Source organism: Tamandua tetradactyla, chromosome 14 (assembly GCF_023851605.1).
Source record: "Tamandua tetradactyla isolate mTamTet1 chromosome 14, mTamTet1.pri, whole genome shotgun sequence".
Classification (NCBI taxonomy): Eukaryota; Metazoa; Chordata; class Mammalia; order Pilosa; family Myrmecophagidae; genus Tamandua; species Tamandua tetradactyla.
Window position 1 is genome coordinate 59,756,204 of NC_135340.1, and position 72,089 is coordinate 59,828,292.

The following is a 72,089-nucleotide window of genomic DNA, read 5'->3' on the forward strand; positions in this document are numbered from 1 at the left end:
AGTTCAGTCTTGATGAAAGTGCAGGAATTGTACTCCTAGGAGGTTTATGGTGTCTCCTGACAGGACCCGTCAACTACTTCTGGGCAATAAGGTTGGCTTTATCTGAGGTAGCAGGAAAGTTGCCTGCTTTCTGATCTATTTGGGCAAGTAGCTGAGCCAAGGAGAACCAACAAGGAATTCTTGGTTAAACTGAAAACTTTATTTGGGAACCCAAAACCTTAACTAATCTCTTGGACATTGAATCACATATTTTCTCTGAAAAGTATGCATCTTTCCCAGCAAAACCTTGTTGAGTATTACATTTTTGAGGAATGAACTTAGGTGAATATGAAATGTTATTTAATGAATACTGTACTAGAAATCTGAAGACCTGCAACAGATTTAAAATTCCAACTCTTGTTACAACTTTTTAAAAGATTGTGAAATTATCAAAAATGCACAGGAATCAAGTTTTAATATACTGTATGATGGGTAGATGAGGCTGTCCATTGTACCATTTCTTTCATTGAATTCTCAGGCATGGTTTTGGCAGTGCAGGAACTCGGTAACATTAACAAATTCACTAAAAAGTAAATATATGGAAAAAAAAATGCCCAAGTCAGCACAATAAGAGTCTCCTGTCCCCATGTGTGCTGTCATAGGCTTCAAATGGCAGATAGTCTACACCAGGGGATGGCAAACTTTTCCTGTAAAGGGCCAGATAGTGTATATTTTATATTTGTTGCAAGTACTCAACTGTGCCGCTGCAGCAAAAAAAAATAACAGTCACAGCCAATATGTAAAGAAATCAGCTGGCTGTGTTCCAATAACACTTTATTTATGGAACTGAATTTTGCATTTTATATAATGTTCATGTCTTATGAAATCTTCTTCTTCTTTCTATTTTTTTCCCATTTAAAAATGTAAAAACCATTCTTGGCACAGGGGACCTACAAGATGGCTGCAGGCAAGGTTTAGCCTGTGAGGCGTAGTTTCCTGACCCCTGGGCTAGACTGATAGAGGGTCAGTAGCTCATCATTCCAATTGTTGGCCATTTCAGAATTCACAAAGGCCCTCACCAAGCTTACTTTTGTGGGGGCTTCTTTCCTTCCTTTCTGCCACTGATGCTGGGACTACAGGGACACTAAAAGCAAATGTTATAAAAGGATAAGTATTTGTTTCTATCCTATCTTGAAGTTTTTTTAGTTCTATTTCTTAAACATCTGAGAGGACACTAAAATGAGAGGTTACATTCCATTTTCTGATGCTTTTCTTTTTAAGAAGAATATGTTTTAAGGCCTACTACTATTATTTAGTCAGTAAAAAGAGCAGGGATTTAATTTAAAGGACTGAACATTTTCATTTTTTAATAAACCACATGGAAAACACTTTATTTAATAAATGTATAGGAAATCACAATTTGAAAACTGCAAATACAGTACATACACATATATACTATACTTTGATCTTAAATTACACGGACATACTCCAGCTTCAAAATCTTTCTGAAATCAAGCATATGCAAAATAAAGGGGAATATGGAAAAGTATATACAATTTCTTAAACTGTGATATGGCTTATTTAATAGCATATATTTATTTAGAGATGCATAAGCTTTCCAAACATATTGTATCTCTCAGGTGCCGAGATGATACACTGGCACATTTCAATTTTGTGTGGCAGTTATTTAAGAATATACTTAATTGCACTGTTTAAACTGACACTATCATAGATTTAACTGGGAAAGTCTTCATAAACATTTTCCAATCTTACCCAAAAAATCATAACATGTGTATTGGTCCTTACACTAAGAGCAGGTTAAACCCTTTACAAGAGAGAATTCAATGACTGGCTGGCCTGAGTGTGCACACACAACTCAACACTGAGGAACTTCCATGGAAATTTCTTCTCTCCAATTGCTCTTACCAACATCTCAAACAACATCCCTGATTTGTAATCTCAAACAAATCTGAAGTCCTGGCCGGCAGGATTCACATGACAGATCTGGAGTTAGTTTTTCAAATATTTTGGTTGGAGAGAGACTAAGCTTAATACAATTATTTAGAAATCAGACTTGCCTCCCTCAACAGAGCACATAGTGAAGTGTCACTATTCATCTGTGACTAATACCCAACTGGCTCATGAGCTAAGCTTGTTTAAAGGACGACCTTAAAACCAAATGAACGAATCTTATCTCAAGGAACATGTTCGATAACTTTAAATTTACTATATACAAGTTAGAGTCAACAGCAAAATTGCCTAAAACCTTATTCTAAAGGGTCTCAAGTTCTTTAAGAAGACCTCGCTCATTACGGTAAGTCAATCAATATGAAGAAAATAAATGCATCTATTTGTGCTTGTTTTAGAACCAAATGATTATCTCTTCGAAAGCTGTGAGAGTGGTTGTAGCCAAGAGTAGAAACTCCAGAGCTGTCTTAGCGATGCTATGCTTGTGGCTGCACATGTAGTCTATTTCTGTTCATCACATTACATAAAATTCAGTGTGCACAGAAATCAGTGAAAAAAGGACCTTCCCACCTGGAGACACAGTTACACATTTCTAAGTGATGCTTTGTCTCTAAAGATGTTTTCCTCCCAGTAAAATGAGAAACAAAACAAAAATGAAAGGAAAAAGAGAAACAAGCCATGAAGGGGAACCTCATGTATCTGTTCTTGGTGGTGACTATTCTGGGAAAATTCTACTAAAGACAAATACTGCTGGCTGGGACACCTGGGTTCTAGAGACAGAACAGTGAGAAGTATTAAGAACAAGAGGCTTGGGCAGGTCACGGTGGCTCAGCAGGCAAGAATGCTTGCCTGCCATGCCAGAGGACCCCAGTTTGATTCCTGGTGCCTGCCCATGTAAAAAAAAGAAAAAAAAAGAAAAGAGGAGGCTTACTTTTAGAAACTAGAGCTCCCAAAGTTGCAAAATAAGAACAGAAAAATAAGAAATCCAGTGATTTGGCAAGTAACACTGATGGGAGCTCTGAGTTATGAAACTGTTCTCACATTATAAGGGCCTAACCAATGGAAAATATATGTAGAAATTACATAGGTTCAAGCTCTGCATTTCAAAGCCCTATGAAATAGGCCTTATTCAATGACCCCCCCAACCCCCCCATAATCACTAATGAAACAGTTCTTTTACTAAACAGTCAAAATACTGCATCTGGCATGGTTGTGAAACACAGGTTTAAGCACACAGTTATTCTGATTATTTGCAAATGTTAATTTAAATACATCACATTGAAGAACTGCCAAGATTTTAACACTGTTATCTAATGTCCCGTTGTGATCTGTCTTCCCAGTGCAAAATTAACAAGCTATGTGTTTATAAAACGCAGTCACTGCTTTTCATAGGGCAATAGAGTTCTTTCTTTGAGCCCACAGTTGACAAGCATAACACATGGTTGTAGCTTACCGGCTTTCAGGAGCTTTATAGCCCCTGGTTGTAACTGCTAAGCTGACATACTTCTTTTTGGTTTTTGTCAAGTTACAAAAAATTTATTCTATCAACTCTCAAGTCTCATAGACCCAGTAAAGTACAAGTATAAAATTTGTAGTTATTGCTAGAAAAACAAAGTATAGGAAATTTCATGTATCTATCATTTTAAGGAGAACCATGATAATTAGGATTTACAATAGTTGTGTTTGTGCATTTTACAAAAGGATCCTTTTCAATCCTCAAATGGATTTTTGATTGTTTTATCACATAACTTTTTAAGGTACAGGTCTATATGAAAAGCCAGGTCTACATAGTAAGATAAGATAAAGGAAAATTTATAAGAAACAAGCTCAATAGATATTGGAAACAACTACAAATTTACTTCCAAATAGAAACTGCAGCTAGATATAGGAAATCCATTAGCATACAATGCATATTCTTTTCCTTTCCCTTGCCAGATACCCAAATCCATAAATGCTCAGCTGTCCTCTGAAATCCCTCTCATTTATTATTTGCTTTCTTATATTTGAGTATTTTGATTTAAAGTTCATATGCTTTTGAACTTTTTGAAAAATTCAAGTTATTATTTTAATAGATTCATAATAAGAATCACATAAAGTAAATTTTCAATTCAATTCAACAATTATTTTCTGGGTCTTAGGTGCCATCAACTCCTGTCAATCCTTTTATTGGATACCATTAACCCTCAGCAATCTTTTATGTAAATCTAGGTTTTCTTATTTTAGGTTTACTTCTAGTGAGGTACTTGGCAGAAAGATGAAATCTGTTTCCCAGTCTTTATTTATATTAAACGTTATCTGCATACCTGTCTAGGATGGGAACTCACAACCACCCTGGTGTGTGGTTATTTTGCTCTGAATCTCTGAGGAACCCAAGAGGCATATTCCATTCTTGGTATAAAACATGCCCCCCCCCCTTGAAAATGGACTCTAAATGTGCATTAAGACAATCTCAAAACCAATGTTACAAAATGAAATATTAATATTCACAACTGTCTCTTTAACACAACTGTTACCATTTAGGTTGCCTCCAGTTTGGAAAACTTTATGCTTTAGCCTCCCCATAACACAGATTTAAAGTCCATCCCTATGCCAGTCCTTTAAAAAACAAACACAAGGTCAAAAACCTTTGAAACTTCTGTTTTCTCAAAATAATATCTTCCCCTCTTTAGTATTATTGGAAAATCTCAAAATTATGCTTTAGAATTTCTGGAGTCCACGGAGAATACCTAATCTACATCATGAAGAAGAAATTCTCTCTGGAGAAATGTAGTTAATCTACACGTGAGAAGTAGGTATTACAAACTGAACTTTAGCCCTCTAGAGTTTTATCCCGAAAGGGCACACACAAATTAACTGGTATGGAGGCTGGGACTAAGGTACTAAACACATGTGAGGTACAAATGTAAGGCAGGTCTTAAAGGGACAGGATCACTTTACATTTTGCAGGCTCGTGCTGTTCTTAAGTAAAGACAACTCTATGAGCAATAAAAGTAGTGTCAAGAAGACATAAATCTCCATCCTCACTCTTGGATTTTGTTTTTAATTATCATATAGTAATTTAAGTTTAAGACTAACTTCTGCCACTGAGAAGAGTCTTGAAAATATTTCCTAAATAATTTAATGACAGTGGCCATAATATGTAAGGATTTGGTTCTGAGAAGATTATAGATAGTCAAAAACCCTGTAGTATCTGGAAAAAGTTGTTTATAAAGTATAACCATAACAATGATATTAACACTTACTTGTGAAATAAAACATATCCGAAACATTTGGGAATGCATGCTTATTCCTCTCTGGATAATTACTGGTACTTTCTGAAATATTTGAGAAATAATTTCTATAAAAGAGAGCAGCAAATTCCAGAAGCTGGGTGTTCAGGTTACATAATAATAATAAAAAAAGAAACTCAGTTTTCCAGCACTGGCTTGATATAAAATGGCCTTTAAAAAGTATTTTTAAATGCAAACACTGAATTCTTGATGCTTCCTTTAAGACATGTTCTTTGCCATAATGAATGATGTATGGTCTTGGATTGTCTTCTGTGAGGTATCTGTAGAGTTACATCTCATTCTGTAAACAGTGTTTTGGAAACATCTTCATCTGAAAATCATGGTGAAGTTTCATTTTACCACTGAAAAGAGACTAGCAGTGTCAGGCCAGAGGGACTGTTTTTAGCGTCTGGTGCTTGATACAGATACAGCTGTCAGGGATTCCATTTTCTCAATTAGGTTCACAATTATTGCTCTCAAGTCTTTGACTGCAGGATAAATAAGGCAGTGGTCCTCCAAACTTAGGTAATCAGGGACTGAATCTCTGACAATTTTCACAAGTTCTGTCCACTTCTTGTCTGTAACTCTGCAGCTGAATAGTGCATTTATACATGCCAAATGTGTTCAATAATAAATGCTTTACTTTGGACTGTACTTCTTCCCATTTAGATGAACTTCCAGGAACTGCAGTGTCAAGAAAATATCATTACTATTCACTATCCTTAGCTGAACACCAGTGAATAACTACACAGGAAGAAAACAACCTGCATATACTGTGGACATATTTTTTATGAGTCTGATTTCTATCCTCTCTAAGCTATTCTGTTTACAAAGCTAGAATGGCTTTTTATTATTCCATTTTTCCAGGTACTCTTAGGTAGAGAAAGAATACGAGGCATTGATTATAAGCCTTTTCATTAAAATATCTTTTGCACTCTTTAAATAAACCACATACATGTATTATTTTGGTATAAAAAATAGAATGGAAAGCATCTGCTTGTGAGCTGATTTAAAGAAATAAAAATCATGGTCTTGTTTTTATTATGTGGAAAAAAGCATGGTAAACATACTTGATGCCTTTAATCTGAAGATAAGAAACAATCTTAATGTCTCATCTCAAAAAGACTGAAAATTATTGTTATCAATACTGACCAGCAACCAACCTTTTGAAGAGCCTCATCCCTCCCTTAAAACAAATCTTTTCAGCAGAAGTCTTCCTACTTATGAGCACACATGTTTAGTTCTAAAAATAGAAGTCCATGAACCCCAGCCCCACATTTACTGTCAGCAACATACTTAGCTGTATGTGAACTATGGCAGTAGATTTTCCTGAAGTGAGAGACCAGATATTTAAATCTTCCACTGCATAAACATCATCTATTTTCAGCACGGCTTCTTTGATATAGTCTACATTCAAATGGCTTGGTACACCTATTAGTTTAGAATATATAATTTAAAGTTTATTTTGGAAAAAAAGAAGTTATGCATTATTGATACGACTATTTTTCTTAAGAAATTAGATGGTTTCACCAAATTCTGTTTAAATACTTTAAAAGAATTCATATACAAATGTATTTTTCACTAAAAAATCTAAGATATATATAAAAGAGGTTAATAAATACTTAAAAATTATTCCTTCCAACTAAAAAGGAATGTCAATCAAACCAGAATACCTTGTTTAACAGGTTAGCTAGGATAGAACATAAAAAAAGGAACATCCAAATGATGATAAATCTACTATGGAAAACTTATATTTACATGACTGTACAACTAATAGTTAGGCAAGGGTGTGGTAAATATAATACAATTCCAAGTCAAATAGGAATTAGGGAATTAATAAATAAATCACTTACCATGATCACATGAAGAATCAAGAGTTGCATTTTTGTCCTAGCTCCACAGTTTATTAGCAGTATGACTTTAACCCAGTTATGTTACCCCTCTGCATCTCAATTTTCTTGTTTGTAATTGAGGATAATAATGACTGCCTCACCAACCTTGCTTAGGGTAGGGATTCATTAAGGAATGAATGGTGTAACAGATGGGATTCTTTTATGTTATATAAATGTAAGGTGGTATTACTACAGTCTAAAAAGAATCAATAAAAAGGAAGGAAAAGACACACTTCCTTCCCTAGAGTGCCCCCACCCTTAAATCTGGTTAAGGGAAGTAATAAACCCATGATGGGAATATTAGTGAAATCTTACCTTCCAGTATTATAACTACTGTGTCCCATATGATTCGAAATGTTGTGAAAGCCACAAGTAATGAAAATACGTATGTACAGATAGGATCGGCAATCTTGTATTCTGGCTGAGAGATAATAGATGAAAATTGTATGATTAAATACAGACACATAAAATATGGTAAAGCACAGTAAGGCATAGTCTGTCCTCTGGTTTTTTTTTGGCTTTCTTTAGCAAGGTCAGAGAATACCTTTAAAACTTGGATATGGTAACCAAGAAATATCTTCACTCTTTCCTAGATTGTTTAAATGCCTTTCCTTGTGCCTTCTCTAAATCTTCCATCCAGAATCACAGCATATCAGAGTTGGAAGGAATTTTAGCAGTAATCTGATCCAAGCCCCGCAGAGAAGAGGGAACTCAAGTTTAGAGTTCAGGAACTTATTTAAAATCAAAGCATTAATGGCAGAGCTGAGACTAGAACCCAGATCTCTGGATTTCTAGCTTAGTGCATGTACCACTGTCTAGTAGTTCAATGACAATATTAACACTACTTTTCCAGTGACAGCACTGCCAAAGCCAACTACAGATAAGTTACCCCATGAGGTACTACCATTGTGTCTACTGCTAACAAGCCCAGTTGAGCTTGCATCAGTGCAAAATGAACAGGACTGGCTACTGCGTCCAGCATACTGATAAAAGACAATCACCTTTCGTTTACATTAAACACATTTTAAAACAGAAAATTTAACACCCACATTACCTTGAACCGTATGATGTATGCAGCTATTAGCACACCAACACTCTGTACCAAATCCCCCAAGGCATGTACGAACGCAGCTCTCACTGCCAGGCTGCCCTGCCCTTGGCTGCGTCCACGTCCAGAACCTGTGGTAGGAGAATTTGAAGTCGGGGAGTGGGAATGGGAGTGATGGTGACCAGACTGGCTCAACAGAAACCCCATTCTGTTGAAAATAAAAGAAAACATTATTATTTTTCTTAGTGTTATTTATAAAAATATTTATTACTGGTTAGAAACTAATAAGGCAACATGCAACTCATTTATTTATTAATTTAATAAATATCTGAGTACTTATTTTGCATGAAGTACTGTTCTAGGTGCTGAGGTTAGGACAGTGACTAAGACAGACCCATCCCTACCCCATGGAGCTTATATTCTAGTAGGAAAAGAAGAAAGGTAAGCAAATAAATACATAATGTGTTGTCAGGTAACGTGCAATGCGTGGAAGAAAAGTAAGGAATTGTAAGCAGATGGAGAGTAAGGGGGAGTATGGTCCGAGAAGGATGAAGGAAGGGATCAAGCTATGGTGGGTGTGTTCAGAGCAAAGGCTCTGAGATGAAAGTGTGCTCAGTGTGTTTGAAAACAGCCAGACAGCCACTGTGGCTAGAACAGAGTGAGTGAAACGCTAGGAGATGAGGAAGAGAGGTGCAGAGGCTTATTAAAAAGGCAGTGGTAAGGAGTTTTGATTTTATTCTATGTGTGAGTGGAAGCCAGTAAGGCAAGGATCAGAAAACTAAAGCTCAAAGACCATATACAGCCCATCTGTTGTTTTTGTTTGTTTGTTTGTTTGTTTTTCTAATTTACGAGTTCTTTACTATATAGAAGTTTTATGTAAAGTTGTAAGTGAAGTGCATTTCTGTATTTCATAATCCATTTTTGAATTTTCTATCATACAAAACATATACAGAACTAAAAAAGACAAGTAGTAATAAAAATAATATAATTGTAACAGAGAAGAAGTTTTGGCTTTACTGCTTCATGAAGCATCTCTAATTCTAGACTCTTCATTTACCTTTATTTTTTTTTATTGTGTAATATAACATATATATAAAAAAGCAATATGTTTCCAAATACATTTTAACAAGTCGCTATAGGACATATTTTAAAGTTTGGTATGAGTTACAGTTCCATGATTTTTGTTTTTTCTTCTAGCTGCTCTAAGACACTGGAGACCAACAAAAATATCAATATAATGATTCAGCAGTCATACTCATTTATGAAATCCTATCTTCTCTGTTTTACTCCTCCCTTTCTTTAAATATCATCTATACGTAAAAGCAGTATTTTTCAAAGTACACTGTAACAATTAGTTGTAGAACAGATTTCAGAGTTTGGTAAGTGTGACAATTCCACAATTTAAGGTTTTTATTTCTGGCTGCTCTAAGTACTGGTACTTAAAAAAATACCAGTATAATAATTCAGTACCCATAACACATTTGTTAAACCCGACCTTCTCTGTATAACTTCACCATTACCTTTGATCTTTCACCCAGTCTTTAGAGGTATTTGGGCTATACCCATTCTAACTTTTTCATGTTGGAAGGGGCTGTCGATCACATGGGATAGGGGGATGGAACTAGCTGATGTTCTCGAGAAGCTGGACTTTCTTCATTTCAGGATTTTTCTGGTCCAGCGACCCAAATGGAGGTTGTAGGTTTCTGGAATGTTACCCGAGTGCATAGAACCTTTGTAGAACCTTATATAATGCTCTAGGTGTCTTCAGGATTGACTGGAATGGTTTTGGTTGGGGTTTGGGAAGTTATGATAGGTAGCAACGTCTAACTGAAGCACGTGTAAGAGTGACCTCCAGGATCAGCTCACCTGTTTTTGTAAGCAGAGTTTTATTGGAACAGAGCCACCCTCATTCATTAGCACATTGTCTTGGTTGCTTTCATGCTATAACAGCTGAGTTGAGTAGTTACAGCAGAGACTGTATGGTTCTCAGAGCCTGAAATAACTTACTATCTGGCTCTTTACAGAAAAAGTTTATTGACCCCTGGTCTAATTGATTAAACAGATAACTTAAAAATTTGGTGAGCTTTAGGAAAAAAATACAGTTAACATAAAGTTGCTATAAAATGAAAGCTAAACAAATAAAAAGCCACTTTGCCCGAAATAAATTCCTCATTATTTTCTAGTTGGTCTCCATATACCTGAGTAAATTAATAAGGAATTTATAATATAAAAAGTGATTTATTAGAAAAATTAATGTACTATGTAATTTAAGAAAAAATATAATTTCACATGAACAAATGCATGTACAAAATAGTCTCTGCGTTCAGTTTTGAAAATATTTAATGTGAAAAGAATAGAACTTACATCACGTTAACTGCAACTCCAACAGCTGCAGTAATGAGCATTATATCTCCATTTATTTCATAGTCCATGTGGATAGTTCTTTGCACAGCTTCATACAAGAGGAATCCCATAAGTATATACACCAATAGCACACTAATCATAGCTGACAAAACCTCTGTGGGAAAGTGTATAAAACAAATAACATTTGTAGCATGGTTATTATATTTTCTTGAAATTAAATATTGTACAATCTTTTTTGTTTTTACATTTTTAAAAGCTTTATTGAGATATAATTCACATAACATTCAATTCACACAAGTGTTCAATTCAATGTTTTTTTTAGTATAATCGCAGATATGTGCAACCATCACCACGATTTTAGAATATTTTCATCTCCACAAAAAGAAACTCTGTACCCTTTAGCTATCTTCCCTATCCCACCAGCACCTTCCAGCCTTAAGCAATCACTAATCTACTTTCTGTTCTTATAATATCTGTCCCTATAATTAGTACAGTTTTTAAAAATTAGGGTAGTAAATTTATATTTATATATAAAATATAAATTTTCCATCTTAGCTATTTTAAATGTACAATTCAATGGCGTTAATTACTTTTACAATATTGTCCTACCAGCACTACCTTCCATTACTAAGACTTTTTCAACACCCAAAACAGGAATTCTTACCCGTTAAGCAATAACTCCCTGTTCCCTTCTCCCCTCAGCTCCAACTACTTTCTATCTCTATGAATTTACTTATTTTGGATATTTCATACAATTGGAATTACACAATATTTGTCCTTTTGTGCCTGGCTTATTTCACTTGGCAGGATGTTTTCAATGTTCATCAATGTTGTGGCATATCAAATGTTGTACTATTTTAAAAATATTCTCTTTCCTCTAAGGCTATAAAAACACAACACCATTTTTGTCATGACATTTTCCTTCTCTGAAGTGTTCAGTGGCTTGCTTGGTCTGGGCCCTCCACTATTGCACGCCCACCACTGTACACCCTTCACACGTCTTCAGGGCTAAACTATGTGTATTTAGAGACCAAAGGTAAAAAAATGACAAACTGAAAACAAATATTCGTAACATCCAGACCAAGGATCAATTTCCTTAACAAAACAGTAAACTTAAAAATCAATTACATCATTTCCCAGAGCTTGCCCATTCCCCCCCCCCCCCCCAAAAAGCCAATTACAAAGTGAACAAGCCATAAGAAAAATGGGTAAAGGAGGACATGAATAGTTACAGAAAAGAAACAGAAATGCCCAGATTCTCAAAACCAATCATAATCAAAGAAACACAAATAAGAATAAGATTCCTTTTTTCCCCTACTGAATTGGCAAAGATTAGAACGTTTGATATGCCCAAGGACGTATTGGTGGAAGGATATACTGATGGAAATGTCAAAAGGTACTACCCTTTGGCAGAACAACTTAGTATAATTAATCAAACTTTTAAATGAACGTGTGTGTGTGTGTGTGTGTGTGTGTATGTGTGTATATACATATATATCCCTTGATTCAGCAATTCTACTTCTAGGAATCTATCCAAAAGAAACACTTCCATTTTTGTGTAAAGATATGTACAAGGTTTTTCATTGCAGCACTCTCTGTAGTACAAAATAAATAAATCTGGAGATATTGTAAATGCTCACCATTGAGGAACTGAATGAATACATTATATATATATATATATATAATGGAGATACTACACAGCCACTTATATTTTAAAAAGGAAAAAAGAAAAGAAAAACTCTGTAAGAAAGTGTTATAACTGGAAAGTGGGACTTGGGGGATTTGTTTTTCACTTTACGGCTTCTGGTACTGTCTAAAATATTTTAAAATTTTGCCACAAACATATATTACACTTAGGCTAAAGAAAAACAAAAAATTTTAAGGCAGGTAAGTATTCATAAATACCTCCTGACCCAGGAATTTGTCTTCTAGGAATGATATACATACTTGTGCCAATTGAGTTGCACATGTGCAAAGTGAGGTTTGTTATATATAGTTCCAATATAGTTCCAATAGCAAACTATTGGAAACAATCAAAGAAGTGATTAAAGGAGACCTGTTAACATGGAATATTAAACTAACATTATTACATAAAACAAGTGTTGACACTCAAAACAATAAAAGCAGGAAAATATATTTAAAGAAAACTTTCCTTTAGAGAGAGCAGACACTAATCCTGTTAAGTGTTAAAAGGTAAAACAATCTGGAAAACTTGTCTGGGATGAGTCATTGTTTGAAGGTTCCAGGCAGTCCAAGTATTTATCTTCCTACGTGTCAATAACAACACAGAAAAATTATCTAGCAGGTATAGGCTGTTTACTGAAGACAAGACACCTAATTAATACAGTCAAAACCCCAATAAAGTCCTGTGCACCAAAAAGACAGATGCTGGAAAAGACAGAAAACATACAATTCCCATTCAAAACTGTGGTACCACGGAACCTTGAGCAGAACATGAGATTTTGTTGGTTTGTCCAGAGTGATGCCCTGATAAACCCCAAAGTGATTTGAACAGTGAATAAAAAAGTATTTGCAAAGTCCCCTTGAGGGAATGGTGAGAAAGGGGGAAAATTCAACTTATCCATTCTTGATATTCTCACAAGCAGTGCGGACAACCAAAGCAATAATAGGCTGAGCCCCCAATTTTGGGGTTTGTTCATATGAAACTTAACCCCACAAAGGATAGGTCAAGCCTACTTAAAATTAGGCCTAACAGTCACCCCCAAGAGAGCCTCTTTTGTTGCTCAGATGTGGCCTCTCTCTTCAGCCAACACAACAAGCAAACTCACCACCCTCCCCCTGTCTACGTGGGACATGACTCTCAGGGGTGTGGACCTTCCTGGCAACGTGGGACAGAAATCCTGGAATGAGCTGAGACTCAGCATCAAGGGATTGAGAAAACCCCTAGAATGAGCTGAGATGCAGCATCAAGGGATTGAGAAAACCTTCTTGACCAAAAGGGGGAAGAGTGAAATGAGACAAAATAAAGTGTCAATGGCTGAGAGATTCCAAACAGAGTCGAGAGGTTATCCTGGAGGTTATTCTTATGCATTAAATAGATATCACCTTGTTAGTCAAGATGTAATGGAGCGGCTGGAGGGAAGTGCCTGAAAATGTGGAGCTGTGTTCCAGTAGCCATGTTTCTTGAAGATGATTGTATAATGCTATAGCTTTCACAATGTGACTGTGTGATTGTTGAAAACCTTGTGTCTGATGCTCCTTTTATCTACCTTATCAACAGATGAGTAAAACATATGGAATAAAAATAAATAATAGGGGGAACAAACATTAAAATAAATTTAGATTGAAATGCTAGTGATCAATGAAAGGGAGGGGTAAGGGGTATAGTATGCATGATTTTTTTTCTATTTTCTTTTTATTTCTTTTTCTGAATAGATGCAAATGTTCCAAGAAATGATCATGATGATGAATATGCAACTATGTGATGATATTGTGAATTACTGATTGTATATGTAGAACGGAATGATCAAAAGTTAAGAATGTTTGTGTAAAAATAACAAAACAAAACAAAAAAAACCCTCTGGTACCCCTATTCCCAACTTCATCTTACTTTGAAAGAGACAAGAGCTGAAGAAGATAGCTCTTCAAAGACTAACCGAAACATACAAAGTTGTAGAGAGACTTCCACATGAAGTTTGGACTATAACCTGCTTGAGGATTTCAACCAACTCAGATACTTCTGGATGCATCTGCAGAATGAAGTTATTCAAAGATTGAACAAGGGAAGATGATAAAAGGCTGTATAATTAAAAAGATTAATATGAATAATAGGCTATTTACAAAATCACCCCAAAATAAGAAGTAAAAGTTTGAGGAAAAGTTTTAAGTCAAATAAAAGAAAACCCATGGCATGTTTTGTCTTGATTTGGAACTGCTGATGATAAGGTACACTTTTATAAATAATGTAAAGAAAGAAGAAATAATTTTTAAAAATCTAAAGTGTAAAATTTCACGTACTAGTGGTAGTCTCCTCATTTTACTCACAAAGAAAGAGAACTTTGAGCATGTGTCAAGGTTGAAACTCGCAACCAGGTCGTCATTATTTTTTAAGGCGCCTTTAATTAAAATTCCAATATAAAAATTAAGAAACAATACACTTTATATCTTTATTTATAAAGATTCATAGGTATATAAATTAATGATATAGACGTGATTGGTTATGAAAATCTAAAACCAATAATGAAGCATTCTTTCAAAACTCCCAATAATTAGGACCATACCTTCGAGTTTCCTCAGGACAGTCTCAGTTTATGCCTGCTGTCCTGGTGCAATTATTCAGAGTGTCCGATTTTACTCTTAAATGTCCTGGTTTGGACGATAAACAACATGATCACCCTAGAAAGGCTGCCAGATAAAATACACGCTGGCCAGTTAAATTTTTATTTTGGATAAACAAATAATTTTTAGTATAAATATGTTCCATGCAATATTTGAGACAAGGCTTCCTGCAATTTCCTTTTTTTTTTGGTATCTAAGTGTGTGCTAAATCTGGCAATTTTACACCCTAGTGATAATTTTCCTAAAATTACTTTTTTGTGCACTCTCAGATTAGGCCAACTCATATTTGAAGAAAAATAAAATGAAAGTCAAACAGAAGCATAAGCAGAGCTTGTTGGCAGGACTCTCCTTAGAAGGCCTCTGTGGTCCCAGAGCCTGCAGCTGAAATCTCAGTTTTCCATACACAGCTCTCATGCCCGTGAGCAGCATACGGGGATCCTGACAACAGCCCACAGTTAGGAGTAATATAATTTAGCCGATACCTAGAAACTTCCAAATGGTATTAGGATATCACCACTGTCAGTGATACTCCTTTTCCAGTAATTAATAAGGTATGAACTTCATAGTCTAGTTCCCTTGGTGAAAAGCAAAGGCATTCATCTGCTATTTTTCATTCCAATCATCTGTTAAAATGTCTTCTAGACAGAGTACTAATAAATGCAAAAGAGAAAGAGAAGCAACACAATTTTAAGTACATTTTCAGGGCTGAGATTTAAATTGATAAATATAAGGCATAGATGATATATATATATATATATATAAATCTTAGTAGTTATATGATCATTTATTCTGATAAAACAAACAAAAAGGTCTTTCATTGTGAATAAATTTAACTTTGGTGAAATATCATGAATGGGACTAATTAGTGTTAAATTTTTTTTCATGGTATTTTAACAGGATAGAAAGATAAAGATAGATAAGATGATCTTTTTTTTACAATATTCAGGAAAGAGGGAAGCTTTCAATCAATAAACAAATTATGACCTCCTCCAATCTTATCATTCCTTCTTTGGGTTGGTTTCCAGTCACATAAGGCCACATAAACTTTACAATAAGGTTTTCTGAGACAAAAGGAGTGCATAACAGATGGACTTTTCTTTCTTTCTTTCTTTCTTTTTTCACATGGGCAGGCACCGGAAAACGAGGATTTTTCATTTTTTAAAAGAGACCCAAGAACTTTCACAATTGAAACCTGAAAAGATTTCTGTGTAAGTTAATACCCCATTTGCTTAAGGTAAATTCAAAGGTCATATTTCAATTTAAATGAAAATTTTGCATCAATTAAAAACTACTGAAAGAAATTTTTATGGGAATGTAGAAAACCTTTTATTATGGTAGTCTGGACATATTTTGCTCCTTTATACTTAAATCATCCACCTGGCTGAATCTATTGCCCTGAAGGAGAGAATAAGATGAGTGAATATGTGTTTTTTTTTTGTTATAGCATTTTTTGGGTCTTTTCATTTGGCTGAACTATAAGCAAATGCTCTGCTAAAACAGTCCCTGAATTTCACAAAATTAGAAAAAATAACAGTTTTGGCTTGAATGACTAATAAACACTAAAAAAAAAAATTAAATGGGAGAAAACAGGAGATTGCTAAGTTTTGATAGTACCTTAAAATATTTTAAAACTCTTTATTGCACATGTTAAAACATCAATAAATTACCAACAATTAGAGGTTTTCAAGGTACATATGAAAAACATGGCTCTGTCCTCCTCTATTATTTTCAGTGTAATACTTTATTCTTTCTCTTCGTAGCACTGATTATACAATGCGTGATTATATTTGTGTTTGTGTATATGTTTACTGCCTGTGTCCTCACCTTGTACTGTTATTCACTCAGGTAACTACTGAGCACCCATTCAGTGAATGTGAACCTTAATTAACTTGAAGTGCATTTTCATGGATGCTGCCTAAGTGTACTGGTCTATTATAACTATTAGCTCTGCTAATGCTATGATGCTAATAATGAGCATATTTCACTGAAATTATATAACATTTGTCTGTCTACTTAAAGAATTATCTTATAGCAACAGCTAAAGACAGGTTTTAGTGGTCTATAAAAAAGGAATGTTTTATTAGTATGACAGGGAAAGAGAGTGGTTAGAGATTTCTCTTCTACCTCCCTATATGCTATTTCTCTTTTCTATCTTCTTCCAACAGAATATAGAAATGAAACAGAAGGAAAAACAAAAGTTTGTTATTGGGTTTGCCTAGGACTTCCAAACTAGTATTTTCAGCTCAGGCACAGACAATCCTATATAACATATAGGAATTTCAGTGGCCCACTGTTGTCACCAGAATGCCAAGCTAAACTGAAAAGTTTGTCTTTGGATCCTCTCATCTACTATTCAAAATAATTTCCTACTTCCTGCCTCTCACTCTCCCCCTACCCCATACCCAAGGGGCCTAGTACAATCAAGTTGACTTTTGACTATCCAACATAGACTGTCTCATTCACGACTTCCCTCTGCTTCGATAAATAACTCCCATTTCTAAGAAGTACTCATTCTTCTCCTGTAGATGTTTATGTGGTGTGACTGAATTCCCACCAAGATCTGAACAGAGCATAATTGAGTTATTAATAGGCATAACTCTTGTCAGGGGTGGGAGAAAGTTGTTAAAATGAATCACTAACTAGGGAGAAAAGAGAATGTTTTTTTTGGCTACATGTTTGGAGAGAAGACATTTTTTAGCTGAGTACTTTTTTCTCCTTTAACTTTAGGGGATTAAATAACCAACTAGGTAGGATTAGCATCGTAGCCATACATTAACCATTCCCAGGCCAACCCATCCTCTCAGCAGAACCACGCACTGCTTTGAGAGACCCCTGTACCGTCACTTTGCTATTAGCCTATCCTGATGATTACCAAAGTGCAAATCTTGCTTTTTATTTCAAATACAGACAACTCTGCTTACTAAAATCCTTTTACGTGGTCACTATACCTATCTCATGAAGCCTTTGTAGCCCAAGAACTGGAAGACAAGCCATAGAAATAAACCTGACCACTCACGATCCACAGAGGTCAGGAGCAGAAAGCAGGCAAGGTGAGAGAGCTGTCCTCTTTAGAACGACAATCCCCCTTTGTCTAGAAGATAATGCTATTATTCCTCCTGAGGGTTTCAGTCTCCTACAGTGTGGTTCCATTAAGTTAAAAGTTTCATTAACTTCTAGAATGAGATGATAAACCACAGTCAAATACATCCGGGACTTTATAACTAACTCACGTGTGGCTCCTACTCACCCCGCACCCCTTCCCACAAAGAGCACAGAAAAGAAAAAAAAGAAAGGAAAAAACCTGAATGATTTTAAATAATTTATGGATTCAGGAAGAAGGAAAAAGTAGCAAGATTGGAACTGAATCCTGGGACAGTCACTTGAACTTAACCATCAAATCCAAAACTAACTTTCTCTCACTTTCATTAATTTTTACTAAAAATAATTTTGGTACACTACCAAACACCTATGAATTAAAAGCATCTTTATTTCAGTGGCTGAGAGCTTTCAGATAGAGTCGAGAGTTATCCTGGAGGTTATTCTATGCATTATATACATATCCCTTAGTTTATGGTGTATTGGAGTAGCTGGAAGGAAGTACCTGAAACTTCTGAGCTGTGTTCCAGTAGCCTTGATTCTAGAAGATGGTTGTATAAAGATATAACTTTGACAGTGTGACTGTGGGCTTGTGAAAACCTTGTGTCTGATGCTCCTTTTATCCAGGTATATGAACAGATGAGTAAAAAATATGGATAAAGATAAATAATGGGGGGGATAAGGGATAAAATAAATTGGGTAGATGGAAAATACTAGTGGTCAATGAGAGGGAGGGGTAAAGGTTATGGGACATATGAGTTTTTTCTTTTTTCTTTTTACTTCTTTTTCTGGAGTGATGCAAATGTTCTAAAAAATGATCATGGTGATGAATACACAACTAGCGATGATATTATAAGCCATTGATTGTATACCATGCGTGGAATATATGTGTGTGAAGATTTGTCAATAAAAATATATATTTTAAAAAATGCGTATTTTTAGACTGGATATATCCCAGAGTGTATTAAGCAGATAACAAAAAAGTACTAGCAAAGTCCCTTGAGGGACGGGACAAAAAATAAGAAACTATTAAACTTTACCATTGGGAAAACCCTGACACTGTCTCAAACACTAGGGACTCCCAAGTCAATAGGCCAAGGCCTTAATCTTTTTTTTTTTTACTGTGTTATATATTTTTAAATTATTGCTTTTTTAAGTAACTTTTTAAAAATTTTTATTGACAAACCAAAGCAACATACAAACCTTCCATATATGGTGTACAATCAATGGCTTGCAATATCATCACATAGTAGTGTATTCATCACCATGATCATTTTTTAGAGCATATACATCACTCAGAAAAAGAAATAAAAAGAAAAAAGAAAAAACTCATACATATCATACCCCTAACCCCTCCCTCTCATTGACCACTAGTACTTCCATCTACCCAATATATTTTAACCTTTGTTTCCCCCTATTTTTTCCTGTACCCCTTACCACCACCTTTCATTGATCACTAGTATTTCAATCTACTCAATTTACTTTAACACTTGTTCCCACTATTATTTATTTATTTATTTTTAATCCATAGTTTTACTCATCTGTCCATACTGTACAGCATCAGACACAAGGTTTTCGCAATCACACAGTCACATTGTGAAAGCTATATCATAATACATTCATCTTCAAGAAACATGGCTACAAGAACACAGCTCTACAGTTTCAGGCACTTCCCTCTAGCAAGGCCTTAATCTTGAAGCTTTCTTGGTGAAGCTTATTTTGTAGTAGAGAAGCTAAGTCTACCTATAGTTATGCCTAAGAGTTATTTCCAGAGGACCTCTTTTGTTGCTCATATGTAGCCTCTCTCTAAGCCCAACTCTGCAAGTAAAATTATCACCTTCCCCCCTACATGAGACATGACATCTAGGGGTGAAAGTCTCCTTGGCAACCTGGGCTATGACTCCCAGGTATGAGCCTGGCCCTAGCACCGTGGGATCAACCATACCTTCTTAACCAAAAGGGGGAAAAGTAATTGTAATGAATAAAGTATCAGTGGCTGAGAGTTCAAATACAGTTGAGAGACTACTCTGGAGGCTACTTTTACACAAGTTTCAGCTAGATATTGCTATTTATTATGGTTTGCCAAACCCAAATCAAACCTATTCCTGCCAACCCCAAAGAACGCCTTAGGGCTTTATCTGAGATTCTACAAAAGTTCCATGCACTATGATCATTTTCTAGAAACCTACAACCTCCAGACGGGTTCTTAGGCCTATAAGTCCTGAAACCTAGAGGGGCCAGCCTCTCCAGAACATCAACTAGTTCCATCCCCCTATCCCATATTACTGACAGTCCTTTACAACACGAAAAAGTTAGAATGGGCACAGTCCAAATACCCTTAAAGATTGGGGAAAAGATCAAAGGAGAAGGTGGAGTTATAACAGAGAAGATAGGATTTAACAAATGAATATGACGACTGAATCATATTGATATATAAAGATCTATCAATCATATTGATATATCTTTAGTCTTGGGGCAGGCAGAAGGAAAAACATAAAATTGTAGAACTGTAACCCATATCAAACTCTGAATTCTGTTCTATAACTAATTGTTGTGATGTGCTTTGAAATTTATTGCTTTTTTGTATATATATTATTTTTCACAATAAAAAAATTTTTAAGCATATCTTTAAAAGCTGTTATTTAATCATCAGGGTGAATCATCTTCCTTTTCTTCTAATACCTAGCTGAGACATTTATGCTGCAAGAATAAGAATTCTGATTAGGGGAGAAGAGAAAGTAGGCCATTTTGGAGCATAGAGTACTTTGAGAAATATGAAAAGGCAGGGAAAGATGACATACTGGAAGGCAAAAGAAGCAATATCCTGTGTTCAATTCCTATTCAGTATGAACAAGAAAATTCTATTTCTATATTATAATTATATAATTATAATATTATAATTATATGATTATGAATAATTATTAAGTAACCATACTCTATATTTAGGTTCTGAACTTTTCAAATCAGAAGTTCCTATGTACTTTTATGGAAAGATCTCCATGATACAGAACTCCATATATAGAATTGCTACCTTCACATCTAAAACTGCATAAGAAAGGGATGTGGAGAGCAGGACATGAACATATACATACACACATATATATATATTTGCTTATATTTGCAAAAAGGAAATCCTGGAGGGATAGGTCAGAAACTAATTAAAATGTCTCTAACAAGGTGAGTTAGGAGGATGGGGTGGAGGGGAAAGAATGAAAGCAAAACTTCTCTGAATAAACCTTTTTTTCTTTTCTTTTTAGATTTTCCCAACATGTTTTACATATTTTAAAAAGAAATCAACAAGGGAAAACAAAAGCTAATCCCTGTCCTACACCCCATGCCATCAAAACAAAACAAAAGTAAACAACCATAATAAATCAGATGTTTCTTAGGAGGATTCCTTCTACAGTATTTTTCAGGACCTGAATCTCCATGTCTTAATATTTTAGTGCTGCACTATTTAAATGTGTTCAATGTAAACACGCCTCTCCCCATAGCACATGAAGACATTACTTATGAAATAATGGTATTTTGTAGTATACAAGGATCCCAACTGCTTTGGTGTCTGTGCTGGCTTGAAGGGATTATATGCCCTAGAAAAACCATCCGATCCATCTTGTAGAGGCAGCTGTTTCTTTTACTCCCTATTCATCACTGTAGGTTGGAAACTTGGTTAGATTATCTCCACAAAGATGTGGGTATTAACCTTTGAGTAGAGGGAGATGTGACTCCATCTGTTCAGGTGGGTCTTGATTAGTTTACTGGAAGCCTTTAAAAGAGGAAACATTTTGGAGAGCTATGAGAACCGTGAAAGCACACTCAGTCAGAGACCTTTGGAAGAAGGAAAGGAAAGCCAGAGACCTTTGGGAGAAGAAAAACACCCCCAGGGGAGCTTCACGAAACAAGAAGCCTGGAGAGAAAGCTAGCAGACCCTGTTGGCCATGTCCCTTTCCAGTTGAGAGAGAAACCCTGAACATCATTGGCCTTCTGGAACCAAGGTATCTTTCCCTGCATGCCTTAGATTGCGCATTTCTATAGCCTTGCTTTAATCTGGACATCTTCATGGTTTTAGAACTGTAAACTTGCAACTTCATAAATTCCCCTTTATAAAAGCCATTCTGTTTCTGGTATATCACATTCTGGCAGTTAGCAAACTAGAACAGTGTCCAAATCCTACATAAAATTGTGGTCTTCTGAATCTTACCCAAGTCACAGTATATTTTTCTTTAAACCATACCATTATTTTAAAGAGTAAAGTAAGTGAAATTAAATCTATATCTAAATACAACCTCATAAGATTTGGGGGTACCACAAGAAGACAACTAACTGCAAAAGGCCCTTTCAATGTGAAGGCATGAATCCCTCCCTCCTTTGCTCTGGAAAATATTCATCTCTGTGTATCTCTAACAATTCCCACCCTTTTAATTTTTTAAAATGACTTTAAAAAACCAGGTAAAATTCATGTTTTAGTCATTTTAAAGTGTAAAATTACAGCAGTTTCTAGTTATATATACAGGTTATAAAATCATCACCATTATCTAATTGCAGAAATTTGTATCACCTCAAAAAGAAACACAATACCCTATAAGCAGTCATTACCTTTTATTTTTTAAGTTCTTTTTTTCTTGATGTTCTTAACAGTAGGATTTTAGACCTCCTGGATTGTTCTTTTATGGTTTTTGTTTGTTTGTTTTTATCTTTTTCTCCTGTTTCTAGCCCACTTTTTTGTTTTATATTCTTGGAGATTTTCTTGACTATATTTTCTCGTCTTTCCATTGAAAATTTTTTGTTTGTTTCAGCAATAATATTTTTAATTTCAAAGAACTTTTTCTTATATGTTTATTTTTAAAAATATTTTTTGCTGTTTTACTATCTTGAATATATTAATAAAATAATAGTTAAAGTTCTCTTCTGTTCCTTAAGACACTTTATTCTTCCAGGATTATTTTTCTATTTGTTTAGTTTTGAGCATTTTCTTTCATTTTTTTGTTTGTTTTTCTTCTATGCTAGAAGAGCCTTGGTTTTCTGTTCAAATTTATTTCTAGATTAACTATCTGGTCTTTTACATAGAGGAGATGCAGGCTGCCTGAGAGGAGATGGCTATAGAAAGTGTCAAAAGGCAACCTCTTACCTGTAGTAAACCAACAATCCAAGGAAATTTTGTTATTGTAATAGAAAGCCAAATTTTAGTTTTGTATGAATATACTGTTTTAACAAACAAACAAAATCTCTTAAAATTCTTTTAAATAAATATGCTAAGTGTTGTCCAACTTTGACCATAAAAAAATAAAATTCCTTTTCTATAATCCTTCCTTATTTTTCCTTAGCAAAAAATCACATTTTACCTACTATACATATGTGACTTAGCATAAGCCTAAAGTCTTAAATTCTCAAATGCTCTTGGAATCTACATCCTACAAAACACCATTACTATTGAAACAACCTTTGGTTAAATACAAATAAACATTTTAAACATTCTTAAATATCTAATAGATGTAATGCTAGTTTATTTGACCAATAAACCTGTGTAAGTTTAAGAAGAATATCTACAAGTAAAATATAGTGCATGTGCTACTTAACAAAAGTGGTGGGTTCTCTGCCTGATGCACTCAAGTGACCAATTCTTGAAACACCAGGGTTTCAAAGAGATAAAGTTTATTGCTAGGTGCAAAGCAGTGGAACAGATGGCCTAATGGTTTAAAAATCTGTCTCCCCAAACTGCACTAATTCTGATAGTTTTGTAATATTAAAAGATGGGCAGGCTCTACGATAAGGAGCACAATGGCTCCACATGACGTAATAAGAGGTGATCTAATTATTGAGCAGGCTTAGTCACAGAACTTAGATAAGAAAATGGCAGCCTTAATATGATGATGGGTATGAATTTTGGTATTATAATGAGGTATAGGTCACTGATACAGGTTAAAGTTTAAGCTATTGTGCATGTCAGGTAGACCCACTTTGGTTAGATCCAGCTTCCTTTATCAAGATAGCCTTGGGATTGGGGTGGGTTAGTTCTGGGCTGACTCAACATTAGAGGCTGTCTTTAGTGATAAGATGACTCTAAAGTTGAAAACCTGGATAAAATGTATACAAATGTGGGTCAGTGACAAGTTTTTACAATTACAAAAAGGGCACAAGATAAAGGCTATACAATCATGATCAGAGATGAAGGCAAATGGACTATAGTTCAGGGATTTCAGGGATTTCCAATGTCTACTCTAATATACTAGAAAGTAAAATGGAATATCTAAATAATGATTCAGTAATCATAATCATCTCTTAAATCCTAAAGAGACATCACTGTTTTTATTAAAATATGACATATGGGAAGTATTACAAATTCAGCTTCCTTAGTTTCTGGAATTTTAGGCATATTTAATTTATGTAAGTGTTTATCTTAAAGTCAATTTGAACATAGCTCCTTTAAGGAATTTTATACACTAATCTGGTAATACCATTTGGAGGTAAGAAAATACACATGTAACATATACATAAAAACATACAGAGAGACACAAATAGAGGACTTTTGGCTTAAAATTTTCGGCCATGAGTCAGACAAGCTGACTCAGAAAGAAATACAAAACTCATTAGTTTATATAAAATGGCTTTTGTCTTTGCCCTACTTTTATAACTTATTTGTCTTTTTTTTTTGTTTGTTTGTTTTTACATGGGCAGGCACCGGGAATCGAACCCGGGTCCTCGGGAATGGCAGGCAAGCACTCTTACCTGCTGAGCCACCGTGGCCCGCCCTATAACTTATTTGAAAGTTAAAGCTCTCCCATCAATATTTGTGAAGGAGACGTCTAAGATTTTCTTTGCCCTATCTTTCTGTAAGACCTTGATCTTACAGAATCTTTGCCCTATTTGGGGGGCCTTTCTGGCCCTCCAATTTATTGTGCAAAGAGGGATTCTGTAGGTCCCTTTCTGGGTCAGTCCAATTAGTTCTGCCATGCAGAATTTAGCATCTAATGTTCTAATCAACAAGTGTCCAAAGTGACATAGGGCAGGGAATCCTGGATCATGTGCACCCCCCCAAAATTCTGAATCCGTTTGCTGTTCTTGTTTGGGGAAGTCTTTAAGCGCTCTTCATTCAGTTCAGATCCAAGGTTTAAATTCCGCTGTAGTGGCTAGGTTCAGTAGGAGGCTTCATCTTTCAAGGAGTCTAGACTAGATCGGTTTCCCTCTGGAGGTCAGAGGTCAGGAGGAATGGGCTAGGGTAGCTAGGGAGGAAGGACTAGAAAAAAGGGGAGCTGGGGAGGAATAGGTTTGGTTTGGAGTTTGTTCCCCTTTTATCGGTTTTTGGCCTTTTCTTTTCCTAATGAATCTTTAAGTGAGGCTATTGCCTGGAGGCAGATTGTCCTCTAATAGCCTCCACACAAAAGTCTTGTTCTCCCACCCTCTTTTTAAGGGAATCACAATTTTGCTCACATTGAACGTTTCTTAAAGTGGCCAATACAGAGACAAATCATCCTAACTTAGATCCATCCATGAACAGAAAGTCACAGGTCCACAGGGTAAGTATACATAAGAAGCAGGAGTTTTAGGTGGCCGAGACTTACAGCAAGAAGAGCCCATGAGGGTGGGCCATGGTGGCTCAGCAGGCAAGGATGCTTGCCTGCCATGCCAGAGGACCCGCGTTCGATTCCTGGTGCCTGTCCATGTAAAAAAAAAAAAGAGGCATGAAGCTGTGGTCAGATGAATGTCTCTCTGGCCCCCACTCAGATATCCCTCTGGACTTAGTGGAATTACCCCAGTGAGTGGAAGTTCCAGGCAGTTTACCGATGACTCAAACCATCTGGTTCTTTTGTTTTGGTACCTCTGTATTTTTATTTCAAGACTCTCAGGAGAGAACAGGAGTCAATTGATGCACAGTACTTTTAAGGACAGGGAAAGTTTTGGTTTTCTATAGAAGGTAGCAGAGATACAAAGAACAAAACAGCTCTATTTTCTATCATTCTTTACATAGTGTTTTGATATATGAAGAAACAAAGCTTCTATATATATAACATACACTTAGTACTTCATTGATATTTAAAGGATTTTCATGATTATGGGTTCTTAATATTACGTGCAGAACTTTTATGTTTTATTAATTCCACGCTTCTGGGGAAAATTCTACAGTTTTTATTAGTGCTTCAAGGGGTTTACAACCTACAAGAGGTTAAGAATATGTGGATTAAATGAAATATGGGATTTTGCTGAAGCTACCTAAATGTCAATTTTGGGGTTCTATGGGATAATTATTTTATCTATATCTTAAAAATAAGTGAAAAATTAAAAAATTCAGTGCCAGTAAGAAGCAGAGCTCTATGAATAGCAATATATGGCCTTAACCCCTCTTAATGAAGTATTAATATTATTCAAAATAGGAAAATAAAAATACGATGTGTATTTACAGGATTACATTGGCCACAGTAAGGGCCAGGCACACAGTATATGTTGCACATATTATAATAAATGCTTAAAATCTGGGCTACGGTAGCTTTGATTGGAATATTGGAGGGAAAGGAGAGAAGCAAATGTTAAAGAGTTGATCTTGTGCGGTTTTGCTTGATTCAAGCAAACTGTGCTGGTTTGAATCTGTGGTAGACCCCAGAAAAGCCATGTCCTTTAATCCTCATTCATTATTGCTAGGTGGAAACTCGATTAGATTATCTCCACGGAGATGTGACTCACCCAAATGTGGATATTAACCTTTCATTAGAGGGAGATGTGACTCCACCCATTCCAAGTGGGTCTTGATTAGTTTACTGGAATCCTTTAAAAGAGGAAGCATTTTGGAGAAAGTTTGAGAACGGTAGAATGATGAGCACCACAAGAGCCCAGGAAGCCAGAGGCCTTTGGAGATGAAGAAAGGAAATGTCCCTGGGGGAGCTTTGTGAAACAAGAAGCCTGGAGAGAAATCTAGCAGAGGTCACCATGTTCACCAGTTGAGAGAGAAACCCTGAACTTCACTGGCCTTTCTTGAGTGAAGGTAACCTCTTGTTGGTGTCTTAATTTGGACATTTTATAGACTTGCTTTAATTGGGACATTTTCTCGGTCTGAGAACTGTAAACTAGCAACTTAATAAACATCTTTACCATTTCTGGTATATTGCATCCCAGAATACAAAGTGAAGGCAAACTTTTTTCTGATGACATCTTCAGGACATAAGGAGCATCATTAGAAAATCAGTGAATGCCACATAATATGTGCAAACTGTTTAGACAATTGAGCTGAATGTACCTTGGAAGATATATTTCTGAGTAAATCTTATTCATTTATTTTCATGCTTTAATTAAACAGGATATCACAGAAAAAATTCATTTAATCAAGAGTTATAGTTCATTTTAGTTTTACTATAAAATATTATAAACTAAAAGAAACCTCAAATGACTTACCTAGGCGATGAAATCCAAAGGTGAATCTTTTGGTTGGTGATTTTGAAGACAACCACAAAGCAAGCAGGGTCAGTATGATAGCACTTAGGTCAGTTAACATATGAAGTGCATCTGTCATGATTGCTAGGCTATTTGCAATGTATCCACCTTAAAGTAAGAGGGAGGGAAGAAGCAACAAGTTAATTAAGATAATAAACATAAGCAATCAAACCATAAATATGCAACATCCTATGAAACATGAAATTCTAATTAAATATTTGTCCTATTGCAATGAAATCAAGGTATCCTGAAGTTTTGTGTGAAGCATTAGATATGTATATTTTTCTGGAAAATGTCCATTTCTATTAAAAGATTCTCTAAAAGAATCAATGGCCTCAAAGAAAGCTAAGAACCACAAACATATAAAGAGAAATCTTGTGTTTTAGCTTTGCAGTTTTTGCTCAATTCTACTACTGGAAAAATTAACAATCACTATTTCCAAATATTACAATGAAATTGAAGAGAACATATATGTTCACTTGTTCATAGGGTTTGTACATAAAATTAAATGAAGAAACCCACAAAATACATATTAATTCAACATAAAAGATAAAAATTCACTTGGATATGGATGGCAGTGTTTCCTGTTAGGACAAAAGGTGGTATTTAGAATATAGATCTTTTTTTTTTTGGTATTAATTTTCTAGGCATTTTTCTATATACTCCTAATATAAACTCCTTGTTACATTATAACACATTTTATCCCAGTTTGTGCCCTACCTTTTTATTTTTAAAAATTTTACTAAGATGAAGAGTTCCTAATATTAAGGGGGTTCACTAAATGTACCAATCTTTTCTTTCCTTTATGATTAGAGATTTTGTCTTAAGAAATCCTTCCTTACCCTGATATCATAAAGCTATTCTTCTATATTTTCTTCTAAAAGTTTTAAGTTACTGTATTTTACTTTTGGTCTTTATCCACTTGGAATTTATTTTTGTGTATGGTGTGAAGCAGATATCCCATTTCATTGTTTCCCCGTTATAAATGACCAATTGTCCTAGCATCATTTATGAAATAAAATTTTTTTTCTGGGGCATGTGGTATTTTATATTGTTTTCATTTAAGAATATTATTGTTTGTAAATTAAGCATATGTATTTTGACAGTAACATATATTATAAAAATTTTTTTGGAAAATACCAAAAAGTAGAAAAGAGGAAAAAAAACCAAAAGAAAACATTGCTTTATCATCTAGAATCAGCCACTGTTAAATGTGAGTCTCTTCTAGTCTTTAGTCTGGGCATATTTTTAGAATTTTGATAATATTGTATTATAAAACTGCACAAAAATTTTGAAGTGACAAACTTTGCTTTTGTGTTTCTTTTTTTTTGTAAAATATAACATATATACAAAAAAGCAATACATTTTAAAGCACATCACAACAATTCATTATAGAACAGATTTCAGAGTATGGTATGGGTTACAAATACACAGTTTTAGGTTTTTACTTCTAGCTGCTCTAAGATGCTGGAAACTAAAAGAAATATCAATGTAATTATTCCTCAGTAATACTCATTTGTTAAAAACCCTACCTTCTCTGTATATCTCCACCATCATCTTTGATTTTTCTCCCACTCTTTAGGGGTATTTGGGCTATGCCTATTCTAACTTTTTTGTGTTGGAAGGGGCTGTCGATCATATGGGATAGGGGGATGGAACTAGTTGATGTTCTGGAGAGGCATTTCAGGACTTATCTGGTCCAGGGACCCATCTGGAGGTTATAGGTTTCTGGAAAGTTACCCTAATGCATAGAACCACTGTAGAATCTTATATAATACCCGAAGTGTTCTTTAGGATTGGAAGGAATGGTTTTGGGTGGGGGTTGGCAAGATATGGTAGGTAGCAATGTCTAACTGAAGCTTGCATAAGAGTGATCTCCAGAGTAGCCTCTTGGCTCTGTTTCAACTCTCTCAACCACTGATACCTTATTTGTTCCACTTCTCTTCCTCTTATTGGTCAGGATGGCAAAGTTGATTCCATGGTTCCAGGGCCAGACTCATACCTGGGAGTCATCTCTCACTCTACCAGGTAGACTTTCGCTCCTGGATGTCATATCCCACGTAGGGGGGTGGGGAAGCAATGATTTCAGTTGCAGGGTCGGGGTTAGAGAGAGTGAGGCCACATCTGAGCAACAAAAGAGGTCCTCTGGATGTAACTCTTCAGCATACCTTTCTTTAGGCAGGCTAAGCTTCTCCACTACCTACATAAGCTTCATGAGAGCAAGCGTCAAAATCAAGGGTTTGGCCCATTAGTTTGGGTGTCCCTAATGTTTGACACAGTATCAGGGGTTTCCCTGGTGGTAAAGTTTAATAGTTCCATATTTTTTTCTCCCATCCCTCAAGGAACTTTGCCAATGCTTTTTGATTATCTGCTTAATATACTCTGGGAGGTATCCAGGCACTATATAAAACTATACAGGATTAATGACCCTCATTCTTATTCTAGGTTCCCTGTGTTTGGATTGTGTAAATGATCTATCCAGACAGGTTGAGTTAGATTATGTGCTACAGAAAATTTAGGTTCTGGACAAAATAAACCTTTCTTCCTTTGGTCTCAAAAAGTAGATGAGGTTCTAAAATATAGACAATGTCTTCCTTACTCCTGGATTCTGAATTACCTTAATCCCGACCTGACTGGCTTCATTCTTATCTCTAAATACCAAGTTATACATATATAAAACAGCCTCTCAAAATCCAGAAATAATTACCACTCCAGACTAAATGTGACTGCTATAAGAGCTTACAATCTAGGCCCCTGTTTTCTTATAAGTATTTTCTAAATGAGACCATAAAATAATTGCTCTTTTGTTTCTGGCTTATTTTGCCTCACCAAATGTCACACAGGTTCATCACAACATTACATGCTTCACAACTTCGTTCCTTTTTGTAGTAGCACAATATTCGATCATATGTATACCCCATTGTTCGCCAATCTACTTCTCAGTCAGTGCATCCTTCATTCATTAGGCATCATGTGTAATGTCCAAAGTCAACTGTCCATCAACACTCTCAATTTTAGACAGTTTCATTGTTCCCAAGAGAAGGATAACCAATAAACACACTCTCACTAAATGGAAAATCCAAACCTCCCCTTAACTCTTTCCCTCCCCCCGTTATTTACCCCTGGAATTGCTGTGGTACTGTTGATGTTTTCCTGTTAAACATAGTCCATAGCATGCAATAGTGGTTTCCCCCTATACCTTGGACTTACACACTCTTTGTACAAGATTCATATCTTTGAACTAGTTCATGAAAGAACTTATTTATATTTGCAGTGTTAACCAGTGGGATACATGGGTCTATACAATCCCTTTCATTCACGGTCACCTTCAATATGGTAATATTACTTAGAGACCCACTAGAGAACCACCTTTATTTCTATCTATTTCCTTATATTTGAGTTCAACCTCATTATGCAATGGTTCACCCATCTCTAGCATCCGTGTGCCTCTAGGTCCCCTATATTCTGTATTATAAGCCTCTGATTTTACCTTTACCATGGTCATAAAAGTGGAATCATACAGTATCTATCATATTGTGTCTGGCTTATTTTACTCAGCATTATGTTCTCAAGGCTCATCCATCTTGCCAGGGGCTGCAGGATGTCATGAAATAAGCTTTTACTGCTACACTGCAGTAGTGCTCAAATTTTGGGTAAGTTAGAATCACTCAAAGGGTTTGTTAAAACATAGAATGCTGAGTCCCAACTCCAGAATTTATGGTTCAGTAGGTTTGGGATAAAGTCTGAGAATTTACATTTCTCACGTGATAATGCTGCTGCTGCCCATCTGCAAATCACACTTTGAGGATTACTGTTAAAATGTATGACAGAACCTCATGATCAGGGTTCTGTGACACATAAGTGTGCTGAGCTGTTGATTCCCCTCACTCACAGGTTGGGTGTGCAGAGCCAGGGCAGCAGGAGACCTGGCCTGGTGATCTTGTAGATGCATCCATTTACTCCTGTGAACTACATACAAATATCATTTCTTATGTGTGCCTTAAAATGAAAAAAGTTGGAAAGCACTGAGAGAAAAATCTGTGTGGTAGTTAATAACACACAGCTTTGGAATCTGAGAGGCTAAGTTAATTAAAACCTTATTGAACCTCAGTTTACTCATCCATAAAATGAGGTGAATAGCTTAAAGTAGCACTGTCCAACAAGACTTTTTGAGATGATGGAAGTGTTCTATATCTGATCGTGGGGTAGTCACGAGCCACATGTGCTTTTTTATTTAATATTTTTATTGAGAAAAATATACATACATGTACAGTCCAACCATATTATACAATCAGTGGTTCACAGTATCATCACATGGTTATGTATTCTTCACCATGATCATTTTTAGAACATTTGTATCAGTCCAGAAAAAAGAAATAAAAAGAAAAAAGAAAAACCTCATACATCCCTTGCCCCTTACCCCTCCCTCTCACTGACCCACAGTACTTCAATTTACTCAATTTTAACCCTTTATCCCTCCCTATTATTTATTTTTTTAATCCTTATTATTATTATTATTATTTTTTTACTCATCTGTCCATACCCTAGATAAAAGAAGCATCAGACACAGGGTTTTCACAATCACACAGTCACACTGTAAAAGCTATATAGTTACACAATCGTCTTCAATAATCAAGGTCACTGGAACACAGTTCAATAGTTCCGGGTACTTCCCTCTAGCCACTCCAGTACACCATAAGCTAAAAAGGGATATCTACATGATGCATAAGAATAACCTCCAGAATAACCTCTCAACTCTGTTTGAAATCTCTTAGCCACTGAGACTTTACTTTGTCTCATTTCTCTCTTCCCCTCTTTTAGTCAAGAAGTCCCATGATGCCAGGTCCCAGCTCATCCTTGGGAGTCAGGTCCCATGTTGCCAGGGAGATTTACACCCCTGGGAGTCATGTCCCACATACTGGGGAGGGCAGCAAATTTACTTGCCAATTTGGCTTAGAGAGAGAGACCAGGCCACATCTGAGGAACAAAAGAAGTTCTCTACGGGTCTACAGGTGCCTTTTGATCACTTGGAATGTGGTTAGCAAAACAGAGAAATTAAATATATTTTACTTAATTTTTATTGTCTTAAATTTTAAATCTTAATGTAAAAAGCCACATGTGGGTGATGTGGGCAAAAATGGCAAAGTAAGGACTTCAAAAGTCATCTCCTCCATAAAAGCAATGAGAACATGGACAAAAATTATTATAGTCAACTTTTTCGGAACTCTAGTAATTCGCCAAAAAGGCTTACACAGGGTAGTGTTTATTCCAGAAAAATGGTTGAATCTGGGTAGGTAGGTGCAGTGAGCTTCGTGGTATTTTATACTGTCCTACTCCCATCTTTCCCTGTCTGGTTCTGCAGTAACCTTGAAAACCAACCGTCCACAGTCACGGTGAAAACCACCAGCCTGGCAGCCACTTGATGGGGGGAACAATGAGTTTCCAGTTCCTTTAAAACTTCATTCTCAAAGAACTGTTGTTATCTGATCTGTCTACTGGTTTCCTGAAAGGCCCCATACTTAAGGATGTTTTTATTTGACTTGACTCTGGAGTTTGTCCTGTGTAAACAACCTTTTCCCTAGAAGGCAGGGTCAGAGGCCACTGTTTAATACTGCAGTTGCTTGAGGCAGTAGATAACTGCTGGGCAACAATAAGCTAACCAAACACCATAAAAGGAAAAGCTAGATAATTAGATGTCCATAGAGGTTTTAAAAATCTCATACATACTCCTAGAATCTAAAAGTCCACACATATGTGTAGGGCTGTGTGCATTCTAAGGTAAGACTCTAGAAGTCTTTCACCTCTGGCAAACCTTGAGGTTCACACAAGCAGAAAGTAGCGTTGTCAACTAAGGTGGAGTTGTCGAATGCCTGGCTGAGTATTGAAGGTGTGCCGGTTTGATAATATTATCTATCCCAGAAAAGCCATGTTTTAATCCTGATTCAATCTTGTGGGGGCAGCCATTTCTTTTAATCCTGATTCAACACTGTATGTGGAAAATTTTTATTAGATTATATCCATGGAGTTGTGACATGTCCAGTTGTGGGTATGACTTTTTGATGAGATGGAGATCCAACTCAGCCCATTCAAGGTGGGTCTTGATTAGTTTACTAGAGTCTTTAAAAGGGGAAACATTTAGGAGAAACCTCCGATATGACAGAGCTGAAAGAAACTTCAGAGCAGAGCTGACACAGATGTTGACACTTGGAGAATAGAGACATGGATGTTTGGAGATACCTGGAGCCCAGAAGATGTCGGCATGAGATGTTAAGCAAGTCAGAACCTGGAGAGAGCCAAGGGAGGCCAAAAGATGAAAGCCAGCCCAAGAGAAGCAGAGTGAGGAACCCCCACAGGAACAGAGGTTGAAAGCAATGGAGCCCAGGAGCAAGGGACCAGCAGATGCCAGTCAAGTGTGTTTCCAGATGATAGAGTTGTTCCAAAACCATCGGCCTTTCTGGAGTGAAGTTAACTCTTGTTGGTGCCTTAATCTGGACACTTCCACTTTCTTAGAACTGTAAACTTGTAACTTATTAAATTTTCTTTTCTAAAAGCCATTCCAGTTCTGGTATATCACATTCTGGCACAGCATTTAAGAAACTAATACAGAAGGTGTGCCCTAATGCACACATTAATCCCCTTGGCAAACCTGGGAGACTTACTGATTCCAGATATTTAAGGAAATTTCAGTCTAACCATTAGCTGACCAGTAAACTAACAAGGCAGAGATTTCAGTGGCCACACCTAAATGATAACAACAAACCTTGGGGATGGAGAAGGATCTGATTTCCCATGTTGCCATATGTTGTTATTTAAAATGTCCAATTTTCAACAAAAATTTATGGGTATGAAAGAAACAAGAAAATACGTCCCATATACAGGAAAATGAACAATCAATAGAAACTGCCCCTGAGGAAGACTAGATGTGCGACTTACTTGACAAATTCATTAAGTTCTTTCAAATATGTTCAAAATTCAAAAGGAAACTACATCTAAACAACTAAAGGAATGTATGAGAATGATATTTCATCAAATAGAGACTACCAATAAAGAGAGATAAATTATCAAAAAGAACCAAATGGAAAGTCTGAAGTTGAAAAGCACAATACCAGAAATGAAAAATTTCACTAGAGGCTCAACAACAGCTTTAAGCAGGCAACTCCCGCCCCCCCCAAAAAAAACCTTTAAGATAGGTCAATTGATATTATCCAGTCTGAGGAATAGAAAGAAAAAAGAATACAGAAAAAATGAACAGATTCTTGGCGATATATGCAACACCGTAAAGTATACCAACATATACAAAATGGGAGTCCCACAAGGAGATGAGAAATAGAAAGGGGCAGAAAGAATATTTGATGAAATTATAGCTGAAAAACTCTCAAATTGAATGAAAACATTAGTTTAATCATCCAAGAGCCTCAATAAATTCCAAGCAGGATAAACTTGTGGACACACATCATAATCAAACTGTTGAAAGACAAAGGGCGAATCTTGAAAACAGCAAGAGAGAAGCACTTGCCATGTACAAGGGATCATCAGTATGATTAACGCTGATTTTGTCATCAGAAACAATTGAGGTCAGAAAGCAGTGGGACAATATAGCCAAAGTCGGGAAAGAAAAAAAAACTATCAAGAATTCTATAGCTGGAAAAACTAATCCAGAAAAATGAAGGAGAAATTCAGACATTCTCAGATAAACAAAAACAGAGAATCTATCAATAGCAGACCTTCCTTACAAGATATATTAAAGGGAGTTCTTCAGGCTGAAGTGAAAGGGCAGTAACTTGAATCCACATGAAGAAATAAAGAACACTGGTAAAGGTAACTGTATACACAAATATAAAGACAATATATATGTATTTTTTGCTTGTAGCTTTTTTCTCCTATATGATTTAAAAGATAACTGTGTAAAGAATTATAAATCTGTGTTGATTAGCATACAATGAAAAAAGATATAATTTATATGATGATAATGGCACAAAGAAGGGGTGAAGTGACTGAGTAATACAGTAGCAAAATTTTGTATACTATTAAAATTAAATTGGTATTAATCCGAAATAGATAGTTATAAAATTAAGATGCTAGTTGCAATTCCCATGGCAACCACAAAGAAAACAACTAAAAATATGTATAAGAAAATGACAAGGGAATTTAAACATTACACAAGACAATGACCATTTAATGCAAAAGAAGGCAGTAATGGAGGAGTTGGCAAACAAAAGGCAAAAGACATATAGAAAACAGCAAAAATGGCAGACAAGTTGTAACTTATCAGTAATTACATCAAATATAGATGTACTAAACACTTCAATTAAAAAGCAGAGATTGACAGAATAGCTAAAAATAGTCAAATTAGCAGAATAGCTAAAAAAACAAGATCCAACTTTATGTTGTCTATAAGAGACTCACTTTAGATTTAGGTTGTTAAGTAAAATGATGGAAAAATATATATCATACAAATAGAAACTAACAGAGAACCGGAGTGGCTATAGTAATATCAGAGAAAATAGTCTTCAAGAAAAAATTGTTACTAGAGACAAAAAATGACATTTTATAATGATAAAAGTGTCAAACTATCAGGAAGATAATTATGAACATTTATCACCTAACAGAATCCCAAAATACACGAAATAAACACTGACAGAATTAAAAGGTGAAAGAGACATTTCTTTAGTAATAGTTGGAGACTACAATAATCGATACTCATTTAATAGAAAATCTAGGAATTTGAGGAATACTGTCATCGAGACAAGGATGATTTTGATTTTACTAAGTTATTACAGATATTCTGTTTTGCTTTCTGATATACTGGAGTAGAGAGAGGGAAGTACTGTAATCCATTTGCCTTGATCATACAGGCTTTACTTTGTGCCCATGTGATTGTAAAAATCTTGTGGTTAACCTTCATTTGTACCCATTTATCCCGTTTTTCAACTTGGAATCACTAAAGACAGCCCTAATGTTTATTAATAAAGGGTCTTGTGTCAGTCCAGAACTAACCTAACCAAGTCCAAACTTATCTTAATAACTGGATCAAACCAAAATGGGCCAGCCTGACATGCATAGTAGCTTAGACTCTGACCTACAAGTCATCTATACCTCATTATAATATTAAAATCACACCCATCATCTTATTAAGGGCGCCATTTTCTCACATGCATTCTGTGACTAAGCATGTAATCAATCTGCGCACGCTCAATAATTAGATCACCTCTTATTACATCATCTGGGGCCACATGCTCGTTATCCTAAAATCTGTCTATCTTTGAATTCTATAAAACTATCAGAATTACAGCAGCTCAGGGAGACAGATTTTGGGTTGATAGGCCATCCGATCTCCTGTTATGTGTCTAGTAATATATTTTTCTTTCTTTGAAACCCCAATGTCTTAGGAATTGATCATCTGAATGCATCAGGCAAAAGAATCTACTGCCTTTGTTCGATAACAAAACTATAAACCAACTAGATGTAACATATCTATACAGATCATTTCACCCCACAACAGCAGAATACGCATTCGTTTCAAGTGCACTGTGGATCATTACCCAGGACAGACCATATGTTAGTCTTAGTAAAACTTAAAATACTGAAATCATACAAAGTAACCTCTTTGACCACAATGGAATAAAGCTAGAAATCAATAATAGATAGAAAACTAGAAAATTTACAAGTAAGTGGAAATTAAACAACACACTCCTAAATAACAAATGGATTAAAGAAGAAATCACAAGGAAAATTAGAAAATACTTTGCAATTCATGAAAATAAAAACACAATATAACTAAACTTATGTGATACAGCTAGAGCAGTAATTAGAGGGAAAATTTTAGTTGTAAATTCCTATATTAAAAAAGAAGAAATATTTCAAATCATAGCTTAACCTTCCACTTTAAGAATCTAGAAAAAAAAAGGAGAGAAAACTGTAGCCCAAAACAAGCTGCAGAAGGAAGTAACAGATTAGATCAGAAATTAATAAAATATAGAATAGAAAAAATCAAGAAAACCAAATGTTAGTTCTTTGAAAAGATCAACAAAATGGATAAATCATTATCTGGAATAGCTAAGAAAAGAAGAAGATCCAGATTACTAAAATAGGAATGAATGAGGGTCAGATATTACTACTGACTTCACAGAAATAAAAAGGAATATAACTGAATATTATAAATTCATCAATAATTGTATGCCAATAAATTAGATAAACTAGGTGAAAGGGAAAAATTTTAGAAAGACAAAACTAACAAAACTTGTTAAGAATAAATAGAAAATCTGAATTGACATATAAAGAGACTGAATTATTATTTTAATTCAAACAAACAAACTTTCACAAAGCAAAGCAAAGCCCAGATGGCTTCACTGTTGGATTCAACCAAAAGATTAAAGAATGCCAGTACTTCACAGTACTTACAAAACAAAACAAAACAGAAGAGGAGGAAATACTTTCTAATTCATTCTGAGGCCTTAATTAGCAAAACCAGATGAAGTCATTACAAGAAACCTACAGTCCAATATTCTTATGAATACAGATGCAAAAATCCTCAACAAAATACTAGCAAACTGAGTCCAGCAACATATAAAAAGGATTATACACTAGATCAGGTGTGATTTATCTCAGGAATGCAAGGTTGTTCAACATATTAAAATCAATCAATGTATTAATAGAATAAAGGTGGTAACCCCCCACTCAACTATCATTTCAGTAGACATAGAAAAAGCATTTGACAAAATTCAACATGCTTTCATAATAAAAACTCTCAACAAACTGGTAAGAAAAAAGAAATTTCCTCAGCCTGATAAAGGCCATTTATGAAAAACTGAGCTAATGTGCACTCTCACCACTGTTATTCAGCATTGTACAGGAGTTCTAGCTAGGGCAACTATGCAAGAAAAAGAAAGGAAAGGATCCTGTTGAAAGGAAGAAATAAAACCATCTGTATTTGCTGATATATGAGCTTATATATTGAAAACCTAAAAGAATAACACATACACACAAAAGTATTAGAGCTAATAAATGAGTTCAGCAAAGTTTCAGGATAAAAGATCAATAGATAAAAATCAGCTGTGTTTATATATAGCAATGAACATTCCAAAAAGGAAATTAAAGGAAATGATTTCATTTATAATAACATAAAAAATACTTAGGGATAAATTTAACCAAGGAAGGAGAAGATTTCTACACTGAAAATAACGTTGCTAAAAGAAATTAGACCTAAATAAATGGAAAGACATCCCATGTTCAAATGTTGGACAACTTAATATTAAGATGGCAATACTCCCCAAATTGATCCACAGATTCAGTGCAATCCCTATCAAAATTCCCATGCTGGTTTGAAAATGTTATGTACCCTAGAAAAGCAATGTTATTCTAATCTAACCTTGGGGCAGATCCATTGTTGAGTGGGGTCTTCTGATTAGATTATTGCCATGGATCTGTGGCCTCACCCATTCAATTTAGGTCTTAATCCTTTACTGGAGCCCTTTAAGAGAGCTCATGGAGGAAGAGAGAGAGAGAGAGGGACCTCAGAAAGAAAACTCCCTGGGAGAAGCAAGAAGGACCTAAAGGAGAGAGCCCTTTGAAACCAGAAGCCAGAGAGCACAGCAGACGTTGCCAAGTGCCTTCTCATGTGACAGAGGAATCCCGGATACCAGCTGCCTTTCCTCTGAGAATGATCCTCTTGTTGGTGCCTTATTTGAACATTTTCACAGCCTTAGAATTGTAACTTGTAACTTAATAAACCCCCTTTGTAAAAGCCAATCCATTTTGGTATGTTGCATTCTAGCAGCTTTTGAAAACTGAAACAATTCCCAATGCCTTTTTTTTTTTTTCAGAAACAGACAAGCTGATCCTAAAATTCATATGGAAATGCAAGGTACTCTGAATAGCCACCCCCCCAAAAAAAAACTTGAAGAAGTAAAACAAAGTTGAGGATTCATAGTTCCTGTTTTCAAAAATTATTACAAAGTTATAGTAATCAAGACAGTGTGGAACTGGTTTGACAGAAATATAGATCAGGGGAATAGATTTGAAAGTTCAGAAATAAACCCATACATGTATAATGATTTTTGACAAGCATGGCAAGAACATTCAATGGTGAAGAATAGTCTTTTGAACAAACGGTGCTGGGACAACTGGATATGTACATACCAAAGAATGAAGCTGGACCCTATGCTAGTTTGAATCTGAATGTGCCCCCAGAAAAACCAAGTTCTTCTAATACATTCTTGTGGGTGCAGACCTATTGTTGGCAGGACCTTTTGATTAGGTTGTTTCCATGGAGATGTGACCCATCCAAATTCAAGGTGGTAATCCTTTTACTGGAGTCCTTTTTGAAGAGAATAAAGACAAGAAAACACAGAGAGCTCAGAGTTAATACAGAGGGCAGAGAGATGAAATCAAGTGAAGGGCACACAGAGAGAGAGAGAGAGGCCCCAGAGATGCTGAGAGGAGGCCTGCAGGACACAGCTCAGAGAGATGTCCCTGGAGAAGCAAGGACCCACAGAGAGAGAGCCACTGGAAACAGGCTGAGAGCAGTGGAGCCCAGGAGCAAGTGACTGGCAGATGTTGCCATTCCTGTATAACAAAGGAACCCTAGATGCCAGTGGCTTTTCTTCAGAGTCAAGGTATCCTCCTCTTGGTGCCTTTGGACATTTCACGGCCTAAGAACTGTAAATTGTAATTAAAAAAATGCTGTTGCTATAGACTTCTATAATCATGCCTGGTTTGAAATTAGTTCCCAATGTAACATTACAATAATTTGAAAAAATCCAAAAGGCAGATCATATTTCCTCTGCAGTTTGCATTATAGGCTTCTCATTCATTAATGTGGTAGTTAGATTCAGTTGTCAACTTGGCCTGGTGAAGGCACCTAGTTTTGTTGCTGCGGACATAAGCCAATGGTACATGAACCTCATCTGTTACTGATTACATCTGCAGTCAGCTAGGAGGCGTGCCTGCTGCAGTGAATGACATTTGACTTAATTGGCTGGTAGCTTAAATTAGAGAGCACAAGGTAGCACAGCCCAAGCAGCTCAGCATACCTCATCTCAGCACTCACAACTCAGCCCAGGCCTTTGGAGACGCAGAAAGAAATCACCCCAGGGAAAGTTGTTGGAACCTAGAGGCCTGGAGAGGAGGCCAGCAGAGACCATCCTCTGCTTTCCCATGTAAGAAAGAACCTCAGTGGAAAGTTAGCTGCCTTTCCTCTGAAGAACTAATGAAATAAATCCCCTTTTATTAAAAGACAATCCATCTCTGGTGTGTTGCATTCCAGCAGCTAGCAAACTAGAACAATTAAACTTTCAAATATAGTAAGAGAAAAAGGTCAGTGAATTCTATTACTTCTTAGCAACCATTTTTAATCTATTTTGAAGGGGATACTAAATTTAAGCTATAGCTTTAAATGTTTTAGAATTAGCATCAGATTTTATATTTTAAAAAGTTTAAAGAAAAATCAAGCAGAAAATACAGAGTTCCCTTTTACCGCTCCCCTCAACTATCAAAAACAACTTGCATTTATGTGGTACATTTGTTTCAATTGATGGCAGAATATTATTATAATTCTACTATTTACTATAGCCCATGATTTATATCAGGGTTCCCTGTTCATGCTGTATATGTTATGGCTTTCTTTTTTTAATCTTTAGTCTACTAACATATATACAAATCTAAAATTTCCCCTTTTAACCACATTCAAATGTATAATTGAGTGCTATTAATTACATTCACAATGTTGGAATACCATCAACACTATCCCGTACCAAAATTTTCTCCCCACCCCAAAGAGAAACCCTGCACAATTTAAGCATTAACTCCCCTTTCCTTATGTCCACCCCACCCCTTGTAAACTGTATTTTAATTTCTCACTCTATGAATTGACTTTCATATCAGTGAGAGTACATAATATTTGTCCTTTTCTTTCTGGGTTATTTCACTGAACCTGGTATGTTCCAGATTCAGCCATGTTGCCACATGTATCAGAACTCCATTTCTTTTTATGGCTGAATGATATTCCATTGTATGTACATACCTCATTTTGTTTATCTGTTCATCATTTGTTGGACATTTGGGATGCCCCCATCTTTTGGCAATTGTGAATAATGCTATTATAATAATGCTTTCAATTCTTTTGGGTACATACCTAGAAGTGGACTGCTAGGTCATATGCCTATATTCAACTTTCTGAAGAACTGCCAAACTGTCTTCCCCAGCAGTTGTACCAGTTTAAATACCCATCGACAATGAACAAGTGTTCCTATTTCCCTACATCTTTTCCAACACCTCTAATTTTCCATTTTTTAAATGGTAGCCATTCTAGTGGGTGTGAAATAGTATTTCATTGTGGTTTCAATTTGCATTTCCCTAACAGCTAATGAGACTGAACATCATTTCATGTGCTTTTTGGCCATTTATATACCTTCTTTGGAGAAATATCTATTCCAGTCTTTGCCCATTTTTAGTTTTCTACATAGTAATCCATAATTCAACTTTAAGTTCCCCAAGGATATCTAAATCTCCTTTCAAGATATCCAATCACATCATATATTCTATGATTTTTATCTTCTTGTAAGTTTCTTCTGGAAACTTATGATCTCTAATTTGGAATGCTTGCAATTTAAGTTGAAAGCATACCTGTCATCTTAAGAGGGATCTCCTTTAATTATCATCTTAAGGATCTTTTCACTTCTTATTGTCTTTCTCATTCTAGGTTCACTCCTTTTTTTCGATAGAATTTTCCCTACATCCTACTAAAGTATAATTTACATACAATAAAATGCACCCAATTAAGGGTACAGAACGTGAGTTTTTGGCAAGCATGTATATCTGTGTAACCCCCACCTCAATCAAGATAAAGATCATCTTGATAGAAAAAATATCCTTGCGGTCCTAGGATATCTCTCCCCAGTCACCCCACACAACCACTGATCTGATTTCTTTCATTACAAATGGACTTGCCTATTCTAGAACGTCATATAAATGGAATCAAAACTCTTGGTTCTGGCTCAGCATAATGCTATTGAGATTCACCTTTATTGTCACCTTTATTTTTTATTGCTGGGTAGTATTCCATTGCATGAACATACCACAACTTGTTTATTCATTCACCTGCCAATGGACACTATATTGTTTCCAGTTTGGGACTATTATGAATAAAGCTAATATGAATATTTGCTTTCAAGTCATTTTAAGGACATGTTATTATTTCTCTTGTATAAATATTCAAGAGTAGAACTTCTGAGTCATAGGGTGCGTGTGTGTGCATATATATATATATATATATTTTTTTTTTAGGGTAGATATATTTTTAACTTGATAAGAAACTGTCAAACTATCCTCCAAAGTAGTTGTGCCATTTTACAAGTCCTATTAACCAATGCATGGTATTCTATCAGCTCAATATCCATCCTCACAATACTTTGCACTGTCAGTCTTTTTAATTTTAGGTATTCTAGTGGGTATGGAGTTTTGTTCCATGAAGTACACGTTTCAGAAGCTTCCTAAAAAGGGTGTGTGGGAAGTACAATTTTTGAATCTTTGCAGGTCTGAAATGTTATTTTACCCTCCCATTTGATTAATGGCTTTGAATTCAAGATTGGAATTAATTTTTCTTCCAAATTTGAGGTATTGCCTATAGACTTTTGTCAGTGTTGCTATTGAGAATTCTAAAGCCATTCACTTCTCTCTGATCCTTTCTGTGTGACCTATTCTTGTCCCTGGAAGCTTACAGAATAATCTTTATTCCCTGTGTTGTGAAATTTCACAATGATGTACCTTGGTGTGAGTCTATTTTCACCCATGTTTTGGGGCTTTTGTGAACTCTTTCAATCTGGAAATGCATACCTTTCAGTTCTAGGGGTAGTTTCTTAAACTACGCTGCTGCTGATTTCCGTTCTCTTTTCTCTACTTCTCAACTGCTATTATTTGGTTGCTTGACTTACTGGACTGATGCTCTAATTTTCTTGCCTTTTCTCTCTTATTATCTATCTATGATTTTTTTTCTTCTATACTGAGAGAGCTTTAATTCACCTTCTAACTCTTCATTGGAAGTTTTTTTTTAATCTGCTATCATATCTTTATTGTTCAGAAGCTCTTTTTGTCCCATGAATATCTTTTTAAATACAAAAAAAAATCAAATAAATGCAAACATTACTATTTTGATCATTCCGTTCTACATATATAATCCATAAGTGAATCTCTTTTTTGAAGCAGTCTGTTCTAGTTTCATAAATATATTCTTTAGTCTGCATATACTTAGTTTTATGAATGCTTTTCCCTATATAGTCTATTTATTCCAAATTTCCTTTTACTCTGTTTTAGTCTCAATCTTTCACATTAGAGGCTTTCTTTGGAAATTTGGTGGTCCTTAGTTTTCTACTCATATTTAAGAGCAGATACCTAAAGGCTAACTGAAAGATCTGAGCACAAGGGGAAGGGGTTGTAAACTCTTAAGCTTTATCATAAGGTGATATGGCTAGACCCCAATGTCAGTATCGTTAGGATTTTCTTCTTAAGTGATCAGTCTTCCTAGGGAAGACTTCTTCATCTCCTGTCTGGAGAACGAAGATCGGTTATTGGCATATATAGGGAGATCTTAGTATTCCATATATATATATATGTTCACATAATCATCCCCATCCCCTTTTTTAGTACTGTATCTTCCACCCTCAATGAGACCTGGAGTTACTCTATGGAGTCCTTGCTTTGCACAGTTCCAAAATGGATGAATTTCAGTTATCACAGTTTAAGTAACCCCAGTCCCCCAACAACATAATTCAAAGTTCAGTTAACTGTAATTAGAAAAAGTACTCATTTCACCGCTAGCTCTTTAGGCCACAAATCACTAAGTAAATAACAGATGTGCCACCATGAATCAGTGACCAATCATATCACTTCTTTCAAAGTCTGCCAATGATGGGTCACTGTGCATCTGTTACTCAATTCACACACAGACAGCTAAGTGTGTAGCTGTGTTGCCTCGTCTCCCAGTGATAAATCCATGTGACATTTCAAAAATGGAAAATTAAAGAGAGAATTAGTCCACAAAGATGAAACTGCAGTAAAGAAATGAAGAGACAATCTGGAAGTGAAGATGGATTATGATTAGAAGATATGAAAGGGCTGACCGCAAGGATACCATCATGGCTGGAAGTAACATTGAGTAATATGCATGCTGTATGGCAGAGGTTTTTACTATTCTGTTTAAGTAACTTTGCAGGATTTTAATTGAATGTAAATGAAGTTATAGAAGAAATAGTTGATTGTGAGAATATTGATACTGCTGCCATTCAAGAGCCTAGATATATACAGCCAGGGGAACTTAATGAGGTGGAACTTACGGACATAAGAGAGAAAAGTGATTGTGACAAAAAGGATGATGATATCCCAGAGGAATTGATGTTGGCAAAAAATTTCACATTGACAATATTTCATGATATTGACAGTGCAAAGTATAAAATGTTGGAAGGTGATCCAAGCTTAGAAGAGAGTATAATTTACCAAGGCACAGAAAAGATGCTCATATTGTAAGTTATACAATGAGAAGTATGTAAGCACTTTTCAAACTACTCTCAATAAGTATTTTACAAAGAAAAAACTTTAAGTCTCAATACTTTAATGTTTTAAATTACAATGTACTAAATAATTTTTTCCTGTTTTTCATTTCTCTATACATTTATAATTAACAGGAAGCCTTTAAAGTTTTGAAAAAACTTTTAAAGATCATGGAACAATTGTAATTTTTCTGATTACTAAGATCACTTTGCATAGTTTCAGCTTGCAGTCATTTTCAAGTCAACACTACTGTGCAAAATACTGCCTCTATCTGACAGAATTTCAAACAAGTTTTAACTAGTTTTCCTTATTTTAGTCTTCACATTCACATTTCCAGGGGGGATTAGTACAATCCATTCTGTTCTTACTAAACATTCCTACTAAGTTCTCAGATGTGGCTGCATATCAAAACTTGCTAGAAATGCAAAGTCCCAGGCGCCATCCCAGATGTACTGATTAGAAACTCTTGGGGTAGAGCCCAGCAATCTGTGTTTTAATAAGCTTTCTAAGTGACTCTAACACAAAATAAAGCTGGAGAACCACTTGTTCTAGTATAAACTCAGTTGATTCTAGGCTTTTCCCCTTGCCGGCTTAGGTTTGGCTTTCTTAAGTCTCTTAAGAATGGGACTCTTCAGTCCCATTTTCCAAAATTTTTGTTGTTCTTGTATTCACTCCAGTTTTCCTCATCTGTGTGGAGATATATATATGTTAATCCCATTATCGTAGTTTAAGAGAAGTTTCAAGAAAAGAGCAAAATTGGATTCATGAATTCAATTTGCCATTTTTACCTAGAAATGTCCACATGCACTCTTTTAAGCTTTTCTATCCCCAGTAAAATGGCAGTTGTTAAAGTAACAAGTAAATTTTACCAAATCCAAAGGATACTGTAGGTCTCACCTCATTAGACCCTTCAGCAGCTTCAAACCACATATTTCCATTTTAAAATGCTCGTATATATAACAGCCCACTAGATATTTCCACTTGGCTAATTCACAGATATGTTGTGGAGATGCAGGGCCTGGGCCCCACCTCCATATTGAGAACAAGACTGCATGCAGCATAGTGGCCTACAATGACCAGGACAGAAGTTCATCACAAATCCTGAGCGACTGGGGGTCGGGGGGCAGAATGTACAGATGGTGTCATGAGCGGTGTGAATAGTAACAGCACATGAGTTAGGAGACATGGTGACTATCTGTACTGATGGCTGGTCTGTTTACAAAGGCCTTACAACCTCCATGGCTACCTGGGAGCAGAAACATGGCAACCTGGAAGCAGAAACAATGGACAGTCGTTAAGTCCATCTGTCCATGGCCCCTCTGGGGACAAGACTTGTGGAAAGACATCTGGGACACGTGCCAATGGTGAAAAGTTCCAGCTGCCAATCACGTGCCAGCAGCTAGAGGACAATCACTAGAGAGTGCCCTTCATGCCCCCTGCACTGACTGCATAAGCTACCACACCAGATGAAACACACTGGCTGGTCACAAATCCCCATGTCCCAGTCCCACATGGATTGTATCGGACCCCTTCTGCTCTGAGAACATGGCTACAAGACTGTTGTCAGCTTTCCCACTGGGGGAAGGTGAACCAGAGGGCCACTATTAGATGTTCAGAGAAAGTAAGTGCTCTGGATATAGTGCCTACACAGAGAGAGACAGTGATTGGGGGACCCCTATCACTGGGGAAATATTCCAATCCTGGGCCATGGATCAGGACATTATATGGACATTTCAATAAGGTGCAGGCCTTATTCAAAGAATAAACGGTTTGTTAAAGGAACAGCTAAAAGTTGATGAAGAGGTCTTTGCAATAGTGGACTAAAAAACTCTATCAGACTTTGACTTGCTTGAATGCAACAGGGCATTGGTGTGGGGTGAGGGCTGCAGCCCCAGCTCCTATTGAAATGCTAACAGTAGGACTGATGCAGGCTCTGAGAGTACAAATTAAATGGCAAGCTGCTTTACAGCCTAAAAGGGGGAATAGTAATAATTTGTTGTAGCCTATGCCTCAGACGATAGAAACGGGGGAAAATGAAGTCCTCTGGCCTTAGTGCTGACCTATACTGCTGCAGCGGTTGGTAGCCTTAAACCCCGGGGGAATCGAGTCACCCAAAATATTGTAATCCAACACAAAAAATGCCTGTTAAAATTTTTATCACCAATCCAGGGCCTCCTATTCCCACGGGAACTTTATATAGAACTATGTGGAGCCTTCTTATGCCTAAACTAATGATTGATATCATGGTAGAGGACTCTGAATATTTGCAAGAGGAAAATATCTGATATTTAAAACCTTCCCATAATGTTCCTTTGCCTCGCACCTTGTTGCCAACCAATGAAACTCCCCATATAAGCACGTCTATTGTTAGACCATTATTGTTCCCCATAAATATCTTTTTCTTCGCCTACAGCACCCTTGCAAACACCTTCTTACAGTGGGCTTCAGCAGTTAACTCATGCCCACGATTGGAACCAATGTTGGGTTTGCACAGACTTACCACCCTCAGGCACTACGGCCTTCCTTAAACTGTGACCTCTGTGAACCGGACCGGGCGGGATACCTTTCTGGCCTGGCAGAATTCAATGCATCACAAAATCTGGAATAGAATCTTAAACCCCTTGACTAAATGGTTTAATTCCCGTTCTAGGCCACAGCAGCATCTCTTTGTGAGGCTGGTATCGCTGTGTGGGAAACTCCTGGTGTTGTGCTGTCTCTTACACTGTCATTGTGGAATACAGATGCAATGTCTGTCCTATGGTCAATGTAGTGTGCTGCATGGGTGGACTGTCGAGACCCCTGGCCTTGGCTCCCCTTCCATATTGAGAATAAGCCACCTACAATAACTGGGACAGAAGTTCAAGGTCATTACATCTCCTGAGGGAGGGGGAGAGAATGGACAGATGGTGTTGTAAACAAAACATTCAAACTCCCCTCCCTTGATCACTGTCAATAGCAAACCTCCAACCCTCTGTGTCACGAGAACTCTGTTCTCTCCACACCCTTGTCCTAAACCTCATAAGCCCTTGCACTCCCCCGCCTGCTTTGTGACGTGCTAACCTTCATTTTCCATGACCAGCAGCCACCGTGGAAGATCTTCTCAAGTACATAAGTCCTAAGACACTCATGCCTAACTTCGTGCCAAGCACATTCTTTGGTGTTAGGTCTAAGCTGGGCTGTAACACGTCAATATTAAAATATCTAAAACAACCCTTGAGCCCATTACTAAATCCAATTTTGTGTTCCCTCCCCCCTTTCATAAAAGGCCCATATTTTCATATACTCAGGTGAGAAAGTTCAGAATAATTTCTGATACTGTTTTCCCCTTATCCTGCACATTCAAACCATCAGCAAATTTTGTCAGTTACATCTAGATATGCTTCTCAGTTAGTACCCTTTTCTCCATTTACCCGAGTTAAAACCATAATCAGTTTTTATCTGGACCTCTGGAATAATTTACTTGCTTTCATTCCTGCACTCTCCAATCCATTCTCCATATAACAAACAGCCAGAGTGGTTTTTCAAAAAAGGTAAATCCAGTCATGCCATTCCCCTGCTTAAAACCTTTCACTGGCTTCTCATTGCACTAAAATAAAATCTTTATTTGTTTAACATGATTATTAGGACCTGCCTGATCTGGTCCCCCTGCCTACCTCTGCAAACTCATTTCATGTCTCTTTTCCTCTCGGTCACTACACTGTAGCCACACTAGTCTTTCTTTTCAGTTCTTTTATAGAATTGGAAGGCTTCAGTTCTTTTATAGAATTGGAATATTTGTACCTACTCATCTCTTCACCTGGAAAACTCTTCCCATACTTTCTTGGCTTGGATAATTCCTACTCTTTCTTCATGTGTCAATTTAAATGTACTTGGTTCACAACCTAAACTATAATGTGGCTAGTTACTATCTCTTATAGCACATTGTTCTCTTTCTTCACGGTAATTATGACAATTTGAAGTTTAATTATCTGTATTGATTTGTTCAATGTCTGTCTTAGATTAAATGCTTGAGACAGTAAGGATCATAATAGTTTTGTCCTCCACTGTATATACAGAATATGTGTTAACACAGTTCCTGGCCTATAGTAAGTACTCAAAAAAAAAAAAAAAAAACTTGTTAAATGGAAGGAAAAAAAGAATGGGCCATGTCCTAGGTCTCATTGCAAGCTAGTGGCAAAGCCAAGATTGAAAATCAAGTCTCTCTTTATTGCTTCATTTTTATTAACCCATACTTCCTACATAAGATGCTTTATTTCTAAGTGCTTTTTACACTGTAATAAATGCTTTACTATATACAATTGCGTACAACATCCTGGACAATATTCTTGATGCTTATGCTAAGTACTAGCATCTCTATATTGTTCAACAAAAGATTTTCATATTTTAAAATAAAGTCAGAGTGGGCAACGGTGCCACAGTGGCAGTGTTCTTGCCTGCCATGCCGGAGACCCGGTCTGATTCGCAGTGCCTGCCCATGCCAAAAAGAAAAGTTAAAGTAAAGTCAATATTTGCAAAGAAATACTTTCACAAAACAATTTTTACCAAATAAGAAATTTCAAAAATGCTAACTCAGGAAAATTATATCTTAATGATTTTTGCATATGTGAAAAAACTCTAATTTTAAAGGGAAAAAAATTTGTGAAATTTTAAATTTAAAAGGGAAAAAAATTTTCTAACTTCAAATATTAAATATTTAACTTCAAAAATCACTAAGTCTGAATGACTCCATATTCTAGCTGTGTGAATTTTGTTAAGTCACTGTGCCTTATCTGACCATAACTTCACTCCTGACTTTTAATTTCTTTACAGCTTAAACATTCATAATTCTCTAACAAAATAATTCAACCAAAAAATATTTTTGAGTGTCTACCCTGTGCCAGTGACTATCCTAGATGCTCAGGATTCAGCTTATATTTGAGTAGGGGAAGAAATATGAAACAAGTAAATAAACAAACAAGATAATTTCAGATGTTGAGTGGTTTCAAAGTTGGGGAGGCAGCAGGGGAGAAGGAAGGTTTTCTTTAGACAGACAGAAAAGGTGTCTTGGAAGTGGTTTTTGAGATAAGACACAACAACAAGAAACCATTCAAGAGAATACCTGAAAGGGCCGTCCATGTAAAGCAGTGTTTTTCAAATTTCAGGCCCTCACCTATTAGTGAACCATGAACCAATTTAATGGGCTTGGACCACTGTTGAAAAAATATTAGGATACAGCACAAGATAAAATTTTGTTTCAGTTATACATATACGTGTGTGTGCACATATATGTGTATATATATGTACATGTATGTTTGTATGTCTATGTGGGTCACAATGTTTAGTTTATTTCTTACTATGACGAGGTCAAATAAAGTTTGAAAGCCATGGAAATAAAAGAACCAGCCAGTTTGAAGACTTTAGAGTCAGAAAGAGCTTTGGAATCCCAGGAAGAGAAAGAAGGGAACATGGGGGAAAAGTGGTATGACAGGAGGTAGAAAGCGCATACAAATTTCCTTCACTTAACCTCCAAGCATCCTAAATCTGAACTGCCACCTCTGCTCCTGTCAGTGTTTATCATTAAGAGATGTGAATCATCTCCCTGCTTTAATGTCACTCTGTAAACTGTCATTAAGAGGAGCAAGCTTGGCTGCAGTGGTTCAGTGGTAGAATGCTTGCCTTCCATGCAGGAAACTCGGGTTCGATTCCTGGACTATGCACCCCCCCCTCAAAAAAAAGAGGAGTTAGCTTGCTTTTTTGTATAAGTGTTGTTTTTCACAAAAAAGAAGAAAAAGTAGATTGTGATGATAAAATGCACAGCTATATGATGATATTGTGAAACACTGGTTGTACACTTTGGATGACTACATGGTATGTGAATATATAATATATAACAATAAAAAATAAATAGATAAGAGGAACTAGCAGTTACCCTAAAGTGCCTGTAAAAATAATTTTTAAATAAGAATATATTTTACAGTAATAATGTATTACTTGCATAATTAAAACATGAAAAATAAAACCAAGTTCAGAAAATCCTGGATGAACCCTCTGGTTCTTTTTAGGTACCCCTTTTCATTTTATAATGTTATTATTTGGCATTATTTTTAGCATTAATTTTGCAAATCTCTTGCAAACAAATACAAAAGAAAATACAATAAAGAAACCATTTAAATTGAAATATAGGGAAATAATCAAGAGACTGGATTGTAGCTGTGGCTCCTCCATTAGCCATCTAATTGGCCTCACAGCATGTTGACCCTCTCTGGGCCCTCAGATTCTTCTTGTGTAAAATAAGCAGGTTGGAGCAGGTGTTCAGTAAGTCCCTTCAGACTGTAAAATTCTATGATTTTAAATAACTTTAGAATCAGGTACTATTTTAAATGCTGCAAAAATTAACCTGGTGTTTTCTCAGACTATAAAGAGAGAGAAAAAGAGGAAGTTCTATGATACACAATGAAGATAATGTCCATAACTTGACCGTAGATGGCACAGTGTTTGGAGAGCTAGGTGAAAGCAAAACTTATCTCTGGAAGTTTATGTTGTGCTCAGGTTGATCTGCACTTTGGAACCATGTGGCCTTTTCACATCATGAGATTACAGTATCTTAGATAACAAAATTTCCTGAAAACGAAGTTTAAACTTCATATCATGCCTATCTAAAGCCTGACCAAGACTCTCCAGGCAAGGTAAATGGAAAGTGAGTTGAAACACAACTCACCTACAAGTTCTCCAATCATGAAAAGCAAGTAAAGAACGGCAGCAATGGTCAATCTGGTTTTCACCTTTCTCTGCTTCAGTAATTCTCTCTGTTTGCTGCAGTTGTCACAAGGGTCCACCTTCAAACTCAGCTGGCTGTTGGTCAAAGGTAAGTCCTGGTCCAGCAAGGAATCGTCGTCGGCCTGGAGGGCCGGGTGCGCCCCATTAATAGGCCTTCCTGGGGTTTCCGAACCATCATCCGCCACCACAACTCGAAGTTTGTTAAACCTAGAAAGCCCCTCGTGCCCAACCTCATCCGAGAAGTCAAAGGCGCTGGTGTCATTTAAAAACAGCGGCGCATCATCCTTCTTCAGCAGAGATCTGAAGCGCTTCCACGCGCCGGATCCGGCCATGGTAGAGGCCGAGCGGCGGCGGCGCGGAACGCCTCAGGGCAGGCGGACGGTCGGCGGCGCCTACTTCACCGGAGCGCCCGTTCCCGATGGCAATGCCACGCGTCCCTCCCCATCCTGCGGAAAACGAAACGCGTTAAAAATTAAAGACTCCCAACATTCCCCGCAAGTTCCAGTGCCCCGCGCGGCGGAGGCGCAGGGCCAGCCTGGAGGCGACGCGTCCGCTGGGTCGCCGCCGCTGCGGGCGTCCGTAGACGCCGGCCCGAGATCCGCGAGGGGGACGGCGCATCTACCTGGGGCGCTGCCTCGGGGCCACGGCTCATCTCTCCGCCCCGGCTTGGCCCGACTGGCACGAACTACTCCGCCCAGGACAGCAGGGGCACGGAGCCGTCCTCGCGCCTGTAGCACCCGCCCGCCGCTCTCCGGGTCTGACAGGTCCCGGGCGGCCACCGCCTCTCTCCGCCCTGCGCGAGACGGCGCGCGTGCGCTGGAGCGGCAACGGGTTGGGCGCAGGAGGGAGGGGTGGGAGGGTGGACATGCAGGCCCGCGGCACAGGCCTATGAGCGTCCGCGAGGGGCGGAGCAGAGGCGCGCGCCGTGTCTCCCCGCCCCTCGCCCGGGTCCAAGCTCCTGGGCCCGGCACGCGAGTCTGCGGCCCCGGGAGACTAAACCGCGTGCTCTGTCGCTGCCTCTTACCCTACCCGAGGCGAGACCCTTTCTCCCGCGTGGCCCTTCCAACCTTCTCAGACTGGGAGGGATGTGCGGACCGAGCCGGGATCTGCGGGCCAAACGGGTGGGCTCGAACGGTCCCGCCGGGGTTGGGTGTCGTTGCCCGGCATTCCAGATACCTGCCCTATGGTTTTGGTTGCAGGCACTAGGCAAAAAACAACCAGCGCCTTCTCACTAAGTGAGAAGCTGAGTAGTAGCTTCCTCTTTGGCCGGTTGGCAAAATTTGCTGCCCAGTCAGGCTGTCTTGGAAAGGGCACGGCTTATTTATGGTTGTCAGCAGTTTTGTGTCCTGCTTTAGGTTTACTGTTGTTATTCAGCAAATATATGTGCCTTCCGTGTGTTCACAGCTGTGTTCATTTTGCCCCTTAACTCCCCTCCTAGTGAGTGTGGGCTGTGCTTATTGAATATTACATAGCCTCTAAGGAATAGAATATGGTAGGCATGATGGTGTGTGATTTATAAGACGAGGTCATGAGGTGTTCCAGCTTCCTCCTGTTCTCACTTAGATCACTTGCACAGAGAGAATCCAGCTGCCATGTTGTGAGGACACTCAAGCAGCACCATGGGAATGGCCCACGTGGTGAGGAACTGAGGCCTCCTGCCAACAGCCATGTGAGCAACTCATATAGAAAGCACATCCTCCAGGCCCAGTCAATCCTGAGCCAGTGCTGACTGCAACCTTGGAAAGATCCTGAGTCAGGACCACCAAGCTAATCTACTCCCAGATGAGACTGTGTGAGGTTATAAATGTCTATTGTTTTAAGCTGATAAATTTGGGGATACTTTGTTATAATGTAATAGATAGCAAATGTACTCTATGTCAGATTTCCTCTGTACTAGGAAAGACACTTTTTGTACTCTCTCATCACATGGCATTTTGTTGCCGGCCTTCCTTCGGGCTAGTGTCATAATTTCTATCATTGAACTTTGCAATAGGCTAAATAAATAGACTTTTGTGAATAGGCTGGGAATGTAACCACCATTTGTAGTCTTATTTCTAGGTATTCAGAATTTATAACAATAGGCAAATATACTTTTGAAACGTGACCCATTTATAATCTAAGTACTGCTTGCAGTTCTGCTAGCTATTGCTCAGTCTGCCATTGTTTTATAAAAAAAAACTCCATACTTCTTTTTAGTCTGAAGAACTCTTTTGCATGGTCAAAGGGAAAATTTCCCATTTCTCAACCAGGCAACCCATAAAACACAGATTGTCAGGTAATAGCAGAGGTCTGTCAGTTCAGTTGCAAGACATATACCTTGGAACAGTTAACTAGGATAGACACAAAATATCCTATGTCTAAACCTGCTTTCTGGCCCAGATATCTTTTTGAATAAAAGGCAAATGCTATAAATAACACCACAGTTAACATTTATTTAACTTCGGTAATGCACCAACCACCATGTAGGGGGCCTGACTTACATTAGCTCATTTAATCCTTACAGTATCACTATGAAGAAGATAGAGATAAAAAGCATGGGCCTTGGAGTCACCGACATGGGTTCAAGTCCTGGATTCACCATTTACTAGTCATATGATCTCTGGCAAATTATTTAAACTCCCTGTGTTTTAATTTTCTTATCTCTGAAGTGAGGATGCTTTATAAGGCTGTGGTAAGGATTTAATGAGATAATGCATGCAAAATGTGTAAAAGCATAGACAGTTCTAGTCACATAGTCCATCAATGCGAGTTATTATTTTTAAAGTAGATGAAGAGGTGGAGGCTCAGGGAGGTTTAGGAACTTGTCCACGGTCATGAAGCCGGCACATAACAGAACAGGAGCTCAATTATCTGTTTGGTTTCAGAGCTCAATCTTAACCATTCATCTACACTGCCTCTCTCAGTTTTTCTGCACATGAATAGAACAGTCTGCAGAAAAGCACCTAGACTCCTTGAGGCATGCTCTGAGAGACCCCTGTTTCATACCTCAAAGTGTGCCAGTGACTTGAGACCTCAGCGCCAGCCTGTGAAACCCCCTTTGTGGAAGGGAAATGAGAGAGGAAAAATAGTGAGAAAGTATTTTAATTTAAACAAAAATGGGAAAAATGCCGCTTAGTTGAAAGGTTCGGATGCTGCACATTTCCCATCCCGAGAACTTTTTCCATTGGAGTCTGTGACTATAGATGGTTCCCATAGAATGTTTTTAGAATGCATCCCTTTATTTTTTTAAGAGTGGATGGAAATAGTTATTGAATGGGTATGAACAAGGGTTAGCGATGTGACATGACATGGCGGAACATGACGTGATGTACAGCGATGGTGAGTGTACTAGCCTCTTCCTCCTCTAGATTGCTCTGGATCGCTCTATTAATGGAAGTGCTGGGATTGCAGTCTAAGCTTTCTCCCGGGGAGGGGAGAGGAGAAGGACCCAAAACCAGTAAAAGAGAGAATTGCCTAAGGACAGGAAAGGTGGCATTTTGGATAAGGTGGAAATAAAGGAGAAGATCCCTGGTCAGGGAATCTATTAACCTTCCAGGCACACCAACCTGTACTCAATCAAATGAATCGTTTTTAATTAATCCTTTGCTTTTGTTTTCCCTTAGTTTTAAAAGTAACACTCCTAATGACTTTCTCCAACCGTGTCTGGCTGAAATTAGAAGGAATAAGAGGCCCAGTTGGGACAGTGGGTTTGGAGGTGGTGGCTGGGCTGGGAGCTTATAGGTGAGGGTGACAGGCAGACTGGAAACTGTTTTGGTTTGCTTAAGCTGCCTCAATGCAACATACCAGAAATAGATTGACTTTTACAAAGGGAATTTATTAAGTTACAACTTTCAGTTCTAAGGCCATAAAAATGTCCAAATTGAGGCATCAGCAAGAGGATACCTTCACTCAAGAAAGGCCAGTCACATCCGGGGTTTCTCTGTCAGCTGGGAAGGCAGGAGGTTGGCATCTCTTGGTCTTTGCTCCCAGGTTACCTTGCTTTCAGCTTCTAATTCCAGTGGTTTTCTGTGTCAGTTCTCCAGACATCTCTAAATATCTGTGTTTAGGTGTCTACTCTCTCTATCGGCTCTTTTAAGGACTCCAGTAAACTAATTAAGATCCACCTTGAATGAGAGGGGCCACATCTCCATGGAAACAACCTAATCAGAAGGTTGCATCCACAATAAGTCTGCACCCACAAGATCAGATTAAAAGAACATGGCTTTTCTGGGGTACGTAAGTTTCAAACCAGCACAGAAGCTAAGATCCCTTTCTGCCTCAGAGCCCCTTGTAAGAACTTGGAGAACATGGATCAATGTCTAATTTTGCCAGCTATTTGCTGTGACCCTTACTGTAAGCAGTGCAGTATTGCTGAGCCCATTCTCTTAGTCTCTAAAAAATGAAAGAATATTTGCCATTCCTATTTCATAGGGACATTGTAAACATGAAATGAGGTTTTGTATGTGAAAGAATTTCCTCACCTAATTTACTAGATACAGTTTTTACGTACTGTAGTATTTGAATCATCCTACAAATCAGGGTGTGAGCAAATGCTGGTGGCCAAGAATTATCCACTTATATCTTCTTTTCTTAGGACTGCTAATCCCCAGTCCTTGGTTTATTAATGATACATTCTGACTCATTTAGAATTCTTAATTCCCCACCCTACCATTATAGTTGCTTCTTTTCTCTCCCATGTGGTTTTATATTCCTAGCACCTAACACCATATGCACAGAGAAGCCCTGCAGATACTCATGGATTTAATACAGGAAAATACTATAATCAGAGAGAGTTCATCCAAACTTTGAATTTCCCCTCTAACATAAATATTTGTATTCCTTTAAGCTGGTGTGTCAGGTTATTTTCAAAGGAATTCTTGGTGGTGAGATGAATGTGTCTCATAATGTTTAATGATTGTTAATAAACTAGTAGTTTATGTTTTATACTAGACCTATTTCGAAGAATATTACAACGTTTACAAATTAAGCCAGGTCAGAGAAGCCACTGCAAACAACATGACTCTTTTTGTGGCCTCCTAACAACTGGTGGCTTTAAACAATGAAGGCCCTTGTGTGAGAAGTCCCTTCCCAGAGTTATTGTGAGAATTAATTAGATTAAAATCTCCAAAGTGCTTTGAACTTTTCTCAGAATTCCTTTATAAATAAAGGTGGTATTAATAATAAGAATGAAAAAAAGTATCTTTACGGTGACCCTCCCAGAATAAAATGTAACAAGTTCATCTGCTGTTTAACTCCCTGTATTCCCTGAAGCAATAAACCCAAGTTTAAAGCAAACATAAATTACCTTTAATGGTTTAAACTGATTATAGGAGTGCACATGACTGAGCAGAATTTAGTGCCCTAATCACAAAGATCTTTGTGCATAATTTACCTGACACAGTAATGGTCTGTTTTATCATCACTATGCTCCATGGTAATTAGATATAAATTACTATAATTATCACAACTCTTTTATACTGACCAACAAAGTCTTACTCTCCTCTTTAGTCATTTACATTTTAGTAATTCCTATTGTGCTCACTTACAAGTAGGGCTGAAGGCAGCCTTCCGTTTAAAAGTTCTCCCTTATCATTAAACATTGTTAATTTTGAGAGTATTTCCTGATCTCAGGTACTGTTTAATCCTTATTAGATGCACAAAGATGCATACAGGTATTAATTAAAGTAGGTATCTTAGCTCCAACTCTCCAAGAGCTGGGGTTTCTTGGGAACTCTTTCTTCTCAGTCTCCTGGTCTTGTGCAATCTGGATCCTGGCTCCAGTGACCCACCCAGCCCATGCTGCCCCTTCCCTCACTGAGAAGGAGCTGCCCTGAGTATTGTGAGTGCTGGGTTGCAGGCAACAGAAACTTGGGGGCAGGCCCAGTTGAGGCGGAGGGAGCAGCAGGATCAGAGGCCCCCTGTAAATGGGGAACCCCCAGAAGCCCAGCTGGTAGGGTGATCAGCTGTCCCGGTTTGCCTGGGACTAAGGGGGTTTCCAGGATGTGAGACTTTTACTTTGCCAGGATGAGTTTTCAGGAATGCTGATAGTGACTGAGTCTTTGCTGGGTGGGGTGAGAGAATCTGGGAAGCTGGGAAAAACACCTTGTTGCTTTTGGGCCCTGTGGCAAACTGGTCTGGTGTTCTCAGAGAACTCTTTACCTGTGATGCCTGTGACCATCAAGTGGAAGAGGTCGGAGATGTCCAAGAGGAAAGCCAGTCACACCTAGGCAGGGCACCACGGCACCAGGCCTCAGTTGGAGTCGCCCAGGTCCTGGGTCAGCTCAGCAGCTTTGGAGTTGTGGAAAATCTGCACCCGAAAATCTGAGAGCATCAGGTTGGGGAAATCAATGTATACTAAACAAAGGCCCCGAGAGATGGGGCGAATTGCTGTGTGGTTGATACCTTAATTAACCTGGGGAATACACTTTTCCTGTTGCCTGGATGCTCCCTTCACAGGTCCAATGCTATGAAAAACCACAGTTACCTTAGAGCCAGAGCAAAGATGACTGGGAATTTTAAATGACATCATATTCCAGCTTGATGGCTTCTCCTGCCCTCTTGTCTTCCTTCCCTGCCAGGTCGCCCTTCCGCATCCTCTGCATTCCTGCTAACTCCTGCTCAGCCTTCTAAGTGTTAACCTATGTCTCTGTGGCTTCTGCCCAATCTCCCTCACTCCCTCCTTATTTCCTTCCTCCCTTGCCTGCTTACTTCTTGGTTCCTTCCAGCAGATATTAATTGAATGCTATCTCATGCCAGTGATTAAACCAGACACTGGAGCTACGGAGTTGAGTAAGACAAAGTCTAGGTGATATCCCATCCCCCAAAGTCCTACATGCACATCACAAATTGTAAATCTTTATTACCAAGCCATGCAGACTTCTGGTATCTATATCTACATGTAATTTATTTTTTAAATGAAAGTACAAAATAATATAGTTTTTCTTTTCAGTTAAATTTTTAGTCTGATCTTCCTGAGATTTATTCCCCAGGCTCCAATCAGATGAAGTTTATAGATAACCAGTACTGTCCATCAGGTACTGATTTTTGTAGTCTAGAGCTGGAAGTTGACTTCCTACTACTCTAGCTAACTTTAGACCTCCCAAAGCCCTTTCCTGGGTTCTAACCTCAGAGCTCAGAGTCCTGCCTTCATTTTATACTTTGGCTATTTTTATCCCTGAGTTCATTGAGAACACCAGACCAGTTTGCCACAGGGCCCAAAAGCAACAAGGTGTTTTTCCCAGCTTCCCAGATTCTCTCGCCACCCAGCAAAGACTCAGCCACTATCAGCATTCCTGAAAACTCATCCTGGCAAAGTAAAAGTCTCACATCCTGGAAACCCCCTTAGTCCCAGGCAAACCAGGACAGCTGATCACCCTACCAGCTGGGCTTCTGGATGGGTTCCCCAGAACTCAGATCTGCAGGCTCTTCTGATTATCTAGTCCAGAGATAGACGAACTTTCTCTGTAAGGAGCCAGATAATAAATATGTTCAGATTTTCAAGTATCTGTCACAGTTACTTAACTCTGCTTTTTAGCATGAAATAAGCCAGATGATAGTAAAGCAAATGCATATGTGTTTATGGACATGGAGTTTGAATTTCATATAATTTTTATGTGTAATAGAATATTAGTCTTTTGATTTTTTCCCTAACAATTTAAAAATATAAATCCATTCTTAGCTCAGGTTCTATACAAAAATGGGCAGCAGACTGTATACAAAAATTGGCAACGGGCTGGATTTGGCTTCCTGGCTGTGGTTTGCTGATCCCTGAACTAGATCTATGACTATCTAGAAATCTCATAGATTTTACTGCCTACTCATCCTCCAGATCATTTATACATGCATAGCAAGACCCTAGCACAGATAGATGCCTGAGGCTTCAGGCTCTTCATTTGCGTCTATTAATCCCCACTTTCCAGTGTTCTATTAAGGCAGCTCTTGTTTAGCTGGGGCCCAACTGCTCTTCCTTAGCTGGGGTTTAACTGGGGCCCAGAATTCACCAGAGGGTTCTGCTTGTTGCTGCCCAAGCCTCCTAGTTTTCTTGTTTAAATGCTTTGGAATTTTCACAGTGGAAATCCTATCATGTCTGCACCCTCTCCCCATCTCTCCAGCTTCACTTAGCCACCCTGCCTCTTGCCCTCTGAACTGTAGCCATACTGAACTTGCATTGCTTCGGGCTCTGACCACAGGCCTTTACATGTGCCATTTCCTTACTCAGAATGCTGTTCTTCACCATTTCTCACTATAGTTAATTCTAGAGAAGTGCAACAGACAGTCCCGCATGACACCCATTGTATGCCAAGTCTAAAGGAGTCCATTTGTTACCTGCACTGATGGAACCAATGCATGTAACTCACTTAATGATTTTACCCTCATTAGTGGCATTATTTAACTGATGGCTGCCTCTAACTCTCTTGTTGAACTCTTAAATCCCAGGAGAGTGGGGACTGTGTCTATTTTTGCTCAGCATTGTACCTCTCACAACTAGCATTGTGCCTGGCATATAGTAGGTGCTCAACAAGCATTTGTTGAATGAATGAACACAGTCCTCTGGTTGGTTTCCCTTTCTGAAGTCAGAACCACAACCCTAAATTCAGCCTATTGGCCAGAGTATTGCTGCCTATGACAGCCCTCCCCTCTTCACTAGCAGTGGGAACTTGGATGAAGTATAAGATTTCTCTGAGCCTCAGTTTCCTTATTTGTAAAATAGTAATGACTCCTTTCATTAGTTTGTGGTGGCTTAAATGAGATAATGTGCCCGGCACATGGCCTGATCCCGTCACTGTTAGGTGAATGTGGATTTCACTCCCTGCTTCTTTTCAGTGATGTCAGCGGCATGATTGCTTGACTCTTAAGTCCCAGTTGCCCCAGGTTCCCCAAGCACATAGTAAATATCCCACCTTCCCAGTGAGAACTACAGCCTTTCCTCTGAGAAATCCAGAATTAGAAACATGACTACCATGCCTTTCAGACATCTGCTGTCTTGCCAGAGACGTTAGTTGGGCCCTCTGGTTCCCTTCTCCTCCTATAATCAACCCCACTTGTCATTTTCATTTCTGAGATAGTTCCTTACAGTCCAATAAAACATTCCAGTCTCATCTTTTATCTTCAGCCTCTTCTTTGGAAACCTTTTGTTTTCATTTGCTAATGCTGCAGAAATGCAATATACTAGGAATGAGTTGGCTTTTATAAAGGGGATCTATTAAGTTACAAGTTTACAATTCTGAGACCTTAAAAATGTCCAAAGTAAGGCGTCCAGAGAAAGAGACCCTGATTCTGAAGAAAGGCTGATGTTGGCCACATGGGAAGGCAGGTGGCTAGCGTTGCATCCTTTCCCCACTTCTGGTTTCAAACAACTCTCAGAACCTGTGGATCCTTCTGGGTTCTGGCTTGCTTAGCATCTCATGGGAAAGCACATGGCAATGTTTTCTGGGCTCTGCATTTCCAAACATCCGTGTCTAGGCGTTTGCTCTCTCTGTTGGCACGCCAAGCATTTTCAGTTGTCTGCATTTCTCTCACTTCTGAAGCAACTCCAAAATGTTTCCTCTTTTAAAGGACTCCATAAACTAATCAGGACCCCACCTTGTATGTGTGGAGTCACATCTCCATCTAAAAAAAAGGCCACATCCACAATTGGGTGTGTCACATATCCATGGAAATAGTCTAACCAAAGTCACACCCACAATTAAGTGGGTCAGTCTCCATGGAAACAATCTAATCAGAAGTTTCCACCCTAAACAAGAGGTTTTCCCCCGTAAGATTGCATTAGGAAAAATAACATGGCTTTTTTCTGGTGTACATCTTCAAAGCAGCACACCTGTCAAAGGTTTTCTTGATGTCTCTGAATGAATAATATTAAGCAGTTCCCCTTTACCTACATGCTATCTACTTTCTCCAAAATTCAATAAATTAGTTTGTTGAATTTTCTCCTTAAAGATACTATCTTGCCTTCTGTTCTAATTTGCATTTCTAGAATGTGATATATCAGAAATGGAATGACTTTTAAAAGCAGAAATTTATTAAGTTGCAAGTTTACAGTCCTAAGGCCATGAAAATGTACCAATTAAAGCAAGACTATAGAAATCTAAGGCATCCGGGGAAGGATATCTTGTTCAAGAATGCCAGTGGGGTTAGTGTTTCTCTCTCAACTGGAAAGACACATAGCAAACACCACGGTTTCTGCTGGCTTTCTCTCCAGGCTTCTTGTTTCATGAAGCTCCCCTGGGGGTGTTTTCCTTCTTTGTCTCCAGAGGTCTCTGGCTGCATGGGTTCTCATGGATCTCGTGACTCTCTTGTGGCTCTTGGGACTCCAGAGATTTTCCAAAATGTTTCCTCTTTTAGAGAATTTCGGTAAACTAATCAAGACCCACCTGGAACAGGTGGGGCCACATCTCTGTGGAGATAATCTAATCAAGTTTCCAACCTACAGTGCTGAATAGGGATGAAAAGAAATGGCTGCCTCTACAGAATGGCTCGGGATTGAAACATGGCTCTTCTAGAGTACATAATTCTTTCAAACTGGCATACCACCCTTCTCCAAAATTGATTTTATTTAGTATTTAGATTGCCTATTTTAGAAGCAAAACATAACTTCCAAGGTTCCCTTTAGATTTTTTCCATAGAGACTGACCCACTTAATGAGATAAATGAGATTTTATGGATAATGTGTTCAAAGTCACACAATTAGGTAGTTCCTAATTCCTTAGGAGTTCCTCCTGACTCTCAAGGGGGACCCAGGGCTCTTACCTTCTTGCTGTTATCTCTTTCTAGTTGTTCTTGGTTCAATAGAGCCCAGAGAAGTGCCATTTGCATCCTAAGGAGATCCTCAAATGCTACTTGCTTTTGAAGGTACTGTTCTTCTTTAACTTGGTCCCTGTTGTTATAAACTTTAAAACAAGTTCAGCCAACCTAGAGATAGGCAACCCTAGTCCATTGTCAATTTTCTATACCTTCCTCCTTATATGAGGAAAACTTTGAGTATTAAACTCGTATTTTAATTTCTGGCATTTTCTGCATCTATGTCAGTGTACTGCCAGTAGGTAGTACAAATTCTTTCAAGAAAAGCTGAGGGACTTTCTTTTGGTCCTTGTCTTACTTCATCTACCTTTTTGGTAGTTTCTAGCTTTAGGGACCCCTTTTCTGAGACTTCAACAATACACTCTTTATAATGTTCTTATTTAGCCCTGTTGTCCGATTCATTTGGACTCCACTTGGGATCCCTTATGGGTACTGCTAAATTTGCTCCAGCATATAATGGTTTGCCAAGATTTTCTCCCTGTTTCCTTTCTGCTTTCTGCTTTGTCTTTCCTACTACCATTCTTCATTCTTCTGCTGCATAAGAGCATTTAACAAGGCCTGAATATGAATCAAGCTTGGGTTATAGGCTGCAAATGTTGAAGCAACTAAGCTCTCCATTTCCTCTGGGTGCTCTCTAGAGAGTGGGCTATTCTTCCAGTTCTATAAACCCACTGTGGAGACTGGGGTATGTACACACACAAGTCACTTGCGGAAGGGGTAGAAGGTTTTCCAGTGGTTCTGCTGCTGATCGTAAGGAGAAGTCCCAGCCGAATTGAGTACCCTGTTGGGTGTGGGAGGCAGAGACCTTCCTATCCCAGGCCTTTTTTTCCCTCTGATAAATGAGAATATTAAAGAGGATGAGGAAGAGGTAGGTCTTCCTCTTTTCCTGATTTTTTGACCCCTTAGTTATAGGGTGGAGGTGGAGCAGATGAAGAAGGTAATACAGACTCTATAGAATCCTCTGGATTCTAACCAGGGAGGACATTTTTCTCTTCTCTACTTATCTTCACAGGTAAAATGTTACATTTTCTCATCAACATCAATTGCTGGGAAAGACAAACAAAGGGTTGGATATACAACATCTCGTCCCATTTCTGTTCCTTTTTTGCTGAACAGCTCTGACTATAATATAGCACTTTTATCTATAGAGCTATTCTCAGGCCATCTCTCGCCTGATTCTAAATTATGTTGTGGCCAGACTGTGTTACAGAAATAAACTTAAGCTTTGTTTTTTCATAGGCTTGTAACTAAAATTTGCCCAGTTATTCAAGATGCAGCCCAAACGGCTATATTCAGGAATGCTATTAGAATGATAATTTCCCATTTCAAAGAACTTCTATAGTCACCAACCAGTTCAAACAGTTGCATAAGTTTAAACAGACCCTTAACACTTGCTATATTTAAGAAACACACACTGAACACATCAATTAACAATTGAACAGACATTAAACACTTAGCACAGTGATTAACAATTACACACATCTTAACCACTTACTACACCTGGGCTAGCACTTAAAGAGGCATGCTTAATTTCATTAAACACCAGTTGATAGTTGGATTAGCCCCGGGCTTCAAACCTCGTCCAGCATGGTACCAGGAAACAGAAAGCTCTAGAAGTCAGAGTAAACGAATCGTTCTGGAAGCCGGACCGGGCCTTAAAGCTAGGTCCAGGGGGACTCTCCCATCCACTTAAACACCTCAGTGACCCACTCACCCAGGCAGATGTCAGGATGTGGAACTGGAAACGATTTTCTTTCTTTGAAACTTTTTTTTTAAGGTGCCAAAAGTCTCTGGAATGCCAGCAGACAGAGAAACCCTGGGTGCCAAGCCTCTAGACTGAATTCAGTCCAGCGGCTGCAAAAGACTCGGTTATACTGGTTTACTAAACCAACGGGGGATGGATTCTCTCCTTTGTTTGTAACTTTTGCTAGAAAAGCCCTCAGAGGATGGCTTATTCTCTCATCTTCAACTCTTGAGGGGCACTCAGGTGTTCCTGCCCCCTACCAGTCATGTCTTAAATTACACTATCCATTATCTGGTACTTAGCACCTTTATAGCTTAATTAGCCAGAGACCAGGAACAAGCCCTTAGTCTGGCAAAATCAGTCTTACTAACTCACAGAGCGCGAGTGTACTCCCGGAACTGTAAAATGCTTGCTGCCCTTAACAAGGGAGCTCTACCTGTCTCTAGAAATATTCAGATTATTAAGAGGACAAACTTAACTCCAGTGTCTATGAATGAGCTCGTACAGAAGAGATAATTGTCAGAGAATGAAAACTAACATCCAGAGAGCAGAGTCAGGGCTCCAGAGGCTCCCGGGGTCTGATTACTCCTGTACCCTGGTACTTTGTTGGTGACCGAAGGGAATGACCTATTCCCTCTGCAGCCCCAGGAGTTTTTCTCTCCCCTTCTCCTATTCTTCTGTCTCGGGATTTGGTTTCAAAGATGGATCTCATGCCTATACCAACAGGCTTCTCCTATCACACTCCCTGTCCCCATTTCAGGCACTTACATCCTGCTCCGGGCTGAGACATTTGAAGGTTCTGTTGCTACCACGGAGGGCAGCAAGTGTCCATTTCTCCTCTTCCAGCTTCTGGTTTTGCTTTAGGACCTCTCTTTCTTGGGATGGGAACCCAATTGCTGGTTCCTCCTCCACTCTTGCTGGCACCCCCAGTTCATCTGACCTCTTAGGGGTTGAAGTCTGAGAAGCCGCTGGGCGCCATGAAGATTCCTGACCTTTTGGTCTGGTCTCTTGCCCTTTTTCTTGGCACCAGTCTCTAGGCATGACAACTACGGTAAGAGGGAAAGACACTAATGGAACTAATTGGTTTAGGCATGATTTAATTTGATCCTCTTTCAAACCTGTGCAATAGCTATTATTTCCATTTTAAGGGGCAGGAAGCTTGGCACAGACAGGTTAAGGAATGAGTTCACAGTCACGAAGTTAATTGGCAGCATGTCATGATATGATCTGAAGCATTCTGTCTCATGGAAGAGTTTATCTGTATTTAAGTCCAAGTTCTTACTAAAGGACTGTTTTCCCGTAATTACAATATTTTTTTATCACACCAAGTTGTGGTATACCAAAAAAGATGACTCATTATTAGCAGCGGTTTGAGATTGTTTAAGCCAAATGCCATATTTCATTTTGCGTTGAAATCGCTGAATCAGGCATCTCTGATTATCTATTGAGGAGTCAATAGATAATATCTATAGTTGATAAATAAAGAAAAAGAGGAATAACTGTATTATATATAATTTCAATGGTATTCAGCAGAACAACTTAAAAGCAGAAATTGTTAAAATCTCTGGGCCATGGATGTGGAAGTCGTGGTTGTGGAGGGGGTGATGAAAGACTTTTGCTTTCCATTTTAGGCCCTTCCGTACAGTCCGAACTTTTCCAAACCATGTCCATATATTACTTTTATAAACTACAACTTTATTGATTTAAAAGTAGAAAAAAAGGAAATAAAGCGTGTCTCTACCAATGAGTGATTAAGTAATCTGATGTAATACTGTGTAGCCAGTAGAAAAAAAATGAGGTACATTTATAAGAATTTTAAGTGGAAAAAAAAAGCAAATTGCAGAATGGTATGGTTAGGATAATCCTTGTAGTTAAATATTTGCTTGTGTTCGTAGGTATGTGTTTTAGTTTCCTGGCTGTTAAATCCAGTATCGTGCAATGGGTTGGCATAAACAACAGGAATTTGTTGGCTCACAATTTTGAGCCTTGGAGAAGTACAAAATCAAGGCCTCATCCAGGTGCTACTGTCTCCCAGAAGATTGGCATTCCGGCACCAGCTGCTGGCAGTACTTTGTTTTTGGCTTTTCTATCCTGTGGCAATCAATGCATCTTGAGTGATCCTCCTTCAGGTTCCACTGACTTCCGGTTTCTGGCTACTCCCCTGTGGCTTTGTCTTTCTCTGGCCTTCTCTGTAAGGCCTGTAGTGAGAGGTGGGCCCCACCCCAACTGAAGTAACATCACCAAGGTCCCATTTACAGGAGTGCACACCCATATGAATGAATTAAGTTTAAGAACATGTTTTTCTGGGGTACATGGCTCCAAGCCACCACAATATATGTGCATACCAAACTGGAAGGAGACACACCTCATGGTAGGGATGAAGGGTGAGGAGGAGAGAAAGACTTATTTGCTTTCTATAATTATAAATATTGTTTGAATTTTCTACAAGTAACATACATTAAATATTAATAGATATGGAATATTCTGCAGTTTCAAAGCTAAAGCAGTTCTGAGTGTTTCTGTTTTCCTTTTTCTCCCCAATGACCAGAAGTACCATTGTTTTGTGGCATGTATGAAAGTCAGGTCTCATACTGATCTACAGTGAGGAAATTCATTAATTCTCTGCTCCTTGTTACAAAAGGTTTGTGAATTGAATCACTCTGCCCCTCCTGCCTTAATGTCACCACTGAGCTGACCAAAAGTCTGATTAATGTTTATCCTTTTAATGCTTTTAAATTTTCTTTCTATACCTGAACAACTGTTACCCAGAGTGCATGGGGTTTAAATCCCTAAATCTAGTATCTGATGATTGTAACAACAACAACAAAAAAAGTGTACCTGTCCCACACTTTGGAGACCTGAACTTGGGGTCTTAAGTGACCCTGACACTTGTTAGAATTGTTTGGTGACCTTGGCAAGTCACTATTGACTTTGAGCCTCAGTATTTTCATCTACATCATGATGATGGTCATGATGTTTATCACACAGGGTTGCCATTAAGATCAAATGAGATAATCTATGGGAAACTTTTAGAAAACAATGAACACTGTACAAATAGATATAAATAATTATTATTTTATTAGTGTTAAAAAGATACTTAATGCCCACTCACCATAGGGTTAGGAAACTGAAACTCCTGACTTAATTCTCATTTCCATCCCCTACATACATACATACACACACACACACACACACACACACACACACACACACACACACAGACACACACAGACACACACACGCCTCACTCCCCTCCCCCCACCACAAAGGAAAGGAGTTGCTTGGTGGGACAGTTTTTTTTTTTAAGCTACAAAAACATTTATTTAGGTTACATCATTGTATCATCAACTTATTCCCATACACACACAAAAAGAACTAGAACAGATTTTAATGGAACAGCTAGGAGGTTCTATTTCTTCTTACCGGAGGAGAAAACATGGGCGATTGACTCAAACACGTGCATTATTAGGTATTGTGGTGTATTGGAGGTTGCTTTAGGAAAGCCTGTTAATATAAGAAGAAAGAATAACATTTATATGCTGCTTTATGAGTTTGCAAAGTATGTTCATATAGGTTTTCCTAACCTCATTACTTGCCGTCTCAGTTTCTCCGTTTACTGATCAGTAAATGGGGGGAGGGTAATGTTTTCCCCGCAGAGGTATTCGGTGCGTGAAGCTGAAAGCACAGGGTCTGGCGCGCAGGAGGTCCTGTAAGAATGGGGGCTCGTTTACTGCACTGGATCCTCGATTTCCCACTGTGTCCACACCGTACCCCCAGGCCCTCTCAGACACTGGGGCGGTGGTAAGCCAAATGCCCCTCCTCTTTCCTTTGCCACGAAGATTTCCCGCGCGGGGTGGCCCTGCCTGGTTCTCTGTGACCACGCCGTGTCGCCAGCCGCACCCTTCAGAGGTTGTACGTCACGCCGGAATTCTGGTCTTGTGCCTCGGGGCACCCCATCAGGGCCATCCTCTGCAGAAATCCTATTCACCAACCCTGCGCCGGGCTCTCCCCCAACCCCCACCCCACTCCTTGTGAACTCGGAGCCCACGTGGAAAGCCCCTCCAACCCTTGGCTTCTCACTTCCTTTTCCTTTCTCTTACTTACCCAGCCACCCTGGATTTTGCCATTTTCTGGAATCAGTCGCTGAAGTCCCAAATGGAGGTGGGACAGTTTTGTTTGCTTACTCTTTTCACAGTAGTACACCAAGACTCATAGGCATGTCCAGGAACTTGTGAAATATCTCCTTTTTCTACCTTCAGTCTGGACCCTGCAGCATCAGGCCCACTTACACCTCTTCTTCCCTTTGCACTTGATTCCTACCAGCGCTACAAAGCCCAGGGCTTGTACAGTGTTTTACTAAAGTGTTTCCTAATAAGACTGTAGTGATTTTAAAAGATGGTCACAAATTCTTTGGCACTCCTCCCATTAGCAGTGGTTTTCCAGGCTCTTGGAACTCTGCTGTCATGTGAGAAGTACAACCACCGGAGGCAGCTGTGCTAGGAGGCCGTGTGTAGATGCTGTCACCAGTTCCCCTGAGCCCAGTCTTCTAGCCAGAATACAAGCAAAGCCAACTCGGACCTTCCAGGCCACCCCATCTGCCAGATGGATGCCAGATGTCCTCCATTGATGCCTGGTGGAAGCGAGGGTTGCTCCCATTGACCCCTGCCTAACATCCTGACCTACGGAATTATTTAGAGGTACTTTATTCAACAGCGGTCAGTAACCAGAACAGGGACTCTTCACTCCTGTTACCTATTTTTTTTCAGACTGACTTCTGGGCAAATTCAACAAAATTATGGGGGCAATTTATCCTTCCTTATTGACTTCCCCCCTTTCTTTGCACTTAATTTAGATTTAACAATTATTATGACCCTGTCAATCAATGACAATGGATATACGTACATTTTTACGTATGGGTGGTTCATTTGTGTGTATTATTTTCTTCTCCTTTGACCTTTTCATTATAGCAATAGTCATCCAGTCTGTTTTAAACAGCTATATCGTATTCCATATACCATAGTAGACTTAACAAAGCTTTTTGTTGGGTTTTTAATTCTTCCCCCCGTTTGGGATTTAGTGGCATAGAGTGCTTATTCTTGTCCGCATCTATGTCAATTTCAATGTCCTGTTCTTCTTTGGGGCATATTACTTTCAGTTCAGGGATGCCTTCTGATTAAACTCTAGCCTATAAAGTGTAAATTTTGTGATATGTGCTACTTCTAAACCTGCCTCATAGAAAGGCCGCGAGTAATCCTCACTTTCTGTCCCCGTCCACCAGGAAAATGGAGAGGACTCGGAGGCTCTAGAAGAGGGCACAGCCATGCAATGGAAGGAGCCCGGGTCCCCGAACGTCCGTGTGGAGCAGAGCTACCCCCCTCCGCACCCCAATCTTTGTCCTCCACAGGGTTGTGGGTGAATGATAAATAGACTATTATCTGAGGTTAAGCCTCAGATTCTACAGAGCATGTTACAACAGCTACTGATATTTACCTTAGCTCATATAAATATTCTGAGTAGCTCTGCTACATCATGTGCATTTACCCGGATGGCAGAATAGTATACCTTCAAGTGATTGGTACCTTTTTGTTTGTTTCATTTTCAGTAAATTAATTTTAGGGGGTCTTGCTGGCATTGTAAACTTTTGAAACAAAATTTCAGTTGCTTCACAAAGCTGAAGTTCTATACTGGCTATATATAAAACAAAGCAAAACAAAATAAAACCGTGATTATAAATTTGTTCTTAAAAACAGGGCTGCTAGTTAGGATTAGTGTAGCATAGAGATACTAGTATACTCTCTGAGGTCTGGTGGTCAAGAGCATCCACCATTTATTAATTTATTCATCATTCATTCATGATCAACATATGCTAGATATTGGGAATCCGAAGATAAATGAGGCAGATTCATTTCTTTTGACCATGACACATACAATAAAATATTACCTAGTTGATCCATGGACAAGGTCTCTGAGCTTTAGTTACTCCATTTGTAAAATAAGGATAATATCAGTCACTCTTGTACTTACTTCTAGGGTTCTAGTGGAGCTTAAATGAGATTAATCATGTAACAGGGCACCTGATATACACCTAAGTGTGTGTGTAAGATTGAATTATGTACCCAAACAAAAATAAATTCTTAGTTTATATACCTATGGGTGTGTCCTTATTTATAAACAGGACCTTTTGAAGATGTTACTATTAGTTAAAGTGTGGCCCACTGAATCAGGGTGGGTCGTAATCCGTATTACTGGAAGCCTTATAAAGAGAAGGTCACAGGGAGGAGCCAGCTGCTATAAACCAGCAAAACAGGAAAGAGAGAGATCACTGTGTTACAAACCAAGAGGCATAGATGCAAACCAAGGAATCCCAAGGATTGTGGCAAGCCAGCATCAGAATGCTACAGACTTCAGAAGAAAGCAAGGCCTTGCTGAAGGTTTGAATTTGGACATCTAGCCTCTAAACCATAGAGAAGTTTTTCCTTTTCTTGAATGATATAATTTTGTGTCATACTTTTTTTTTCTCATACATAATACATTTGAGATTCATCCATGTTGTAGTGTTTAGCAGTAGTTCCTTTTTATTACCGTGTAGCACTCCATGGTATGGATGTGAGGCAGGCTAGAACAGGAACCTGAGAGGGAAGGAAAAATACCATGAAGAAGCCCTTGGGGGAGGATGGTTACTCAAGGTCAAGAGCACATGTCCTGCAAGGACACCCTGCATGGGAGCTACCGACCTATGCAAAACACCCCGCAGCAGTCAACCGGCCCAGGCACGCCATGGAGAGAAGGGGGAGTAGGAGGAAGAGCCCCAGACAAGGAAGGGGGAAGGGGAGTAAGTAAAGTTAAGCAATGAAAGCAGATTGCCGCAATGTTGGGGACCTCTCGCCTCACACCGCTTTCCTTGTGAGAGTGCCTGCACGTCCTTCTACATGTGTACTCAATACGTTTTCTGCCTTCTCACTCCATCTGTGCTGTGCCCTTGAATTCTTTCTCATGGCATAGCCAAGAGTCTAGGAACACAATGCCAGCAATACAACCACTAATCTTTCATTCTTTATAGATTTGCTTCTTCTGGATATATCATATAATTGGAATCATACAACATGTGGTCTCTTGTGACTAGCTTCTTTCACTTAGCATAATGTTTATGAGGTTTGTCCATGTTGTTGCATGTACCGGTACTTCACTCTTGTTTTTTTTTTTTCGCATGGACAGGCACCTGGAATCAAACCCGGGTCTCCGGCATGGCAGGTGAGAACTGCCTGCTGAGCCACTGTGGCGCTCCCTACTTCACTCATTTTTATTACTGAACAATATTCCATTGTATGCATATACAACATTTTGTTTAATCCAGTCATCATTTGATGGACATTTGAGTTGTTTCTACTCTTTGGCTATTATGGACTATGCTGCTATGAACATTTATGTACAAGTTTTTGTGTGGACATGTTTTCAATTCTTTTACGTATATACCTAGTTGTGGAATGCTGGGTCATATGGCAACTCTATGTTTATCATTTTGAGGCACTGGCCAAACTGGTTTCCAAAGTTCTTGCACCATTTTACATTCCCTCTAGCAGAGCATGAGGGTTCTGATTTCTCCATATCCTGTCAACACTTATAATTTTCAAGTATAATCTTTCTGGTAGTATGTTATCTTCTTTGGAGAATTCTGTTCAAATCTTTGACCATTTTTCATTGACTAATTTGTCTTTTGTTGAGCTGTAAGAGTTCTTTAAATATTTTAAATTAGTAGACCTTTATCTGATATATGATTTACAAATATTTTCTCCTGTTCTGTAGATTGTCTTTCACTTTCTTGATAGTGTCATTTGAAGTATGAAAGTTTTAAATTTTGATGAAGTCCAGTTTTATCTATCTTTTCTTTTGCTGTATATGCATTTGGGGTCATATCTAAGAAATCATTGCTAATCTCA

At 38.1% G+C, this 72,089-nt stretch overlaps 1 protein-coding gene across 2 annotated transcripts; it reads right to left on the reverse strand.

The window, feature by feature from the left end:
* Positions 1 to 1,311: 1,311 nt before the first annotated feature.
* On the reverse strand, positions 1,312 to 52,422 carry SLC30A4 (solute carrier family 30 member 4). Of its 2 annotated transcripts, none has more exons than XM_077127768.1 (8): positions 52,255 to 52,422; positions 51,574 to 52,078; positions 27,297 to 27,443; positions 10,521 to 10,674; positions 8,163 to 8,364; positions 7,424 to 7,529; positions 6,513 to 6,647; positions 1,312 to 5,900 (listed from the first exon to the last, which is right to left on the reverse strand). In XM_077127768.1, exons 2-8 carry the CDS (start codon positions 51,962 to 51,964, stop codon positions 5,746 to 5,748), a joined length of 1,290 nt encoding a protein of 429 aa, XP_076983883.1. In that variant the 5' UTR covers positions 51,965 to 52,078; positions 52,255 to 52,422; the 3' UTR covers positions 1,312 to 5,745. The 2 variants fall into 2 exon arrangements, 1 of the variants encoding a protein (XP_076983883.1); XR_013162385.1 differs by having other exon boundaries at positions 5,786 to 5,900; positions 8,163 to 8,287.
* Between the last annotated feature and the right edge of the window lie 19,667 nt (positions 52,423 to 72,089).

Bases quoted from the DNA above. Each gene is read 5' to 3' on its own strand.
- SLC30A4 (XM_077127768.1), bottom strand. From the start codon at position 51,964: ATGGCCGGATCCGGCGCGTGGAAGCGCTTCAGATCTCTGCTGAAGAAG. The intron at 7,530-8,162 runs GTAATGTGGGTG...ATTATCTCTCAG, and splicing joins CATACATCATACGGTTCAAG to CCAGAATACAAGATTGCCGA. The intron at 6,648-7,423 runs GTAAGATTTCAC...CTAAACTAATAG, and splicing joins AGTAGTTATAATACTGGAAG to GTGTACCAAGCCATTTGAAT.